The sequence below is a fragment of the Schistosoma mansoni genome, chromosome 1 (genome assembly GCF_000237925.1).
Source record: "Schistosoma mansoni strain Puerto Rico chromosome 1, complete genome".
Taxonomy (NCBI): domain Eukaryota; kingdom Metazoa; phylum Platyhelminthes; class Trematoda; order Strigeidida; family Schistosomatidae; genus Schistosoma; species Schistosoma mansoni.
This window is the reverse complement of record NC_031495.1, coordinates 51,755,108-51,827,196: the sequence shown is the minus strand read 5'-3', so window position 1 is coordinate 51,827,196 and position 72,089 is coordinate 51,755,108. Positions and strand designations below refer to the sequence as shown.

At 37.2% G+C, this 72,089-nt stretch overlaps 4 protein-coding genes across 6 annotated transcripts in view; 1 reads left to right on the top strand and 3 right to left on the bottom strand.

The window, feature by feature from the left end:
- Positions 1–3,263, bottom strand: part of Smp_172070 (putative immunoglobulin domain superfamily (sensory guidance protein)) — a gene marked incomplete at its 5' end in the record, with an annotated part of 18,620 nt that extends 15,357 nt beyond the window's left edge. Inside the window, 4 exons of the mRNA XM_018794794.1 lie at positions 1,335–1,469; positions 1,505–1,601; positions 2,935–3,173; positions 3,212–3,263. Of these exons, the coding sequence (XP_018649171.1) occupies positions 1,335–1,469; positions 1,505–1,601; positions 2,935–3,173; positions 3,212–3,263 (523 nt within the window). The remainder of the gene's footprint in view (positions 1–1,334; positions 1,470–1,504; positions 1,602–2,934; positions 3,174–3,211) is intronic.
- A 17,270-nt stretch (positions 3,264–20,533) lies between these two features.
- Smp_172060 (putative exostosin-1) lies at positions 20,534–43,183 on the top strand. Its single transcript, XM_018794793.1, has 12 exons — positions 20,534–20,928; positions 26,018–26,255; positions 27,120–27,388; positions 28,914–29,074; positions 30,360–30,434; positions 31,963–32,209; positions 33,899–34,037; positions 34,936–35,054; positions 36,718–36,936; positions 39,815–39,978; positions 41,818–42,180; positions 43,044–43,183. Exons 1-12 carry the CDS (start codon positions 20,641–20,643, stop codon positions 43,060–43,062), a joined length of 2,301 nt encoding a protein of 766 aa, XP_018649170.1. The 5' UTR covers positions 20,534–20,640; the 3' UTR covers positions 43,063–43,183.
- Positions 43,184–43,211: 28 nt separating this feature from the next.
- Positions 43,212–59,526, bottom strand: Smp_091390.1 (hypothetical protein; the record flags this gene model as incomplete). 3 transcript variants are annotated; one of them, XM_018794791.1, is made up of 11 exons in its annotated part: positions 43,704–44,137; positions 44,807–44,882; positions 46,371–46,420; positions 48,104–48,160; positions 48,191–48,222; positions 48,809–48,888; positions 50,780–50,892; positions 52,914–53,219; positions 53,265–53,335; positions 54,253–54,294; positions 59,413–59,498. In XM_018794791.1, the coding sequence occupies 11 exons, from the start codon at positions 59,496–59,498 to the stop codon at positions 43,704–43,706; spliced, it is 1,347 nt and encodes a 448-aa protein (XP_018649168.1). The 3 variants fall into 3 exon arrangements, with proteins under 3 accessions (XP_018649167.1, XP_018649168.1, XP_018649169.1); XM_018794790.1 differs by having other exon boundaries at positions 48,104–48,222; positions 59,413–59,508; XM_018794792.1 differs by lacking the exon at positions 54,253–54,294 and having other exon boundaries at positions 43,212–44,137; positions 48,104–48,222; positions 59,413–59,526.
- Positions 59,527–66,491: 6,965 nt separating this feature from the next.
- Positions 66,492–68,482, bottom strand: Smp_091380 (hypothetical protein). The gene is made up of 4 exons (XM_018794789.1): positions 68,190–68,482; positions 68,112–68,152; positions 67,875–68,074; positions 66,492–67,126 (listed from the first exon to the last, which is right to left on the bottom strand). The coding sequence occupies exons 1-4, from the start codon at positions 68,444–68,446 to the stop codon at positions 66,581–66,583; spliced, it is 1,044 nt and encodes a 347-aa protein (XP_018649166.1). The 5' UTR covers positions 68,447–68,482; the 3' UTR covers positions 66,492–66,580.
- Positions 68,483–72,089: the final 3,607 nt, after the last annotated feature.

Below are 72,089 nucleotides of genomic sequence, written 5' to 3'. Positions count from 1 at the left end.
TACAGTTAACCAGAGATTATGACAGGCCTCCTTCGGGTGAAAATAATTTTGGTTTTATTGAGTAGCATAAATACATTCATGAAATTCCTATTTTCAAACTTAGCTTAAGGTATCCTAGTTCTATGTATTTCTACATTCACCGATTAACAGATGGAAGCGTGCTCGTACTAGAGCACTGAAATGTGACTTATATTAGTAATATTGAACTAATAACTTATTCGTAGTGGATATAGATCTAGAATGTCTAAACTTTTGGTACTATACGTGCCAAGAAAATCAGATATCGGAGACTGAGGATACTGCATTTCGAAAAGCTGGCTTAGCAACAGCAATAATGTTTGCTCTTTGTTGTGAGTCTCCCACTCAACTTCCTTAATGTTAAGTTTGGAAGATTTAAGCACTATGATTAAAGGGCTGACTTCATAGTCAAATGACGTTTATGGGTACTAGTTGTATAAAGATTACTGGTTATACCTGACTACCTGAATTTTGGTGTGAAGAAATGGTTGTGTGGTTAAAGGGGTTGGTTTTCAACCAGCAGATTGCAGATTCCAATCCCGCTCCATTTTGTCGGTCCGACCAACCGGGTTAACATCACTAGGTCCCAAATTGTACTTAAAAGTCGAGTGCACAAACATATACTTACCGATTGAGTCACATGTGGGGCAATTAGGTGATCGCATCTGTATGGATGGAAGTCCGTTTATTCTAAGATGAGACTACTAACCACATTGGAAAAAAGTGATACTAATCAATGGTTGGAAACCTTAAGTGGGATAACTTTAAATTAGCAGCAATAGTGCAGATTTATTTATGGCTTGCCTTTCTCTGAAACTTATTTTGATATTATTTCATACGTTTTATTCTATTTTACTTTGATTCGAACTACATTTGCTAGTTCCAATTTTTGATTAACACAACTGAAAATTAGTCGCAGTGAAAGAGATGGATTTATTCTTTGTCTTCAACATTGTTTTGTACTTTTGTCCATCGGATTGACCCCTTTTCGGACCGCATTCCTTTGGATCCTAACGTCTTCCGAACTTTTCCTCGATTCATTTTGTTAGTTTCGTTTCGCGGTACTGACGAGGCGCAGTAACTTTTGCCGATGCACTATGTTGTCTATGTTGATTATAACTAAATGATTAATGTGTAATTTTTTTACTATCATAAACATTGTTATTCCTTTGACAATTTCTTCAACCTGTGTTATGTGTCGTGACAATTTGGACTAATATTTACCGCATTTTGTATACTATGAATAACCACTTGATATTTGACTTACCATAAACAATAAAATACTACTCGGACTAAATTGGTAGAACGAGACTTACGTTTGTGATAGTAATACGCATCCTGTATTTCAATAAAATTTGAAATTAGCTCTCCATTTCGGTTATGATACTTGCAGAAGTAAAAGCCGTCAAGCAGTTCATCTTTAACAGGCAGCCTAGAAGAAAACGTGTAGCCTGTAACAAATAGTTAACACCCAATAAACAAATACCTGCAGATCTATTGCCATTAGCACTAAACTCAACCCGGCCGAAAATAACATTTCTTGTCTTAGGATCAATGCATTCATCTGAATCGTGCGTAGACTTCTAGAAGAATCCACAAAATAAGTGGTTCATCAACAAAATAGCACAGAAATCAAAGCTAGGTAAACAAATGCGCACAGGTCAGAACACTTCCAAATATAAAATAACGATGACCAAGTAAGAGGAACATTTCTGTGACTTACTTTTGAAAGCCATATTTACAAAAGTAACAAGACGCGGGGGGAACAGTACAGTACGCTTGGTTTTTTCAAAATATGATCGAGGAAATTACCTGACACAAATAGTTAGTATTCCTATAGGTGTCATGAATTGGTCGACGGTATATCAAGAATTACTTATTAGACTTCTAAAATACATGAAGCACTCAACACTAAAAAGATTGGTTTACCAACTAAACTATGTACCAAGACTAATTCAAAACAACAGATTAGTAGACCACATAATTTGGAGTCCGTTGAGCTTTTACTCACTCGAATGTTTATTTATTTAATATAGGGTGGACATGATAGTACTGTCGAACGACCTTGATGTCTTAACCTGTTTTATCCTGTCAGGAAAATAGAAAAGACAAGTGAACGAGTTATAATCCCAGGACTAAGAAATGGGATATGGATTATAGAAAGTTTACATTATTGCTGGTATCAGTTCTTAATGAAAACCTCAATTCCAACTCCTGAGTGCAACGACCTTGAAGCTGATTTCTTTTTCTTGATATTAATCCTAATACATTTGTTAATGTTAGTAAGCTTGTGCTGTTATTTGGAGTAAACTAAACTCAGCTTTCGTATGCAGGGAACCATAAACTGTAAAGACCTACAGTACTCAGAAGCAGTTTTAGGACTAACGATAGTCAAAAACCCCAACTATCTGCAATATAATCAAAATTCATGTAAAAGAACCGTTCAAGTTGTAATCAATTCTGACTAATTTTACTACGCACATCTACAGCTCAGAAAATTTGACAGGAAATTGTTAAAAAAAATCGTATTCAGCCAAGGTAACGTGCAACTTATGTCTGAGTGAACAGTCCTAGAGATTCTGTAGGGCATGTTAGATAATGAACATGAGAAACGGAATAAGCAGAGTAGACAGAAGACTGTAACAAGAAAAAAAGGTAGCAATTATGACACACGGTCTTTTTTAAGGAGCTAAACTTATTTAAAATACATAAAAAGCTGATTATTAGCATATCTCATGGTTAACTTGTGCTTCCTAGCATACAATATACGGTTGACAGCTAGTACATAAACCGGGATGGAAATCAGACACCTCATATATTTACAATTCAGCCACAAACACAAACAAACACGGTTAGAATATGAACGCTAATAAATTCTACATCACATTAAATTAATAATTCGAAATGGTAAATTACCCTGCGACATAAGTAAGCGGAGACGAGTTCATGAGTCGAATCGAGTGGAGCAACAATGCAATGGATTCTTAGCACAGGAAGCTCGTTCAGATGTTCGACAATCCTGATACGAACCTGCTGTTTAATAGTGGCATCTATTTCAATGAGATTTCTCAGACCAGGATGTTCATAGAAATAGGTGTCATGTCTAACTCCATTAACAGGGATGAATTGCAAGTATTGTTCTCTAGTGGATGCACCTTAAAAAAAAATTTTCAAATGATGGTCTTTTAATTACCATATGGTGTACCAAAGACAAATACAATCAACCAAAGCACGAGCAACATCATGAAACGGAAAGGCACAAGGCCTTCTTAATGGCTCTGAATAACCGCCGCAAGTGAAGGTTGAATTACAGCAATAATAACATGCCGACTAAATATTTTGACCGTTCCCAACACAACTATGGTAAAAAAAAGATAATGACTTTATGTTGATTCTATACTGTTTTTATTAATATTGATAAGTTGTATTTCAAAGAATATCCATCAGTTTGTTGATCACCACAGTAGACTGTCTGTATCGAATGATTAAGAGTGTACTCGTGTTAGACCAACCAGTTAACATCGAAGTCCAACCTTACGGTCAGTGGCTAACGTGGATTACCCTTTCGTCTTATTTAGGTACTTTGGCTGCTTTGAAGATCGTACGGCACAAACGATTACTACAGAAATATATGAACGCCGCGAGTTTACCTAATAAAATGGGTGAGTTGCATGAACTCAGTAATGTTAATAAAGCTCATCTGATAGGAATATCTGAAACATGGATATTTTCTCAATCTACGGATCGGGAGTTAGAAATACCTGGGATGTCTTTGCTTCGCAATGACAGAAAAACAGGAATGGCAGGAGGAGGAACCCTATACTTATGATCTTGCCTGGGAGTACACCAAGTGCATAACCAACAGTTTATTAATCTTGATGAATCCGTATGGTGCTCAGTGAGACTGTGTACCACCTCGAGGTGTCTATTTGGGGTCATCTACAGGAAGCCCATTGCTGACATCGAGTATCACAATCCAATGCTGGAGGGATTAACCCGCTCTACTCGTCTCGGACTCAGTCATATTCTGAATGGCAAGCCCTCACGTGGAATCTTGAGGGCCAAAGGAGAAGAGGAAGACCAAAGAACACATTACGTCGACAAATGGAGACGGAGATGAGAAGAATGAACAAAAATTGGATAGAACTATAAAGGAAGGCTCAGGACAGAGTGGGTTGGAGAATGCTGGTCGGCGGCCTATGCCCCATTGGGAGTAACAGACGTGAGTAAGTAAGTAAGAATATATCAGCTTTACAGGATATTCTAAAGCAGGTGGATTGGGTTGCTCACCCCCAACCTTAGGTGGATGTTGATTGGGATTTCTTACTGCACACGATCTCACGTGCTACAAGGCAGTCTGTTCCGCTAACGGTCCCCAAAATCCACAAGCAACGTAAAATCATCAAGAGCAACACTCTTGGTTTGCTAAGCCGTAAAAAACATCGTTGGGCGGAATACAAACGAACTGGTAACAACGGCGCATACAAGCAGTACAAGCATACAAAGAACATATACACAAAGGCAATAAGAGAAGACAGGCTTCGGTACCAGATAAAGCTTACCGATAAATTTGTCTCCAATCCGAAAGGCTTATTCCATCATACAGACTCTCTTTACCAAGTCAAAACCGGAGTTTCACGACTGCTAGGTCCCAATGGCCTGGCCAATAACGACATTGACGTCGTTAACCTTCCGGCTGAACAGTACTCTCGGGCATTTCAACCAACCGACGTTAACTATATCGATGAAAGCTTCACCTGAAACTTCACATGACTTTCCAAAGTAAATCTGAGCGCTGATATGGTGTATCGGAGACTGCTGCAACTGAACAAGGACACCTCCTGGTCCGGATATGGTTCCTTCTGCCATACTGAGGGAAGCGGCTTCAATGTTGGCAACACCACCTAGTGTGATGTTCTCATTCTAGTTAAGCCAAGGCACATTACCAGAAGTTTGAAAGCTGCCTCATATTACACCAATTTTCAAGGAGGGTCGACGAAGCGAACCTTCAAGCTACCGACCTGTATCGCTTCTCTCTATACCTTCAAAAATTATGGAGTCCCCAATATGCGACGGCATAGACGACTATTTATCATCCTTAAACTTCTTTCCACCCCAACAGCACGGCTCCAGGGAGGGCCACTATTGTATAACCAACCTGCTGACTGCGGTGGACAGATGAACAAGCATCCTTGATTGCAAGGGGAAGGTTGACATCCTTCACCTTGATTTCTAAAAAGTTTTTGATAGGGTCAAGCATATTTGTCTTATCAACAAGCCCAAACGATTGGGTATCAAATCACCCTTACTTGATTGCCTCGCTTCGTATCTGAAAAACCGGCATTTTAAGGACGGTGTTAACTTCACCTTCTCTCAGGCTATGGAATGTCCTAGTGGGGTCCTACAGGGTTCAGTACTAGGACCTCTTCTTTTCTTGATTTATATAAGCGATCTTCCAGAACAGTTATCATCTGACTTAATCATTTTTACTGATGATGTGAAACGTTGGAGAGAGATACTCAACCAAGAGGATATACCTGCACTTCAAGAGGATCTGTAACAGCTCAGGTTGGTTGGTTAAGAGTTGACCCCAAACAACCAAGCATATGCTAAAACAGTATTGTTCAAGTATTCATTCACTTCCTTACTTTTTGTAAGCGTTACATTCCCTATTATCTTATATTGAATGTTGAGAGCCTTTGTTTGTCTGAACAGATAATCCCACGCTCCACTGTGACTGTGCGAAGATCGAAATAAAGACCTATTCACTACTTCTCTGGTTCCTTCTATCAATAGCACGAGGGTTACCTATAGGCACGAAAGTGGTGAGCCCTTTTTGAACACAATTTAACCTCATTTCTGTTATTAATTTTTTTTTTACTTAATCAAAGTAGACCTGATTATCCGTAAACTAAGTTGAGTATATAACTAGTTTATTCCGTATTATCTTAAGTTATTCGTGTTATAGTAACCATTTTTCGTGCTAACTTTATTGCTATATTTGTCACATACCTCATGTCAGACTCAATAGAAACCCATAATCTGGAGGATTTGTCACCAGTGGTGATAGACACTGTTATAACTACGAAATCCCGACTTCCAGAATTTGATCGTAGTGATCCTGAGTTGTGGTTTGCTCAACTAGAGCATTATTTCACAAGACACAATACCAAATCTGAAGGGATTCGCTATAGAGACTTGTGTTCTATCCTTCCTCCTTCAGTTGCCAAAGAAGTCCGTGACTTGATTTTAGATCCACCATCACCACAACCATACACCATCTTAAGACGAGAGATAATAAACCGTTTATCATTATCAGATAGTCAAAGAATCCAAAGACTTTTTCAAGGTGAAACACTAGGTGATCGGTCGCCGTCACAGTTTTTGCGTCACCTCCAAGTGTTAATGGGTGATAACACGGTGGGTGAAGCAGTCCTAAAACAAGGATGGATACAAGCTCTCCCATGCTACGTCCAACACTGTTTGGATGCACAAGATCCTGAAACCTCATTATCTCATTTAGCGCGTATGGCCGATAGAATAATGGAGAGAGGTCCTCCAACTGGACCAGGCACAATAAATCACACACAAAAAGTAGAATCAGCAAAAGACCCCGTCATAGAAGGACTCATTGCGAGTGTTAAGAGTCTCACTGAGGCTGTCACCAGAATGCAAATGGGTCATAGAAACAGGAGCAGGTCACCACAACGACCACGATCCAAGTCACAAAACAGGTCACAAATGTCCAGACAACCTGGGCAGTTTTGTTGGTACCACTGGAAGTTTGGTGTCAACTCAACCAAGTGCATGCAACCATGCGCCTGGCCTAAGCATAATTCTAAGACAGCGGGAAACGAGTAACCCCTCCCCAGGTCGCGACGACTGAGGAGGGGCGCCTAAACAGTCGCTTGTTTTATGTTAGAGACAGAAACTCTGGCTTGAATTTCTTGGTGGATACTGGCGCTGCTCTTAGCATCATCCCTCAAAATAAAACTGAGATTAGTCGAGAAACATCAATTACACTTCAAGCTGCAAATAAAACTAAAATTGCGACATTTGGGCGGAAAAACTTAACCCTAGATTTGGGGTTCAGGAGGCGATTCCCTTGGGTTTTCACGGTAGCCGACTTAGGTCTGGCAATACTGGGGATGGACTTTCTAGAGAGGTACGAATTTCTAGTTGACACCAAGAAACGGCGATTAACACTAAAAGAAACTTCGTATTACACAAAAGGCAAAGAAAGTCACATCAGCTCTCTTAACTTGATTCAAACTCCTCCAGTAACAACAGCGAAATTCCAAGATATACTCGCGGAATTTCCAAACTTAACTAAACCAAACCCACAGCCTTCTAAAGACAAACTAAAAGTAAGTCACACTATCAAAACCGAAGGTGCACCGGTTTTTGCAAAACCCAGGAGACTAGCACCAGATAAGCTCAAAATCGCTAGGGCCGAGTTTGATTATATGCTACAACTGGGTATTATCCGTCCCTCTGATAGTCAATGGGCATCCCCTTTGCATATGGTCCCAAAGAAAAATGAAGGTGACTGGCGACCGTGCGGGGATTACAGAGCCCTCAACCGTCAAACCGTACCAGATAGGTACCCAATACCGCATATCCAAGATTTCACAAACGGTTTACAGGGTATGAACATATTCACTAAAATTGACTTAGTCAGGGCATATCACAATATCCCAGTGGCGGATGAAGATATCCCAAAGACAGCTATTACAACACCCTTTGGCTTATTCGAGTTTGTACGCATGCCATTCGGCCTGAGAAATGCGGCACAGACATTTCAAAGATTCATAGACAATCTACTTCGAGATATGCCATTTGCGCAGGGGTATATAGACGACTTGTTAAGTGCCAGCCCCGATTTGCAATCACACGAACAGCATGTAAAAACAGTGTTAAAAAGACTGGATGAACATGGAATAAACATACATCAAAGTAAGTGTGTTTTCGGTGTTCAAACTTTAGAATTTCTCGGTCACACAATAAGCCCAGAAGGGATTAAACCGATCAAAAAAGAAGTAGACACCATTAAACAATACCCCATACCTAGTTCTCTAACACAACTGAGAAGTTTTCTAGGTCTAATTAACTTTTATCGCAGATTCATACCAGGTTGTGCACAATTAATGCAACCTTTGACAGATTCACTAAAAGGAAAACCAAAAGAATTCAAACTGTCTTCTGACGCTGTCGAAGCTATTAAACAGCTTAAAGATAAATTAGCTCAAGCAACTACGTTGATGTATCCGAATTCTCTTTCCCCGCTTGCTTTGATGGTGGATGCTTCAGATAAAGCAGTAGGCGGTACCCTTAACCAACTGGTTAAAAACGCATGGAAACCAATTGCTTTCTTCTCAAAAAGACTTGCTCCAGCAGAGACAAGGTATTCTACCTTCGGGCGAGAACTTCTTGCAATCTACCTAACCATTAAACACTTCCGACACATGTTAGAAGGCAGGGAATTTATAGTCTTTACGGATCACAAACCACTAACGAATGCACTAAAAGCGAGAGCTGATAAATACTCACCTCGAGAAGTCCGACACCTTGACTATATATCACAGTTCACAAGCGATATCCGACATGTCAAAGGTCAGGACAATCAGGCGGCAGATGCTTTATCTAGGCTAGAAATAAACGTGTTACAGCAGTCTACAGTAAACTTCGAGACGTTGAGAAACGAACAAGAGCAGGATCTAGAATTACAAAACCTGCTTAAAACAAACAATTCAAGTCTTAATTTAAAACAGTTCCCATCACCTGTCGATGGTATTCTAATCTACTGTGACACGACCAAGGCAATGCCGCGACCTTTCGTTCCCAAAAGTATGCGAAAGTTGATATATAATAACTTTCATTCTTTGTCTCATCCTGGCGCAAAAGCTTCAACAAAACTAATCAATGCCAGATATATATGGCCGAATTTACAGAAGAATGTACACAAATGGGTTAGAGAGTGTTCAGCATGTCAACAATCAAAGATAAATCGTCACACAAATTCACCCATAGGTGTTTTCTCGCAACCAGATGCACGTTTTGCCCATGTGCATATCGACTTGGTAGGTCCTTTACCACGTTCAAACGGTTTTAATTATCTTTTTACATGCATAGATCGATTTACCAGATTCCCTATAGCCATCCCGATAACGGACATCACAGCGGAAACAGTAGCCAAAGTTTTCATGCAGAACTGGGTAACCATTTTTGGTACACCCATAACAATAACGACGGATAGAGGAGCGCAATTTGAATCCGAACTATTTAATAACTTGGCTAAATTTCTAGGCTCCAATAGGATACGCTGCACTGCATATCATACTCAGGCTAATGGGATGGTAGAACGTTTTCACCGTCAGCTAAAAACCGCCCTTATATCTCACTCAAACCCCAATCAGTGGACAGAATTCCTACCGTTAGTTATGTTGGGAATACGAACATCTGTCAAAACTGACGCACAGTGTTTAGCTGTGGAACTGGTTTTCGGAACAACTCTGAGACTACCAGGTGAATTTATTAACCCTAATACTAACAGTCAAAAACTTAATTTAGAAAATTATGTAGATCAACTACGGGACCACATGTCTAAACTTAAGCCGATTAATACTCGTGAACAATCGCGCGCCGTATATATACCTAAAGACCTAAGCAATTGCACTCACGTCTGGATAAGATGTGACAAAATAAAAGCACCACTCAGTCCTCCATTTGAAGGTCCTTTCAAAGTCATCTCAAGAAAATCTAAATATTTCGTGATAGAAAAACATGGAAACATCGACACAGTAAGTATTGATAGGCTAAAGCCGGCTTATCTAGATCATGAACCACCATACGTGTTGTTAGATCGTTTAACTGACAAATCCATTACGGAATCGAAATGTAAAGATGATAAATCTTTACAAATGACTAAAACGGTTCGCTGGGCACATCCGATTAGTCAGTCAAGGATGTTGACAGTTTCGGCTGCAGGATAAATCTAACCACGTAGCTAATCAGACCCTGCATCTACTTAAAAATAATTTTTTTCCTCATTCCGCCTCACATACAACTCCCCAGACCTTTTACCTTTGATATATAAGTGTTATGTTAAATATTTTTTTTAAATACTGGACACATAAGCTAGGTATTCCGAAACGATGGCTGAGGATTTTAATCAAACTCATACATACTGGCAAATACAACGAATTCAAAAAGCAACCCAGGCGAGTTTTATAATTTCTTTTTCTGGTTAATTAACTATGTTGGTTGTACTTCTTATATATCTGTATACATTTTTCTATAGTATTATTATTAATACAAACAAAGAACTTGCACTGTTCCAATATGGCACTTTGACATATCAATCCGTCCTCTTGTTATCTTTCTCTCATATCTGAGCAACTTATGGCCAACAAACGTCGTATTGAAGGGGGTTTTGGTGAACAAAAACGCAGGCCCCACGCACTCGAACCTCTGCCCTCCTGAATGCTGGACCGTGTGCCTAGCCATTAGACCACATCAAACCACGGAGGAATGACTGCAATTTTTCCTTTTATCCACTAATCATTCATAATACTAATGAGTAATAGGACTTACACACTTCTGAGATGCAAACCAATTCGTTACTTGGATGAGTTGACGAAATATTGCTTCAATATATCATGCATACCTAAATCAAACCAGAAAAGGGTATTTGACACAACTGTACTTGATCCGCATACTCCACACAATTTTTTTTTGCTTCTTAATCGTATATTCGTTTCCGTTTTGTGGATTACTCTGATGCACCCTTGGTTACGCACCTAGTTGTAGAAGGCGGTAATCACCGGCTCAAGGTCATGCATTTGATCGATTTTGTTAAAGAGTCCAACTTCTAGCAAGTTCACCCTTTTACATATGTGCATTACAAAAGAGTATTTTTTTTGTTGTTTTCATGGTTCTTCGTGCACAAGATATCTACACTATGTCTATTTCCTTTCAGAATACCAATCTGTTCTGGAGGCCAACCACTTACATGAACCGAACAATTATCAATTGCATTTATGTATTTCCATTTTGTATCTTATTATTTTATGCAGGCAGTGGAGCAGTTCTTCAGGTTTGCTTGATTTTCACCATTACATTTGAAGTAGACTCTTCTTTACTTTTTACTTGAGGGCGACTCAAGAGGCAGGTGAGTAAACACCTGATAGCCGGTCTGAGCATGGAAAAATCGTACCTCACGTACATGGTGTTGGGTAGCCCGCTCGCGGCACTTCCTCAGATATTCTTATTCCACATTCTCACACATTCTCTTGAAAGCACGCAGCAAACCGTCAGCGATAGTTGTAGAAAAGATCACATGCTACAAAATAAGATGACAAGCTAGTAAATGAAGCGACATCCATGGACTATCGTTGAAAGCGTTAGTCGTAACTGATTGTAAGTCAAATAGTGAGCGAGTTGATAATTTCGCCTTGGGATGAGAAATAGAACTAAGGTGTTTTCGATAGATAGGATAATCGAACAGACGTTCCTACGGAAGTCGATTCTAGGGGGAAGCTAATGTAACAGCTCAGGTTGGTTGGTTAAGAGTTGACCCCAAACAACCAAGCATATGCTAAAACAGTATTGTTCAAGTATTCATTCACTTCCTTACTTTTTGTAAGCGTTACATTCCCTATTATCTTATATTGAATGCTGAGAGCCTTTGTTTGTCTGAACAGATAATCCCACGCTCCACTGTGACTGTGCGAAGATCGAAATAAAGACCTATTCACTACTTCTCTGGTTCCTTCTATCAATAGCACGAGGGTTACCTATAGGCACGAAAACATATTTGCGAATCGATGTGCATTCAACAAAATGGTTACAGGTGGTACTACATTCCCCCATAAACACATACACGAAGCTACATGGGTTTCATCGGATCACACTACACAGAATCAGATCGATCATATTTCCATCACTAAAAAAATTCCTAATGTCAATGAACAACGTGAGAACAAATAGAGGAGCTAATACATTGTCAAATCACCACATGATGGTTACCAAGATGAAACTGAGGCTAAAGAAGCACTGGAAAACTGGTCAGACAGAACTACAAAAGTTCAATACAACCCTCCTTCGACTCACTGGAAATCTCAACCAATTCAAGATAGCTCTCAACAACAGGTTCTAAGCCTTACAATATCTACTCAAAGAAGAAACTACTATAGAAGACAATTGGGAAGGGATCAAAGAAGCACTAACTTCAACATATCAAACGATGCTGTGTCACAACAAGCATCATCTAAAGGAATGAACCTCTATCGAAACCCTGATTCGGATTCAAGAAAGTAAGAATAAGAAGACAAAAATTAACAACAGTCGAACAAGAACAGAGAAGGTCAAGGCACAAACTGAATGCACAGAAGTAAATAAGCAAGTGAAGATAAGCTCTAAGAGAAGGATATATCAGACAACTATATGATGCAACGAAGAAACTAGTAGGGAATATAGTAATCCACAGCAACCAGTCAAGAACAAAAAAGGCAAGCCAATCGCTGGGATCCAACAACAGCAGAACAGGTGGGTGGAACGCTTTGAAGAACTCCTGAATAGACCAGATCGACTAAACCTACCAAACATCGAAGCAGCACACACAGACATTTTAGTTGCCCTGGAATATCTGGCTCCAGTTAGATCGGATTAATGATTGTTATCGCAATATACATATCGTCAATCCTCGTGTATAATTATCGACGTAAATCGCGTTAGTAAATAACGGAGATCAAATACGAGAATGAATTTCGAATATTTATATTTTGCACACCCATTGATCTACACAGACAATCGGGGAAACGGAACGAAAGAATGAAATAGGAGAGAAAGTAGCGAAACAGAATGACACGCAGTGGAGAAGGTATGTGAGCCTACACGATTTCATCAAGCGTCAATCGATATTTATAGTCAGACAAAAGTAAGTTACAGACGTGTGATGAGTGAGATAAGGAATGAACACACACGCGCACATAAAAACAGTCAAGTTGATAAGCGAAGATTTAACAAGGTCAAAATGTAGCCTGAGAAGAATCGATAAATTGGTTATGTTAATGTTAATGGGCTTCGAATAAAAACAACAATAGATCCATCAGAAATGTCAGAGGTATTAAATAAAGTGTAAGACGCAGTCGTATGTCCCAGTCGCGTTTTTTCTGTGTTGCATCGCAAGCGCGGTAAAAAAGAAAAGGAGTAAAGAAGAACAACCTTGATGGCTAGTGAAGTGGAGTGATTTGAAATGAAGGAATAAAGGTATGATTACTGATACCAACTGAATTTGATCAAATCGATTGTTACGCAAGTACAATCAGAACAACTTCAAAAACAAGCTAAACGCCACAAGGACCGTTGGTACATAGGCCGAAATGTGACACTACGGATCATCGTTGAACAATCAATTGAATGGAACTCGTCACTATACATCAACTTCATTGACCATGAGAAAGCATTTGACAACCTGGATAGGAGAACCTTGTGGAACCTTCTTCGACACTATGGTGTACCAGAGAAGATCGTCAACATCATCCGAAATTTATACAAAGGACTACACTGCATATTCCGGCGTGTAGGGCAGCTCATAGATGCATACCAAATGAGGACCGGTGTCAGACAAGGCTGCCTAATCTCACCCTATTTCTTATCGTGGTCGACTGGATTATGAAGACCTCGACATCTGAGAGAAAGCACTAAACACAATGGACAGCTTGCATGCAACTAGACGATTCGGAATTCGCAGATCATCCAGCTCTTCTATCTCATACACACCACAAATGCAGGCGAAGACAGTCAGTGTAGCAGAAGCCTCTGCAGCAGTAGGCCTCAACACACACAACGGAAAAGCAAGATCTTCAACAAAATCACACTTGATGGGGAAACTCTGGAACAGGCGGGAACCCTCACGTACCTGGTCAGCATCATCGATGAACAAGGAGGGTCGGATGCAGACGTAAAGACAAGGATTGTCAAAGCAAGGGCAGCATTCCTACAGTTAAGAACATATGGAACTCGAAACGACTGTCTCTCAACCAATATCAAGGTGAGAATCCTCAATACTAACGTCAAGACAGTTCTACCGTACAGAGCTGAAATTCAGAGAACTACTACAACCATCATTAAAAAAGTACAAATATTTATAAACAGTTATCTACGCAAGATACTCAATGTCCGTTGACCGGATACCATCAGCAACAGCCTACTATGGGAGAAAACGAACCAGCTCCCATCTGAAGAGGGAATTAGGAAAAGACGCTGGAAGTGAATAGGACATATATTGCGGAAATCACCAAACTGCATCACGAGGCAATCGCTAACTTGGAATCCAGAACAGAAGCGGAAAAGAGGAAGACCGAATAACACACAGACGGGAATTGGAAGTAGACACCAAAAGAATAAATAGCAACTGGAAAGGATTGTCCAGGACAGAGCTCGACGGAGAATTCTAGTAGGTGGCCTATGCACTTCCACGAGAGATAACAGGAGTTGGCAAGTAATTTACTATTCTTAATTGATTCTTAATCTATAGTCCACTCCCCTACTCACAGCTACTTTTGGTTTGGTCTTATATAGTAGTTATTTTTCATTTTATAACATGAGGGGGTTTAGTACGCTTGTACATAAAAACCAAGTATTTTTAAGTATTACATTTATACGTTGGAGGCAAATATTGTTCTCTGGACTACACGAGCAGGGCAAGGTGTGAAGAGACTATGTTGAGGATCAATAAGGATTCAAAATTGACTGGAGGCTGCTAGTGCTATTTGAGCTGTCACTAGTTTAGTACAAGGACGATTTCATAGACGTTAGCACTTTTAGTCGCGATGTTGTCACGTAATATTGGACAGGGTTTAAGTGAAGCAACCAAGTTAATAATTTTGTAACAAATAAGTAAGGTACTGTGTAAACACGATTCGAAATCTCTAAATTTTGGTGAGGAAAACTTGGTGTTCGGAACAATAAATTAATTTTTGTTATACTGATTAATTTTAATTTTAGTTATTTTGACTTCCAGTCATGGGTAGGCTCACTTTTCAGAGTAACAGTCCACTCCAACCTATCATAATGTCATGTAGCTGAAGTGAAACCTCTGCATTAGTACCTCGGGGAAGGAGAAAGAGTGAGCATAATGATTCGTGTAAATTTTGTATGCATACATTGGCCTTCACAACTATAATTTTCCGCTTGTATCGAACCCCCCATAATTCTTCATGACAATTATTTAAAATCATCCCAAAGATTTTTTTCTTAACTATTGTTTACCATTTCCTGGGCATGTAATGCTTGGGATTCGAATCGTTTTCTGATCAACTCACAGCTCATTCTAAATCATTCTATATTATCTCTTGGTTTCATTTATCATGTTTCATGAATTTTACGCCTGCTCCACTCGAAACCGCTATCGGTTTCTATCATTAATAAATATGGTCAAATCTTTTACAACAACTGGGTCACCGAGCCATCCTTTTCTTTATTTTGCCTCTATTCTAGGATATCTCACACATGCTTCTCTGAGCAGCATCCCAGATAATATACTTCATACCTAGTCATGAGCTTTTATTTTCTATGGAAAATAGTGGATCCATTGTGACCGATAAATATTATTTCCGAAAGTACGATTAAGAAGTATGAGCGTTTTCTTTGTATGTACATTGCCGCAGCTATTATAAGGTCCGAGGCATTTTGTCACAAAAATCATTTGAGCTAACAGTTTAGCAGCAGGATTCCGCCAACTCAATATGGTATCAAACTTAAATAGTGTGAAGGTGTTCTTCCGAGGCCGATGCCACTACCAAAGTACTTGTCTTTAATAGCAGGGAAACCTAGAAAATGCTCTGGTGATTATATTTCAAACGCGCCTCATCAGACAACCTTGTTGAAGCAACCGGATGGAATACAAAAAAAGAGTTTCCTAGAGTATTTCCAAATAGTTTTTCAGCAGATAAACCCGAAAATGAACAGCTGTCAAAATTTAGTAATATATTCTAAGCAGAGTTCGGTACAGTATCGGTTTCTGAAGAGAATTCAAGTATTTGACCATACATTAATATTGAAAATATTATGTTTAAGTTGATTTTCAATGTGATGAGTGATGAATTCCATTCAATTGATTGTTCCACAGTGATCCGTAGAGTTGCGATTGGATTTGTACACGATCGATCCTTACGGAATTCAGCCTGTTGGTCTCAAAGTTGGGCGTCTACAGATTCCATCATCCTGTTTAATAATACCCTATCGAGGGCGTTTCCTGATGTTGAGAGGAGTGTGATGCTCCTCTAGTTATCAAACTTGCTGAGATCGCCTTTCTTTGGTATTTCGATCAGGTGTCCTTCTTTCCAGTCTGTTGGTACTTGTTCTTTATCCCAAATCTTACTGAAGAGGATGTGGAGTATCTTGGTAGTTGCTGCTGCATGTGCTTTCAGTGCCTCTGCTGGAATGCTATCTGGTCCCACTGCTTTGCCGCTCTTGATTTTTCTGATGGTTCAAGTATACTTATAATGGATTTCCTTCCACATTCTTTTCTGTTCTGCAAAGCTTACGTATACTAAGTCTCCTTTCCCTTTCAGGAAGTAGCTTGTTTGTATGTGATTCGATACGGACTAGGTGGAGTTCCAACCTAACCTCTGGAACCGTTTTGCAAGACCCTATAAAGTTTTGAAAAATGACTGACCTTTCTGAGAGACTTGTCTTGGTGAGTTTAAATTCTTCTCATTCCTCCAGTTTGGTTTGGTAACGGATGTACAGACGTTACTTTTCTCGCTGATTTTCTAAGTCCTATCGTTAGCCAGCCATTTAATGTAACGACCAAAGTTTCTGTATTTGATCTAAACGTGAAGCTATCCGATTAGAATTTTGCGGTCTTCTGCATAGCGTACAAAGCCTTTTTGAGTCACTCATGGCAAATTATATCAAAACACAAACTCTGTTCTTATTTTAATCTATTTTTTAAGAACAAATCACATCAAAATTACAAAGTACTTTAAATGATACAGCCGGTGGTACACAGTTAGGAACTTGTCTAGCACAACTAAGTATTAAACAGAGAGAATTAAGGTTACTAAATACCCTTTCAGCACATAAGAATTGATAAGTGTATTCCCAACAAGCTGGGATCTATCTGCAAGGACTCAACTAGCCATTTTCGACAGGCATTACAAAATCAATAACCATCGATCGAGCTATGCCCTAAACTTGAATTTAATCAAATGCAACTTAAGTGTCAATGACTTGTCAACATGGAACAGTAAAATTAAATAATAAAATCAAAAACTAGCCGAGGTCAAATGATAAGGGTCTGGACAAAGAAAGTTGAAGAACAATAAAATTGGCCACAAGAGGCTTCAGTAAAAGTCGGGATCAAAGACATAACGAAATAATGAAGAAATGACGATACTGTCCATCAAAAAGATTTGGAGTGGTTTTTCTTGAGTTACCTTGACTTCGTTTTGTTTCTCAGCCAAGCCTTCCACGATGAGCAGGCTAGGTGCTGATATGGTCTTTTTTGCTCTGGTACGGGGTTTTGAGAAAGTATCTGTGGATTAACATTTTTCAGAACTTCTTATAATTTTTTTTCTTTTCGTTCGATTGTAGCCTTCTTAGCATCTGTGTGTGTATTATTTCCCGAGTCTTGTATATCTACTGTGATGGCATTATTTAGACCTAATGCGCGGTTTATTATGACGCTCATTACATTCTCGAGATCTGTGAGTTGCCCCACGTCATTTACATCTTAATGCTATGGTGAACCTTAGTAAAAGGGCATATTCGAGATATATTTGTGCGCACTACTGGTAATGACGTATCAAAAAATACTAAGACTACATACCGCTGTCTGTTTATGAGTAGAGCGAAACGGTAACAAATAGCACTTACAAAAAAAGTATGTTAATTAACAAAACGACAACAATTATTATGAAATGAATGTTACTCGCAAGCTCCGTCTGAAATAACAACCACAAATGAATTCACTTGACCAACGAAGGTTCCTCTGAAAATTAAGGAACCGACGGGGTGACGATACGTATAAATTCGATAGTGTTATTAAAAAATACTACTGGCCGAAATTACAACGTAGTATAGAATGGCCTTAAAGGATGTCACAGCACTAATATAATCTTCAGTTACAGGCCGAGGCTGATAATGCAGAAGAATAGATGACGAAGATAGCGTTTTATTTGAATAACAACAGAAGAGTGAGTATTAACTAGCCAACCGATTATGCCTGTTTTATATTGATGCAGATAAGCAATAAGCATTGGATATAAATGCGGTTACACAAATAAGAGGAAAAATGTGGTCTTTATTTCGTCTCTACGAAAATCACTGAATATACATGACACCGTAACGCTTATACAAGAGTAATATCTTAGATGTGTTCAGCAGCATGTTTGCATAGTCAGAGTAACGATGGTTTGCAACATCTCTTAAATACAGCCAGTGCAATGAAATTGCACACTTCGAGATATCGCTTGTTGGAATTACCATAGTATGTCCCACCGACGACCAGAAAGAAGTGTGTGAAATGTTTTATTTGATAAATGTACAGAGAAAAAGTATTGTAAACACAGAAAAAAGGCAAAAACAGTTGACACAAAGTTTTACATTATAATCAGGGAAAGGGCGCTCGGAGCCTGTTTCACAAGTTTACTGTTTAATTCACCAATGAAGAACCACTCGATGAGATTTTCTGCGTTCGTAATATGGGTGCAACCCTGAAAAGCATTCATAAACAGTTTTCACCGGTGATATTTCCACGAATTCACTAGTCCATCATTTGTTTATGAAAGATTACCAGAGTGAAAATGGTTTTTCCCTGAGCCAATCGTTTTTAAATGAATCAATTATTGACCTACAGATAATCGCTATATTCGGTTTTACGTCAAAAGGTCGTGCCCATAGAGCTTTGTGAAAGGTCGCGGAAACTTGCTTCACAATCCGGACAGATAATCTGCTATTCTTCCTACCTTCAGCCACTACATTATTGTGCTCGCTTCTCTCCGCTTATTTTTAATTGATGACACTGATTTTGTTGAAAAAATTATCCTCACATCATTCGCCAGTTGGGTTAACGGGAGCATAGTTTCCAGCCCATTGTTGCTACTAGAAATACCTTCATTCTCTCGATTTTAATGTCGTTATTTCCTTGGCGTTGTTTGAAAATATACTTTGAAACATATGTGCCATGCTCTAGTCAGCTGAGAAGAACGTGTTATTTAGTCATCACTGTGTCTTCGTATGATGGTATGTGTATTTAATAATTTTTTAGGCACAAAATAAATATCTTATTTTTCCTTTGATTGTTGGGCGTATGTTTGATAAAATCAAGCTTAGATATTCGCTCCATCTAGTTTCATCAGGTTGAGCCACCAGCGAACTTTTAAATTGTCTGTAGAGTCGCTTTACCAGTTATTTTGCTGCTAGATGGTATGCTGTCATACTGATGTAATAGTGACCCGGAATTTGGGCAAGTTTTCTAAATAGGTCTGATTAAAACTGGAAACTTCTGTCAGAAGTAATTGTAGAAGATTTACCGGAAGTTAGAGACCCATCTGTTTAGAAATACAGTAGCATTGTTTTCGGCTGAGATCTTGTTTGTAGGTCATACGAATAAACACCTGGTAAGATGATCATTTGCTGTGAAAACATAAAACCAGGTGGTGCTAACGGGTAGACCAGATCAATATATACATCTTGAAAACTTCGTCCCAGTCGGTCGAATTTGGCGGTTTTAGTAATCGTATGTTCGCAAATCTTACTCCACTGACATTTCAAACAGTTTCGAGTCATTCTTCTAACATTGGTCTCCGTTTCTGACCATACAGACTCTTCTGAAATCAAATTCGAGGTGGTACAAATACCAGAGATGATGGTCAAAGACACATTCTCTATGTGCTGTTAGTAAAAAATGGCCTGTGTCTCAGTTGGGGTGTCACATTACTGTAAATTCAGTATGTAGTAATGGGATACTCTTTAATATTAAAATTGAGTTCTGTTTACAAGCGGTGAGATCAGTATCGTTAGCCTCCAATTTTTGCATTTCTCTGGGAAAATAACGATCGCTTTTGTGGTTATAGGCATATATCAAAGGCTTGTAGTCTGTAAGTATCACAAAATCTCTGTCTTTAAGCAAGTGGTTTAAAAGTTTAACTGCCAAAAAATGGCTAATAGTTCTCTCCCGAAAGTGCTGTATCACGTTGGAGCGAATACTTAACCTCGATTTTACTGAGCATACGTTCTGCAGTCAAAGAAAAGATATGGTCTTTATTTTGCGCTTAGAAAAATCACTAAATACACATATCATTATGGTCTATTCGTGACCACTGAAGTCTTAGCCTTGGTGGAACATTTATCCTATCAAAGTCTCTGTCTCCATGTGCAAGGAAGTAGAGAATATTCATGATTAGAAGTGAATGAGGTTTTTATGCATTATGTTTGTATAATATTTCGCATCGATTTGAGTATTGGTAATCGTCTCAATTTTTAGATAAACATCTTGGTCAATGTATTTTCTCTAATTGAAATGATTACCAGTGAATAATATGAACTTCACTAGCAGCTACAGTATGGTCAAAAAATAAACTATTAAATTCACTAAATTGTTATTCGGTTTTCATGGGGACTTGGCACCGTTGGGTGTTCTTATTCACCTTATCGGCTCTTCTGGCATCATTTCTTGCAAACACAATATTTTTTTGTCTTTTCAACTTATACTACCAAGAAATTTATGTCAAAAATAGCAATAAGGTGTCTGTTCATGTTGAAAACGTTCTTGCTGAAAACCAATGGTTAGATCTTTTGTATAAGAAGACTCATGTAAAATTCTCACATGATGTGAGTACTAAAGAGGCGTGCCGTATGGATAACTGCTTTGATTATACACCGTGTCAATCGGAATTTAAGGTGAGTAAAAGCACAATATTTAATTTTTGTAATCGTACTTCCATATATTTTAGCGTTATCTTGTTAGTATACAGTTTTAATCTTTTCTGTCTTGCAGCTAGACAGTGTAGTGTTCATTATTTTAAATTTGTCTGAAGGTATAAAACTTATTTGTTTGTTGTAATGCCACTTCATATTACTACTTTACAATACTGTCTTATGTTAAATCACACACTAATTAAGGAAAACATAGTTAAATCCCAGTGCACGTTCATTTTTTGGCATGCAATCCCATTCCTGTGATTGCTGGTATATTTTCAAGCTCTTAGACCGAAAACCTTTTTATTCGTTATTTTTTAAGTCTTCTGAGCAAAGGCTTTGTACGGTACAGTTGTCAAAAAAAAATAGATTACACAAAACAGTATGACAACATTTTCAGCAAGTCAAGCATTAATTGGGTTGAAGAATATTTAACAAGTGAGAGCATTTCCGTAAGACAATTTTAAAACGGCTTTTGCTGTTGCTTTTTGATTTTACAGGAAAAAGTATCAAGACTTCTCTTGTCTTCGATTCTGATTAATGTCTGTCGAGGTCTCAAACCACCTAGTCGCGTGTTCTGTAGAACCCTGTACGCAGAGCCTTAATACATAAACAACTACTAACCAGATATTACACCTTTCATACTAATACACTATGTAATATACTGACCACTTAACCACATTTTTACAATTATTCCCCAGGGTGTAAACTGGGATGAAATCACGTACACAGTACTCCCATCAAGTAAAAGCCACTGTGCAGAGATGGTGATCAAAAATCGTTAACTCGAAGAGGTCAGTGGTAAAGTAAAATAGAATGGATTGAAGCGTCACATGCCTGTCCTTTTTACAAACATGCTATTACATTAATGACACGAAACATGGCTTATGACTTGTTAAATGAGAACTACTTTCGTTTGCCACATCTTCATCCGTGCTCACAAAAGTTAACAGTGGTGGATGCTAAGTCTCCAATTATATCTAGTAATAGATTTTGCATTAGCTGAAACATAATTTTTATGTAGTTGATTTTCCTATAAACCCAGTGCAAGTTTTGTTCATTTGATTTTTGAATTAATCAAGTGTAGTTTTCGCCTTTTAAAACATTAATTTGTATCAATTAATCCGATGTAGTTTTTCGTTCACTCGCATTTTGCTCAGTATAATATTTAGCTGTATTAATTTTTTGTGAAAATTGTTTAGCTTAATTATTTCTCTTACTATTCACCAAACGTAATTGGTCTGTAATTGAATGCGCTCAAATGAGAGTTGATTCTGCTTGGGTCTCTATCATTCGAGCTTCTAGACAAGCTTAAACTTGTCTCTAGCTAGTGGTAACGGAGGAAGAGAATGAAAGTAGCCTCGTTCATTGTCATTGAAGTAGAATTTTATTCAACTGGTCGTCATCGACATGGAGTCTTGTAAAAATGTGTGTTGCCCCAAGTTTCCATGTCACGTTGCTACGACGACATAAAAGAAATGAGATGTATAGCAAAAAAGATCGGAATAATGTGGTAGCCATAGTAGTGGAAAAGATTGACCATTCGAAATATAGTGCGAAAGGAAGGATTGAAAAGGTATGTATCAAGGTATACTGGAGTTCAAGATAATTGTATAATAATAGTTAATGGGTCAAACGAAAGTTTATGATAAAAGGAATATAAATATATATGATCTAGTTAATATTTATCCAATAAGAATGTATATAACGATTACTTACCTACTCCTGTTATCTCTCGTGGAAGAGCATAGGCCACCTACTAGAATTCTCCGTCGAGCTCTGTCCTGGACAATCCTTTCCAGTTGCTATTTATTCTTTTGGTGTCTACTTCCAATTCCCGTCTGTGTGTTATTCGGTCTTCCTCTTTTCCGCTTCTGTTCTGGATTCCAAGTTAGCGATTGCCTCGTGATGCAGTTTGGTGATTTCCGCAATATATGTCCTATTCACTTCCAGCGTCTTTTCCTAATTCCCTCTTCAGATGGGAGCTGGTTCGTTTTCTCCCATAGTAGGCTGTTGCTGATGGTATCCGGTCAACGGACATTGAGTATCTTGCGTAGATAACTGTTTATAAATATTTGTACTTTTTTAATGATGGTTGTAGTAGTTCTCTGAATTTCAGCTCTGTACGGTAGAACTGTCTTGACGTTAGTATTGAGGATTCTCACCTTGATATTGGTTGAGAGACAGTCGTTTCGAGTTCCATATGTTCTTAACTGTAGGAATGCTGCCCTTGCTTTGACAATCCTTGTCTTTACGTCTGCATCCGACCCTCCTTGTTCATCGATGATGCTGACCAGGTACGTGAGGGTTCCCGCCTGTTCCAGAGTTTCCCCATCAAGTGTGATTTTGTTGAAGATCTTGCTTTTCCGTTGTGTGTGTTGAGGCCTACTGCTGCAGAGGCTTCTGCTACACTGACTGTCTTCGCCTGCATTTGTGGTGTGTATGAGATAGAAGAGCTGGATGATCTGCGAATTCCGAATCGTCTAGTTGCATGCAAGCTGTCCATTGTGTTTAGTGCTTTCTCTCAGATGTCGAGGTCTTCATAATCCAGTCGACCACGATAAGAAATAGGGTGAGATTAGGCAGCCTTGTCTGACACCGGTCCTCATTTGGTATGCATCTATGAGCTGCCCTACACGCCGGAATATGCAGTGTAGTCCTTTGTATAAATTTCGGATGATGTTGACGATCTTCTCTGGTACACCATAGTGTCGAAGAAGGTTCCACAAGGTTCTCCTATCCAGGTTGTCAAATGCTTTCTCATGGTCAATGAAGTTGATGTATAGTGACGAGTTCCATTCAATTGATTGTTCAACGATGATCCGTAGTGTCACATTTCGGCCTATGTACCAACGGTCCTTGTGGCGTTTAGCTTGTTTTTGAAGTTGTTCTGATTGTACTTGCGTAACAATCGATTTGATCAAATTCAGTTGGTATCAGTAATCATACCTTTATTCCTTCATTTCAAATCACTCCACTTCACTAGCCATCAAGGTTGTTCTTCTTTACTCCTTTTCTTTTTTACCGCGCTTGCGATGCAACACAGAAAAAACGCGACTGGGACATACGACTGCGTCTTACACTTTATTTAATACCTCTGACATTTCTGATGGATCTATTGTTGTTTTTATTCGAAGCCCATTAACATTAACATAACCAATTTATCGATTCTTCTCAGGCTACATTTTGACCTTGTTAAATCTTCGCTTATCAACTTGACTGTTTTTATGTGCGCGTGTGTGTTCATTCCTTATCTCACTCATCACACGTCTGTAACTTACTTTTGTCTGACTATAAATATCGATTGACGCTTGATGAAATCGTGTAGGCTCACATACCTTCTCCACTGCGTGTCATTCTGTTTCGCTACTTTCTCTCCTATTTCATTCTTTCGTTCCGTTTCCCCGATTGTCTGTGTAGATCAATGGGTGTGCAAAATATAAATATTCGAAATTCATTCTCGTATTTGATCTCCGTTATTTACTAACGCGATTTACGTCGATAATTATACACGAGGATTGACGATATGTATATTGCGATAACAATCATTAATCCGATCTAACTGGAGCCAGATATTCCAGGGCAACTAAAATGTCTGTGTGTGCTGCTTCGATGTTTGGTAGGTTTAGTCGATCTGGTCTATTCAGGAGTTCTTCAAAGCGTTCCACCCACCTGTTCTGCTGTTGTTGGATCCCAGCGATTGGCTTGCCTTTTTTGTTCTTGACTGGTTGCTGTGGATTACTATATTCCCTACTAGTTTCTTCGTTGCATCATATAGTTGTCTGATATATCCTTCTCTTAGAGCTTATCGCGCTATCATTGTTGGGTGTTCCATGTATTTCTGCTTGACCGGTCTAATACTCCTCTTCACTTGCTTATTTACTTCTGTGCATTCAGTTTGTGCCTTGACCTTCTCTGTTCTTGTTCGACTGTTGTTAATTTTTGTCTTCTTATTCTTACTTTCTTGAATCCGAATCAGGGTTTCGATAGAGGTTCATTCCTTTAGATGATGCTTGTTGTGACACAGCATCGTTTGATATGTTGAAGTTAGTGCTTCTTTGATCCCTTCCCAATTGTCTTCTATAGTAGTTTCTTCTTTGAGTAGATATTGTAAGGCTTAGAACCTGTTGTTGAGAGCTATCTTGAATTGGTTGAGATTTCCAGTGAGTCGAAGGAGGGTTGTATTGAACTTTTGTAGTTCTGTCTGACCAGTTTTCCAGTGCTTCTTTAGCCTCAGTTTCATCTTGGTAACCATCATGTGGTGATTTGACAATGTATTAGCTCCTCTATTTGTTCTCACGTTGTTCATTGACATTAGGAATTTTTTTAGTGATGGAAATATGATCGATCTGATTCTGTGTAGTGTGATCCGATGAAACCCATGTAGCTTCGTGTATGTGTTTATGGGGGAATGTAGTACCACCTGTAACCATTTTGTTGAATGCACATCGATTCGCAAATATGTCACCGTTCTCGTTCCTTTCTCCCAGTCAGTCGATGTCGTCTTATGATATCTTCATACCCGATGTTATTCATTCCGACCTCGGTGTTTAGGTCTCCCATCGGGATAATCCACTAATAATTCCTGGAAGTTACCATTCATTTATTCTTCGTTCGGACATAACAGTTGTTTGTACGGTTCTCACAAGACTTCAAAATATCACAACCTAGAAGATAGTGATAGAGCACAGTTTTGCGCAACAAACTGACTCCGGGTTTGATATCAGGAAACAAAACTTTTATCGTTTCCCAATACATGCGACCGCATTGGAGCATATTCTGAAAAATAAGAACGTACTTTCTCCGTTCATTACCTGGACCTTAGTGTTTTGTTTAAAACATGTTCTAGGTACCATCTCATATTATTTTCCTGATATTCCCAGATTAATTCAAAAGGGGATATTTGTTATTGCCTGGTTGTTTGCAATGTCATGTCCGCAAGCATCAAAAAATTTTGTTTGGTTTATTACTATGACCCTTATGATAATTGTCTCCTAAACGTATTCTCAATTTACTTTATCTAATGCTTGCTCATTTGTCTCGGTACTTATTAAAACAATTCACTTCACAGGTTTATGTATATCCTCTCTCGTCAAAACAAGCCAATCTATCTCTAACCTATCAAAAAATCCTCACCGCTTTGCATAATTCAAAACTTCTCACATCAGATCCAAATGAAGCTTGTATATTTATTCCTAGCTTGGATACTCTAGATCGAGATCGTTTAAGCCCACATTTCGGTCAGTATATAGCTCATGAGCTCGTTAATTTACCATTTTGGAATTCGTTGCCTAGAAGAGATCTTGATAGTAAGTCTAACATTTTTAGAAGCATGTAGATCTTTATTATAAACTTAGTTAATTTTTTATGTAAATCACTAGTAAAAAATAACATGAGCATTCTTCATAGGGTCACATTTCAAATAGTTTGTTAGTTTAAACATGTTAGTGTCGAATTTGAAGCTGTGGTCTCTAAACTCAACCCTACTTAGTTCACCGTGGTCATATCAGTAATATTTCTAATGATATCCTGGAGCTTAACAATTAGACTGGTTCTTGGTTGTTGAGTTACCCTTGTTAAGATACATGCTATAGATGGGATTCTCCGCCAGGGACTTTAGTTTATAATCATCTATAATTTATTTGAACTTTTATTGAATGTGTTTAGTTCCACTTATTGCGGTACAAATGAGATACCAGGTACCCCTGAGAAAATCTTATAATCCATAGGGAACGATTGTTATAAGTTTCCAAAGGTTAATATTCAACAAGTCTAAAGTTTTTAAATTAGTCGAATATATGTAAGGAATTAAAAGTTCGAGAACGTTTGTTTCGGGTTTCACACTCCCCACATTAATCCGAAGTGTCACTTCGAAACTCTTACATATTGATGTTTGGTTTGACTAGTGTAAAATAGTCGGACATTCCACCTTCATAAAGTACATGCTTATTTGTGTACTAAGCTAATGATCAATTTTTCCTATGCTATAACAATGAATATTTCTACTCTTTGTTTATATATGCTACAGTGTACTCACACTAATTGTAGTTATTTGTCAACGTAAATTCTTTTTTCGAAATTCATGAAACCTTATAAATTTCTTTCTTTATTTTCCTTTTTCCATATTTCTATAAAAGCCGATTCACTCTCAACCACTACTCAAAAGCCATCAGAATATGCTGGCCGTAATCACTTAATATTTAATTTACATGCAGGCACTTGGCCATATTATTACGAAGATGAATATCGTTTATGGCTTGGCCAAGCCATGCTAGCTAAAGCCAGCTTTTCGACCAAACATTTTCGTCCAAAATTTGATATTTCTTTACCACTTATTCATTCTCAACATCCTTTACAGTCAGGATCAAGTCAGTTGAATCAATTAGTGAGCAGTGAACATTTACGCGGTCGACTTGATCTACCATATCTTTTAAGTTTTAAGGTAGTCTTTTTTTCTATCATTCATATTCATATTTGTGATTCTCATTACAGGCTGAGATAGATTATGGAACTATTAGAGACTAAGTGGCACTGAGCAGTTGTTTCGTCTCAATTCGGGACTTTTCAACAGTATACACAGAACCGTACATGGGATCGAACAAATAATATCCAGATTTTACGACAAATAGGAAAACGTTAGGATTCTATTCAGAGAATCGATTAGGTTTTATTCCCAGCTTTAACCAATTCACTATATACTTCTGTCCATTAAATGTCAATTACTATTTTTTTACTGATTTGATTGACAACCGCAACTCAAAGGTTTCCACTATAGTTTCAGAAAATCCTTAATAAATATTCATATTCATTTTCCAAATCCCATCTAGTTACTTACTTACTTACGCCTGTTACTCCAAGTGGAGCATAGGCTGCCAACCAGCATTCTCCAACCCAGCCTGTCCTGGGCCTTCCTTTCTAGTTCTATCCAACTTTTGTTCATTCTTCTCATGTCCGTCTCCATTTGTCGACGTAATGTGTTCTTTGGTCTTTCTCTTCTCCTTTGGCCTTCAGGACTCCATGTGAGGGCTTGCCTTGTGACGCAGTTGGGTGATTTCCTCAATGTGTGTCCTATCCACTTTCAGCGCTTCCTGATTTCTTCCTTCACTGAAATCTGGTTTGCTCTCTCCCACAGTAAAATGTTGTTGATAGTGTCTGGTCAACAGATCCGAAGTAATTTGCGTAGACAACTGTTAATAAACACTTGTATCTTCTGGATGATGGCTTTCGTAGTTCTTCAGGTTTCCGCCCCATACAGTAGAACTGTCTTGACATTTATATTGAAAATTCTGATCTTGGTGTTGGTTGACAATTGCTTTAAGTTCCAGATGTTCTTCGGTTGTAAATATGCTGCTCTTGCTTTGCCGATCATCGCCCTCACACCTGCATCAGATCCACCGTGTTCATCAATGATGCTCCCCAGATATGTAAAGGTTTTTACATCCTCCAGAGCTTCTCCGTCAAGTGTGATTCGATTGGTGCATGCTGTGTTGTATCGGAGAATCTTGATTTTCCCTTTGTGTATATTGAGATCTACTGTTGCTGAGGCTGCTGTTACACTGGTCGTCTTCTCCTGCATTTGTTGTTGCATGTGTGATGGAAGAGCCAGATCGTCTGCGAAGTCTAGGTCGTCCAGCTGCATCCTAGCTGTCCATTGTATCCCGTGCTTCCCTCCAGATTTTTTTGTTATACCATTTAGCATTTCATATTGTGTATATCATTTTCAAAACGCTTCATTAGTCAAAATAATAAAATCAAATTTATATTCGACTCTACAGAATATTTAGTTCACAAATATTCACAATTTTTGGCTGACATTATTACCTGGGATACTTCACTATGTTAACTATAGTAAGATTATAGTTTGAATAAGTGAAGGATAAAGATTAACAATACTTGGATATTGTTAATCTATTCAAACATGTATAAGTCTAACAAATGATTGAGCACTTATTTTTTTGGTTTTATAGGGTAAACGTTATGTCAGTGGGATTGGATCAGCATCACGTGATATACTTTTTCATTTACACAATGGAAAAGATATAATTATGTTAACTACTTGTCGTCATGGTACAGATTGGACACGATATGCTGATAAGCGTTGTGCTACAGATATGGCTTTATATGATGCGTAAGTTTTCTCTGCTTTCATTTGTTCTTCTCTCCTCAAAATTTGTTATTAATTCTGCACTTTTTAAGTAGACTATAATTTATGGATGAAGTAATCAGATTTGATATAGCAGCCGTTGGATCTTGGTGCGAAACTCATTCATGCATTTTACTAAATAGCATTTTGACATTATAGCTTATGTCAGTTCGTGATGGATACCTGAACTCTAATTCCCAACCCTAACGTCCAATTGTAAATCCCAATTTTAATTCCTTACATTAGTTTATAACCTTTACTTTAGCATCGCTCAATGGTTTTCCATAAATTATAGTCTCATCTACGTTTTTAAGAAAAGAAAAGAAAATTTCTCTTTTGATTGATCATTAAATTTTGATAGAATTCAATCATCTTCAAATGTTATAAACAACTATTTTCATTTCTACCGTTTAATATACAAATAAACTGTTTTCATCTTATCTCAACATAGTGCACACAGTGTCGAGCCACCTAGACTGGTGGCCACATTGCAACTTGATCGATAGCATTCGACCAGCACTAAGAAGGACTCGACACACATCATCCTGTCTAATGTCTGACTCATCAAGACAACCAATCATTATCATTCTCGCCCACACATCAGTTTCAAATAGCTTATTCTCATAGATTGATGGATGTTTTCAATATATATTCAAAACAGACGAATTATTACGTAATGATTGACAATATTCATTATAGTAATGATCAAAATCAAAGTGCATAAAAGATATTGACAAGATGAATTTTATTGTTATAAATGAATTACTGACTTCGTCGTTTTATAACTCTTAAGCGATTATTTTATTATTCAAGGATTAATTACACTTTATCTTCCTTTTCTGTGTACGAAGATGCTTTCTTAAATTTTTGTTTTGATTTTATGTTCTTATGTATGCCGGCGACCTAAACGATGGAAATATTTGATTTTGAACTTTTTTTTGTATCAGATTCATATCGAACAATTTATTTAGTTATCGCATATTACTATTAATAATTGTGGTATTTATTCCTAAAAACCCTCAAATTTCAGATTGATTTGCAGTATTTTTCTCGTTGCGGGAGGACCTTGTTCTAATGTATCACCTCACCCAATTGTACTGTAGTTTTGTTTTTCATATATTAAAAAATAATAGTAATTCCCATGCTCTTAAACTATTACGTCCTATGAACCAGATCATGTTTCAAATCTACTGATTTTATCTTACATGATATTTATTGATTAATGTATTTTGATAGACTGATATATTTAATCTATCTATTTCTTTTTTAGATATGATTATTGGGAATTAATGTATAATTCTACGTTTTGTCTTGTTCCTCGTGGTCGACGATTAGGCTCATATCGGTAAAAAGTTGTAGTTGCATTGGATCTGTAATATCGTCAAATGTTTTTTTTTATGATTGATATTTTCAGTCTCCATTTGTACTGTTATCGAGAGCTGTTCACTGAAACTTAAATTAAAATCTCATTTTTTTATTTATCAGAACCTCTATAACATGTGTACCGATGTTGAATAAAATTAGAAGACTGGTATGACTACTATGAATGTGGAGCACTGGTTTATTGATTGAACCGACCAACTTCCAACAATTAGGTTACAAATTCCAACCCTACCCCGCTTGTGTCGTATGGCTGGACAGCTTCTTGGTATCACTGGTCATTACACAAACAGCGTGGCTCGAAGTCAAATACACTAATCTGTACTTGATAAATTAGTTATATCACTCGGAATGTATAAATATGCACAAATGATTCTATATTAAATAAAAATCAGTTTACTTAAAAACTTACGTTCAGCGTTATCAAACCAGTAATTAAAAGCCAATATTAAATATAGACAAGAAAAGAAATCATCCATTTATTGTGACCAAATAAATAATAACTACGACAACCAAGAAAATGGGAGTTCAATCTTGATTAATCACGGATTTCCGAGCAATGAAATCGCGAAATGGATTGCTGGTTACTCATAGTGGATATAATTAGGTTACACAATTCTCATACTATATATCCACTTGTTACTATAGCTGAGTAATTAATGTAATAGTCTCTCATCCACTGTGTTGTAATTTTATTTCCCACTTCTGGTACATTGATTTAGTCAATTATTTTAATAGTGGTAAAATAAACAAGTTTAAATAGTGTTTTTTAACAGTTGAATTCACGAGTCAATCTAAGCTAGACCACCATTGAAAATCTACAAGCACTGGACAGCCGTTTCATCCTAGTAGGGGACTCCTCAGCAGTTCCCATCCACTATCCCACACGCTGGATTCAAACTCAGGACCTCCAGTCTCACGCGCGAACGCCTAACCTCTAAACCACTTAGCCGTCACCCAACGGTGTTAATGTCTAATTTCAACAGATCTATTATGTTACGCAACTAACTAGGTTGAAAGCGTAAGGTATTGCGCTAATACTACTGGGTAGCTATCATGAAATATCACGAACTGTGTGAATTCGGTTATGTGGATCACTGTATTCTGATTAAGTGATTTAAAGGTAATACGGCCACCCCAATATCTGAATATTATGGAATCAATTCTTAGTGTGTTTGTCGATGCAAACAACTAAAGTGCTCCAAACTAGAAAAAAAGCCATCCGACGTTCCTGAGCTCTTAGTAGTCGTTTTGCTAGAATTATTCTGTGATGTGGACTATTTTCACGAAAAAATACCTTGAAATTAGAAATTACTGGGTTTCTTTGAAGGTACTGTGTTACCTATGACCCCAAAAACAAATAAATTCTTGAGTCCTTTTATTCTCGTACTTCCTGCCATACTATTCCAGTGAAATGAGAATTTTACTCGTTCAAAGCAAAATACTCTTATTCATTCCATTTCTTATTTTTGTGTTTGTATTACTTAATTAAGATTTTTAGAAGTACTACAGGCTGGTTGTATCCCAGTTATGTTGAGCAATGATTTGGAACTTCCATTTTCTGAAGTGATTGATTGGAATCGAGCAGTTATTTGGGCTGACGAACGATTACCTTTATTACTTCCGTTGAGCCTACGACGTATTACTTCGCATCAGATAATTCAATATCGACAACAAGTAATGTTTCTTTGGCATACGTATTTATCTTCAATCGAATCGATTGTTCTTACAACACTTGAGGTAATTATTTCCTTTTGAATTTGTAGGATATAGTTTGTTCAGTCACTGTTAGTTACGGAGATACACTTCAAATATGCTATGAGTAGTTTCAGGTTTAAATCCAAACAAAAAAGGAATGTAAAGATAAAGTAGCGCAAAAGAAATTCACTTGTAATTATTTCTTTACATTATATTGTTTGTATGGATAGCTAGGGAAGCGAGAACATCTTCTCCATTAATAACAATAATATTTATGTGTGTTCTCGAGAACTCCCGGCCTCTCGAACTGAAGTAAATGGTTTTCTTAGAGGGTCACTTCCCGAGCCTTTAATCCTGGGGTCTAAACCACCAGGCAACAGCAATGTCAGGAGACCCCCAGCCCCCAGAATCACAGAGCCCATTTACATCACTGGTTTGCAGTGGGGGTTTTACAACTCCCGTAGTCTGATCATTCATATTTACCAGCCCAGTCTAACCATCGGGCGCTTGCTTTTCGGCCTCTTGCAGTCCCTGCACGTTGTGGAGGCAGTGAGTGGAACTTTCGTAGCAGAAACTAAAAACCCATGACCGTGTAAGAGCATTTTGGGAGGGAAAACGGACTCTTGCAACCATCAATTGGGGGATGGTAAGAAAGAAAGCTGTATAGAAATGGGATCTGTTGGTCTAGCACGACTTCCTGATTGGGATCTTAAACATGACACAACTTAGTGGCTTGAGATGTTATCAAGCATGACTCAGAATGGGAGCCGATGATTATCCTGCAGTAGTTTTTTGGATTCTTTATAAAAGTAGGACTGGGCTCGTCAACTGAAAGAAAACCCTCTTTTACTGGTACTTTTAAATGAAGCGTATCTCCTATTACAAGCCATTCTCTTTCACTTATTTTTCTTTGATTGTACTCCCTTTCTCTCTTTTATTTCTTCACAATATTATCTCTTTATTTTGTTGGCGCATATTTTCCCTGTTACCCAGTTGTACCAAATTTTTTAAGGGTAAAAAAACATGTCTTCAAATAAGGGGTTTTGTCAATGGTCTACTCATTTCTATTGATTCTATGAAATAAATTAAAAGGGTTTGATTCTTTTTACGGTTAACAAATAGCATTGTTTCGCTTGTACTAAGAACGTTACATTCATCGATAGGAAATAAGTCCAGCAGGATTATTTGCCTTTCATGGTTTGTGCTTTTGTGAGGGCTAAGGCGCTTAAATCAAAGCAGATAGCGTTTTGTGAGAGAACACTCCTAAAGCATTTGTCTATGTGTCTAACCTCGGTTGACGAGATCATGAATCTTCATCGACTGAGATGGTTGGGCCACGCGTTACGTATGCCTAAACACCGATTATCGTACCAAATGGTTGGAGACTCTGTGTGACATGGCTCAGAATCGATCACAATGGCGTGGGTGTATACACTCTTTGTCCTTAACTCGTGAGATTAAAATTACATTATATCTTTCTTTCTACAAATTAATTCTTTTTCCTTGTATCATATTCTTATATGGATCTTCTTTTTACTACCATTGAAGCAACTGCTTCTTTGAATTTGATGTTCGTCTTGTTGCGCTAACGAGTGTGGTAACTTGGATTCATGTGTATATGTGCCTGGTTCTACGTTGTAACTGAGTGACTGAGAAACTTTCATTTCACGTGATACTTAAGAAAACTGTATGCTTACACTGTCTTTTGTTTGGTTATTATTTTGCTTTCAGATTATACGAGATAGGGTTTCACTTCGTCGTCGGAGCTACGAGATTTGGAATACATTACCCGGTGGTCTCATAGTTTCGCATGTAAATTCTATGGACAGTTGTGACGTACCAATTCAACGATATCCGATGCATTGCCAGTGTAGGTTTTTCTTAGGAAGATACTGAAAGCGTACCACTCTTAAGCCATCTTTTCACAGGAAACAATTAATGGAAAGATTGCTATTTGTGTGTACCGGAATTTTAAAAAAGCAAATGTTATATTTCATTCGTTAGGACTTTACATAACCCATAAACTCACTTTGTTGTGTTGTAGCGACCTGCCCTAAGGAATTGACAAGCCTAGCTCTGTTCACTGGTCAGTCATCAACGAGCATGATGTTGTCTGTCTTACAGGAGGTCAGTTGCAGCCAGAATCGCTGAGTGATAGCGTAATTAATTAAGTAGTCGGATGACAATGATTCGAATCACATAAGGCAAATCAGTTCCACATATAATTTAAATACGCTTTAGTGATGAATAACAGCTGACATGAGTAAATTCAGTCACCTTTAAGTTCTAAACAAATATAATACTGGATACTACTTAATATGCTCAACTAGATTCACTGTAAGTTCGTTTCTTTCAAAACTTAACCAAATCATGTACAAAAGTACTCTTCAATGTGACATAAGAATATGAATTATCTGAAGCCTTTGTATCTGGCACTAGTAATAAGAAATTTTAACTCGCATTAAAAACCACTTTGTTTAATAAATGTTCGGAAGATATAAGGAAAAATGTAATTCAACCTTAAAGCCCAAGTACAGGTCCAGATGAGAAAGCTATAGACAACACCTAAAATGTTACTTGGCTACAGAAATCAAAGTGCGATCTTTGTGCATGTAACTGTAAACTAATAATCAGTGGGTCACTAAAACATGACTGTCTTATTTTTACTATAGATGTTGATAAACTATTATCATGTCTTTATTTTTGTCCTATTAATATGTAGATTTTTTTCTCACGTTAAGACACCTTTCAATTTTTCATTTAAATAGTCGAGATCAAGTCAGGTTTCACAATGTTAATTCCAATACGTGCAGAACTTTGTTCTATTTATTTGGAACGTTTAAAATCTCTCGGTGGAATTCTGTTCCATTCAGAGTTTTTACGAAAGGTAAAGAAAGTTTATTCTTCAAATTAAGAAATACTACCATAGCGAGTTTTCACATTCGTATGTATGTGTACAAGAGAGAGTGTGAGAGTGTTTTTCTTCCCAAACACATAATAAAATAATCCATAAGCCAATCTTCCGACTACTGATTACCTTTTAAAACCTGTTCCACTTATCTCATCCTAAAAAAAACAGTATATCATTAAATAAATATCACTTACAATTCATCACACAAACTTTTAAGTACTGGATTATATGATTTAAAATAATGTTCTTCTTTTATCAACTGCTCTGTCAATTTGTCAGTCTCAGTCATTTTGTAATAGACATGGTTTTATTTATTCATCGGATATTAGGTCACCAAGATTATCAGAACTATGTGATATATTAGCGCAATACATCTTGAAAAATCTGATCACATTTCTACTTAATAAGACATCTATTGGAAGGTAAGAGGAAACAAGGATAATACAGAAAACAATGTGAAATACGACTTTGAGTAATAAATCAGTGTTACCAAGATAGATTCAAGGTATATTTATGTATTGACAAGGATTCAGCAGACTTAAGTATATGTCCTTAGTCACTTCAAAGGCTGATTTGACATCACTCTTATGACCCGTCTTGACCAAATGCTTCACAATGCAGAAATATGTTAGTCTATCGCTATGCTCTCATTTGACCATTGAAATCCATATATTTTTATCTTCACTTAGGTATGTATTCAACTACCCTTTCATGGAAATAACATTTTTTCCACACAAATATGTTAATTAATAGACAATGGAATTTAACCGAATCTTTTATGGGCTGTTTGGATTTCGACAAAATGTATATCTTGACTTTTCGATAGTGATGAAAAAAAGTTGAATCCATTTAGTTTAAGTTCAGAACTACAAGTTTTTGTTTTGAAAATTCGTATTACTACTTCTTCTGTTGTTTAAGACTGACCGACTTTGGGTGACCACTGTAAATAGGACAGATTATCTAAAATGATTGATGCTCATCTCTGTGTGGCTCTACCTGGATAATTTTAATCTTGGATTGTTTTTTATTATTATTTTCAATATTATTGACTGACAAGGATTTGAGAAACAAATGTGGAAAACCGAAAGTTTACTCCTATTGGTAACTTTGTTATTTACAATGACAAGAATTCAGTTAACATTAAAATACAATCTAAATGATCATTTAGACCACAAACTGAAAAATGATGGCATATTCGATAGACAAAATGTCCTACTATCTGTGATCTGTTTGACATTGTAAAGTAGTTGCAGTATGAAAATTCAATAAGATATATTATCCAGTATTTCTAGTTTTCAACTGGTACGCACAGTAGATGATAGTAAACAAATATGTGTTTAACTAAAACAGTTGATTAGCGATATTACCAAGAAAAGTATATATGAGATAGCAAAAACAAGTAGTTGGTTTGCTCGTATAATATATCCAATAAGTATCATTTTCAACTAATAATGGAACTATTCATAATTATATTATGTGATAAGTAGAATTGAATTTCAACTCAGCATCCATTTAGTTGAGTAGTTCATTGTTTTGTTCATTGAGTTATAGTTTGACTATATTCGATTGTGTATACATGTGAAACTGATAACTAATTATCTGTGTACGGACGTTTTTCATTATTCTGTTCTCTCTTTAGATAATTCTGGTTTGGGAATGCAAGAATTTTCCACCAAATAATAATGAAGTAAAGTCTTATGCTCCAGTCCCGGTTGAAATTGTTCTCCCTGACGAACGCTTTACACTCAAATATTCTTCTAATTCTATATCTCCAAGCGTTCGTTTTCAACCTTTTCACGAAATTCCTACCTTGGCTGTATTTGCATATTCATTAAACCTGAATATTACAGTTGAACAGGTAATTCGAAGCATCATTTTGTTTTTAAATTTTAGTTTCTGAAATTAAACTTCATCATACTACTTTAGATGAAGGGGTGGCAGAATAATTGTACTAACTTAAATGCAAATGCATGAGATTGATCACTCGGTAAATTAGTAAATCATATCAATAAATATAATATTCAATTAGCCTTAATTCATATGTTAAATATAGTCATTCAGTTTGTCTTTGTCGTAACAGTTTTCTTTTGTTGGAGAAGTTCGTTTATCTCATTGCTTTTTTAGACAAAATAACACGCGAGATGACAGCATTTTCTTACACATACTTTTTGAATTATGATTTTCGTGCAACCCAATTATATTGTTAAGAATGTTTCTCTTTCGGTAAGCTCTTATTATAAATAGAAGTATGATGAACTTAACTTAGATGGCCGCTGGTTCTGACGTCAAATATGCCAGAAAATTGACTCATAACTCATCTATTTCCTTAATACACTGGGCCACTTGACATAACCATGTGACGACTAGCGTGGGTTCAATTATTACTGATTTATACCTTGCGGATAGACCATTCAAATAGCTTTACTAATTAATTTGCTAGGCTAACGCTAATTGGTTGCCACAGACTTCCTTTCCCATTAACTAATGTGGTAGAAATGAGAAGAAAGATAGTAGGACAAACTCCTATTTCTCAAGATTCAACTAATTCAAAACGGTATATGATTGAGTACACAAACGGTTAAACTACAACAAATAATAATTTCAAAAATACAATGTATGTCAAAAATTGGGTGTTTGATGTAAAAATTGAATTACCAGACTTCATGATTAAAGTATATTAACTTGTTATTAGGAGAATATAGGAATCACATGCAATAACTATTAATGACTACACGTCGAAAAGTAAAGTTAGTAGTGTCTCAAAAAAGGGTTACACAACTTTTACTGTCCTTAATTCTTCTTGTCATAACACTCCACCAAAAAGACTGAGGGTGAGTCACCTACCAGAGTGTGTATATAGTAAGCCTGTGTTTTATGTTGTCTTGGAAGTATACATAATCCTTTAAGCATGGGAACTGACGAATATGTTTAACTTTGAATCTAGTAGAAAAATCTAAGGTGGTAGAAGTAAATCGTACATTATTGTTTGTTACCAGGATATCCGGGACTCCAAAACGACATACCAGCTACCTAATTTTCCCAATTGTAGAATGGGGGTGATGTAGTTCATGGAAATTATCTTTGGCCATTTAGAATATGCGTTAACATATACGAAGATATAACTACTATGGAATGGACCAGCGAAATCGACGTGTACATGCGACCAGGGTTCAGCTAGAGATGATCAGGAATGTGGTTCCACTTCTCGTAGAGATTTGGAAACTTAAACACATTTTTTGTGACAATGAGTCATCGTTTTTTTCTGTCTGGCTATATTTGCGTCCAACCTCAGTCCAAGTTATGGAACTGTTATAAACGTAGAGGATGCTTGTTATAACTTTAGGGGTTTCTTGTTATAACAGTCCTTTTACTTCTTACACGTATGTGGGACGCTAATTTACCTTAGACGAATATCTACACTAGATTCCCACCCAGTGTCTATTCTACAGGACTTCAACACAACTCAGATCAAGAACATGAGATTAGCCTGACCACAACGTTAATATATTTCCACACCAAAAATCCGACACAAGAAACAGTCAATCAATAAGTGTCCATCAACAAGGAACAGTCAATACATAATAAGGATAGGGGAATATATATATAACACATAACACCTGTCATCCTATCTAATGTCTGACTCATCGAGACAACCAATCATTGTCATTCTCGCCCACACATTCGTTCGTTTTCTCTTGGCCATCTACAGAACCATAAGCTACAATATTGCTGTGTTATGATTTCGCCATCAAGTACAAGTTTATCTCTGAATTTGGTCATGACATTACCACGTTTAATGGGCAATCATAAACCTAAGGATGAAGGTGCTGTTGCTGCTTCTATATAAGTAAAAGATGTGAACAAGATGTTGGTGAATGCAGTACAAATTCCAGTGACACTTCTTCAAGCTGTTGACTACACGTCGTGGTCTTATTTTACAGTAACTATATAAATTCATTCGATATTACTGACCCCCACGTGTTAAATCCCATGAATTATAGCAGTGTCATCAACGACGCCATTCCCTGTCCATTGCAAATGACCATTACGTTCGCCGATCCCGTAGGGGCTCCTAGTGATCCACGTTCAACCATCCTACGAAAGCTTCACTCAACACACACAGGACCTGGAAGAATGAAATCTGTCACTAGAGGCTATGTATACCGGCTGTGCATTGATAAGTAAATTAAGGAACTGGTAGCTGGTGTGCACATTAATTCTTTGTCTAAATTTATGGTTGAGATATGTATTATGGTTGATCAGCCATTGTCTACCTTGACATGCTGTCCTGAATGTCCCAGGCGTAGGACAGACGAAAATTAGAGGCGACCAAACCAAGACATGCTATTAGATTGTAAAAACATTAACTGCTGTACCGGTTCGTGTTGGTAGACGTAAACGTTCTGGTCCAGGTCCGCTTGATAATTGCAGCCAACGGTTAAAAACGCTGACATGTCTTAAAATTTGCTTGTAATGAAACAGATCCATTCATCTTTGATCTCTACCTAAATGCTGAGTTCCAGTATTATTCCATACTTTTTATTTCCCTGTTTTATTCCTTTCTGAATTATGTCCTTTGTGTCTCATCTTTCTTATTATCGTTACTATTACTTTAATGCCCAGTCGTTTGATGTTTCTCTCATTAAAGAATCTCCCCTTTCTTTTCGTTTTTTATACGTTGGACTAAAAGTCGATTTAGTTACGAATTAATACTCTCTCTACACTATTTTTTTTAGTTAAATTTTGCATATCTAACTTGGCAAGAATTTCCAAATCGTTTAGTTGGATTCCAAGCTCGTTCACATTATTGGAATACTACAGATAACCTATGGAAATATGATGATAATCCATCGATGAAGCATTTTTCAATAGTTTTACTAAATGGGGCATTTTATCATCGGTTAGTTTGTGTTACACCTTTTTTATTTCTCATATTAAAAACTAAATACAGCTGGAAATAAAACAGAATATTAAAACCTGTCAGACACGTTAGTATTTGCAGCTTACATTGCAGAAGTTCAGGTTGCGTTGTTCTGTGTGCAAACGTTCTGAATGACGAAAGTATTTCTCAGGATGTAGGTATCATTACCAAGTTTTGATTCGATAATTTCGAATAAATTGAGCATTGGGTAGATTGCTATAAATAAATTAATATATTTGTAGTATCCCAATGAGTAGAAAAACTAGATTTTCTGACGTTTCGTGACTCGGTGTAAGTCACTTCCTCAGAGATTAAATAACCAAATTAAAATTAATCCAAGTTCAAATAGTACAATGGAACAATAAGAATATTAAGTGACCAATCAAAAAAAAGGTCTGAATAAATCAATGTCATATCATTTCGGTCGAGGTAAATCATAAGCTATATGTATGTAAATTTGTATGTATGGCTTCCATTCAGTACATCCTTTCAGTGCTAGTTAGCCTTAAATCTTTTTAGAAGAACCATCAAGATCATAACATCAGAAGAGGACAAACAAAAAGAACAAAAGAATGTAATTGATATCTTACAATTTAATAATTTTCCCATGAAGATTATTAGAAGTATATTCAAACAAGACGTCTCAGTGCGTAATAATAATAATTCGAATGAATTGCCATAGATTGGTACTGCAGTTTTACCATACCGTCATGGCACAACAGAAGAAACAATAGAGAATTAAAGTATATTACAAAACAACGAACACACTTCGAAATACTTAGTTCGATTAAAAGAAAAAATCCCATTCATGTCTACACAGAACTGCGTCTACAAATTAGGTTGTGTCGATTTTGATGCCTTCCATATTGGAGAGTCATCTCGCGAACATATTAGGTACAAAAGAAATCTAATAATCCTGTAAAACTGGATAGACTTCAAATTAAATCGGCAATAGCAGTTCACGCCATTTCCAACAATCATCAAATGGATTTCAAAAATATCAAAATATTACAAAGAAAAGAGAGTAGCTGGGGCTTTCCATATAATGCTTAATCCTACTTCTCTCAATAGAAAAGAAGGCCTTACCATACATCCTACTTGGACTATCTATCCTAGCCACCTAGACTGATATTATTTACAATTCACACTATTACCTTATAAATTGAACTTTATCCTTTCTCACTAAAAACGTCACACAATTTTCATCCTTACAGTGCACATATACATACACACAAATTTTCATACATATCGCTTATGAATCACCTTTACCGAAATGACGACATTGATTTATTCAAACCCGTTCTTTGATTGGTCACTTAATATTCTTATTGTTCCGTTGTACTATTTAAACTTGGATTATTGTTAATCTGGTTATTTATTCTCTGAGGAAGTAGCTTACACTGAGTCACAAAACGTCAGAAAATCTAATTTTCTTCTCATTGGGATATTACAAATATATTTATTTATTTCTCAGAATGGTTTCATCAATAAAACTTTATACGTTTTAGTACTGTTTAGAGTAAGCAATTTTCGCGCTTAGCCTCATCACTTGTCATCTTGATTTCACGCAAACATAGGTCATATCTGACTGTTATTTTGTACCCATGTAATCAATTGGTTGATCTTCTACACACAATCAAACCGGTTCATCAATTATAAAGCTGTATTGATTATTGCATCTGTCAAATAGATGTGAAAAAAAACTAAATCTTATCAGTGTTGTTTTGTACACATATTGGTCAAACTATCCCATGATTCTTAGGTATCTAATTTGAAAAATCTTGTAAATCATATTTCCTTATGTTTACGTTTTTATAGTTATTATCATCATCTGTATCAAACATTGTTGGATCGTAAACTTCATGAGATTGTCAATGTATTTAATAATTGTGAAGATATCCTTTTTAATTGTCTTATAAGTCATGTAACTAGTTTACCACCAATTAAAGTATTTAGTACAAGTTATATAGAACAAAAACTATTGTCAACGGATGAAATCTTAAATTTAACTGAATTAAATATATACCGCGAACAGCGAAGTTTATGCATACAAGCTTTTTCACAACATTTTATAAAAGTCCCGTATACTGGAAAACAATCTGATCATATTATTAATAGTCAGTATACTAGTGGAAGAGATACACCCGAAATGTACTTACCGCTTTACGAGAATTCGTATAGGTAAGAAAAAAATAATAATTTTTTTCTTTCACAAACTTTGTAACTTTTTCGTTCATTTACAGAACTGATTGACTGTTTTGAAATTTCGGCTCATTGTAAGAAATATTATAGTACTCTCATTGGGTAAAATTTGATGTTATTTGTTTCAGTTCTGATTGATTTGTACTAGCTCGGACTCACGTATTAGGTAGATTATTTGACTTTATGAACAATTTTTTCATGTGATAAAATGCATATCGATGAAATTGTATATAACAATAGAGAAAAACCAAATTATGTGATCCAGCTATATTTAAGCTTTCAAATTTCTAGTAATTAATAATTTTATCTTGCTTTACCTGGCAAATAATGCAAGTTACTTGTCTTTAGTAAATTATATAAAGCCACGTCACTGTCTAGACCTCCAAAATTAAGACTGTCCAACTAGGCAATTTAAGCAAACTACACGGACAGTGTATCCACTACATGGTTAGTTTCTTCTGTTTGAAAAAATTGTTGACACAAACTTGCAAGCTAATAATATGTCAAAATAGTAATCATGGCGAAAATGTCCATTATTTCCTCTTGTCCTGTTTACGCATAAAACGCCAGGTTAGTTATTTATGCACTCCTAGTATCTTTTTTGACTTCGCTATACCGATATCAAACTACCAATAATTGTAAATATTCGATCTGAAATATCGCTGTATGTAGTAAATTCATGTATATAGACCAACATTGAACCATTGATCAGTTTCGATCAAGCATATGGTACAAAGCTAGAGAATTTCGTATGCCGTATTTGTTAGTAAAATCCTGACTATATTTTTAGTGATCCTTTACTCAAATGACTCGTAAATGTTCTTTTTTTCATTATTTTGTAGCATGTATCCTTCGATGTGAATTTTGAAATATCCATAATTCGTCAAGCTGAAACTTTAAGACAAGAGCTTAAGGCTTTGGAAACGAATAATGTAAATAATTTAAAACTACTCTGTAGATTATGGCGCGATATATAATTTTTTACTGTATATTGTCTTTTTATGCTTAACATTTTCGTAAAAGCAGTCTAATTGAGTACAGATATTTTGCGAAAATATTGCGCACTAGATATGATTCCTTGTACATAATTTCTTATCTATGAACACATTACCCTGATTGAGACATAAAGGCCACGTAATCTATGTATACTTATTCGTCGTTAACTTTTTTCAGATAAGCGTTCATTGATTCATAAGACTTAAATGTGAAATGAAAATGCTTTGTCACTAAGGTGACGTGCAGTTTTATACTATATTTGAGGTGTGCAATAAAAATTTAACTATTTTGACAATTTCTACATTGAACGAGAAACCCAGTTAAATGAAGTATTTTTTCTGAAAACTCTATATATATGTATCAAAAAATAACGAAATCCAGAATGCAAACGTAAGTTGCTTATATAAACAAATTGAATATACAAGCAATATAACAGAGACAAAAAGTGGTTATTGTCAAAACAAAATGCGTAATTTGTAATGCTGACTGTACAAATCAGACAAACATCATCGTTCAATAGCTTCGTCAAATACATGATCAACATCTAGATGGAAAATTTCACTGTTCAAATGCTCTTCTCTGGTACATACGTTTTCATTACTACGAACCGTTGAATTGGACACAACTGATTGTACTTTTGTCTCTAATTTATTTGTGATATTTTCATTGTCTGTTAGCGGTGATTGGTTGGCTGCACTATTTGGACTGTAATTTTGGTCATCACTTACAGCAGTTTTATTTCCATTCAATATTTCTTTTCCAATAGTAGACCATAATATAGGTTTGGGAGCAGGAACAGGCATTGGGATCGGTTTTTGTGAACTACTGTCTCCTTCCATCTCTTCGAATTTATCGTGGAGCCACTTTTTCGGTTTAATTTCGGAACGAGATGACCGTGGTGAAGGAGAAGTGGGGCGAGATCGACGGTCACGTCGGTAGCCTGAAATAAAATGTTTATAAGATGTCATAAATGCAAGAACAGTGAAAATTGTAACTAATGTTCATTTTCATATTGCAAAGCAAAATATTCCAAACAACACTAAACTTTAGCACCGGCGTACAAATCGATCTATCATACTAGTAGGCATAATCAAAGTTTAGAAATGTAAATTTAGCTAGTACTACCAAATTTACCGCCATAACTTTGTGAAAAGTAGTCGATTTAAAAGGAATTATTCGTTAAAGTCAGGAGTAACATCATTCCGGGAAACTGGAATCACAACACTATATGTGGTAGACATTATCAGTAAAGTAGGTTATACTTCCGTACTTTTAACCTGTAGCAACGGCTAAGTGTTTAGACGCATCAAACAAAAGTGTATGCTAGAAATCCGATAATTACTTTTTAAGCAGTTTCATTGATTTTCGCTAGCTCTAATTTTTTCTAATTCTTATCATCTGGATATTATTAAAGCTAATGGTTCAGTGGTAGGCATGCATTAGTTTAATTTATTAGTTTATCCGTCTTTTGATGCATTGTTGTTATCTAATGTAATTTAAGTGAAATACAATAGTAATTCTGATTAAACTGCCTTATTGAATATCCATTGAAAATATATACATGTAAAAAACAGCATTTATTGGGCAACTGTGTAAAGTTGATACTTACTAGAAGAGTACAAACGATCAGATTTATTATTCCATCGGCGCCTTGGACCATAACCATCTTCTGTTCGATCATCATGCTTCATCAAAGAAATACCGGTCAGGTTATTTGTCAATTTCAAGTTTAATTTCATAAAGACATCACATTACTTTTACCAGATTACTATCTTTATTGGAAACAAATCTAAAAGGGATTCTATCGCACAAAAATGATAGGTAGGGAAAACATGCACTACAGCTCACAGCTACGCTACAGAGGAGGCTATTTTGAGATGTCTTCGTTTCAATTCACTGTGAACAATCTAGATTCCTCCAGGAACCTGATTGTAAGAATAGTGAGAAATATCACGGTACAACATGTTTGTAATTATATATGTCGCTGGATCCAAAAATGTTGAGGTAATCATAATTTAATGATATTTAACAGGTGTTTCTAATCCCCCAGAAAAGTAGTTGTCTTGGTATATGTTCCTATCCTGAAAAGGATTTTGAGTTTAAAAAAAGCATGAGGATGGCTGACTACTTATTTTTCATTTAAGTAAAGTCCTTATAGGCAGAAATGAAGACTGTTTTGATCTGCATGGATACAAATCGTTTCTCTTCACTTATACTGAACTTGAGATGAAAGATACTCATTAAGTAGAACTTTTGATAAACTGAGACTACCATATCAAGCCTGTTGATTAAACTAGAAAAACATAGTTTGGGTTTGCTTTCTCTGCTAACAAATATGAATAAGAATGTTCTAACTACATAATCAAATTCCAATTAATTCAATAAGGTGAAAAGCGTATCGAAGGACAGATAAACAAACACTAGTATTTGGTTGCAGTTTGCAAACATAAAGATTATTTCATTGAAATCACAAACCGACTTAAGTTAGAGGAACACTGGACGACTTTCGTCCTAGGTACGGGACTCAATAGTAATGAGCGCCCGCAACCGGGAATTGAACACAGGACCTTTGGCCTCGCGCGCGAACGTCCAACCTCCAGACCGCTGAGCCAGCAATCTATGATATACAAGTCCAACTTCAAACATTTTTACGATGATGCGCGACATCTTTAGTTGTCGCGATTTCAATGAAGTCCAACATCCTCCCCAACCCATACTGATAATGATTACTAAGAGACAACGAAAGGTCGAACAATCAATTCAGCGGAAAAATTCACCACAGCTTCTCTCCAGGGAAGGGAAAATAATACTGTTTGATTCAATTAGTTTCTAATAATTAGATTGCTCAATTCGATTCGCTTATCTGACGGATAGTTGAATACTTACGATGTTTCACTTTTGGTATGTGCTGTTTTGAGGAGTGTTAAATGTATAATTATGTAGCTTTGTATGGTTTTAGACAGTTTGCTCGCAATTTATTTACCTTCTTACACCATCAATTTCCTAATGTGCTCGAATGTTGATATGTTACTACCCAAGTACATCTCCATTTTTTTCTAATCACACTTCAAGAAAAACCAGGTTATCTACAGAACCAATGACATTTTAACGTATGGCTTAAAAGATTGGAAAATAATTAATTAACAAAAAAAAGATAAACAGTAATAACTCACAAGATAATAAGAATGTCCTTTCGGAGTTTCTGAAGGATCCAAAGGATAAGCTTTTGGAAAAAAAATGGTATTTCAGTATACAAACACATGCATGTGCAAGATTTTGGCGGCTACTAATGTTCACAATAAATACGTGGTGATTCGCATTTTCAAAAAACAGAAAATTTATACCTGAATGTATCTTAATTACATTTGAACAAATGTGTAACTCATCTAAGAAGTAAAGACATGTAATTGAGTTTCAGCCTTACTACTTTTGCCAATCATAATCAACGAGGATTCTGGGACATGTGTGCATTACCTTAGTTTCAATATCAAATAAGCACGAGACGAATTACAGGAGTCAAAATAATGTTACTTATGTGATGCTGCTGAAAAAAATAGGTGAATAAGTTTGCGACTTACACCCTGTTAGTTGGAAACGCTTAAATATCAAGTCATCGCTTTTATGGACTAAATTAAAGTTGCTCCGGAGCTTGCATATATACTGAGACAATAGCTTATTTAACGAAATTTTAAATGACTATTTCTCGACTTTCTTATGAATAACTTGCCACACAAAAAATCTCAATTCCAACATTTAGGATGAGGTTTGACGCGACAAACGATGATGATTGACAGAGATTATTCAGATATAGCTCCAAAGAGATGACACCCATGAAAAATAAATATAAACCTGGAAACAACTAAATGTAACCTCACAACAAACAGTTTGCATGGCATTGAAGGAAAAAAGTTTTTATAAACAGTGTTGAGTATGCAGCGATCAACAATAAGTGCATTGTATCGTTATATTCAAAAACATTTGTGTTAATCACTTAATTAATAAAGGGATCAAATAGTATGAAAATTCTAATTCAATTCATCATCGTACTACGTAGTGGTCTTCTTGGTATTCTGAACACAAAGTTAATACTACTACAATTCATCTAAATGAATCCATACATACATTTCTGATCATTGTTTAAATATAAGTGCGTTTACTGATTCAGATTTATTAATATTAGCGGTACAGAATGTTACTTCCTATTCTCAGACTGTAGAAGGAAACATGTGATGGAGCAGCTCCATTCACTTATTGTTATCCCTTAAATTCTAAGTTTCTACATTCCTCATATTTTTTCAATCATTTCATTAATTTATATTTTCTTCTCGAATCGTACTTTCGATGCTTAATCTTTCCTATTACCACTGTTACTGTTACTACCTCTACTATCCTGAAATTTCGCTTGACAATTTCATCTTTGCTAATGAAGTATGACAACTCGAACTGATGTACACATGAGCCAGGTTCTGTTATGTGCTCGACTAATTGACAGGAATATACACCACCAGCTTTAGAACTACTAACGAAGATGGATAATTTAAGGTTAGTTAATTCCCTTTTAATCAATACTTAAGACGGAGCTGTAAATAATACAGTATGAATTTCTCCAAATTTGATAAAAGTAGCTAGTTAACCACTCGATGGAAATTGACTCTCAGTAATTAATCACAAGTGCATATGATTAAGGCTAAGCCGAATCTACGATGTAAAGAGTAACGCAAGTGGTTGACTGATAGGGTTCAGATTATGTAATTCAAATGATGAGGTTCTATCTTATGACTTAATGAAAGTTAAAAACGAACATCATAGTAATACCTCATGACATACAGTTTAGTGGACTGAGAGAATGGAGTTTACGGTAAAGGTTTAACAGGATTCAAAACATAAAAATAATTATATTACTCACTACGCTTTGAATCCATCAAACGTTCATCTACTCGACTGCCATAAAAACGACCAGGACCTGTAAAATGACTTATGTCGTGATACTCACTTTCTTTTTTGTTGTCCGTATTATTGGATCTTCTAATATCACCAAACAGAACAAAATGAAAAGTTTACATTTTAACTGCCCAACAACAAACTGATAAAAATAGTGTATGACTACGAATTAAACGAATTGTATTAACAAACTACCAACTTAGGACAAATTAAAACTCCATGTCTGTTTTCGTATAAGAGGACCTGCCGGAGATGCTATTTTAAACATGAATATAAAAGTATCTGTATAACCAAACTTCATTAATTATAATTAAAATTGTTTAAATGTATAACTTAACTTTTACAGATATCATATATAACTAGAGGCAAAAATATACAATAGCTTATCAGGTGCATCAGTTATTCATAATCAAAAAACAAAATACAGCCCCCTGTGGAAAAATTACAACACACGAAGCTGCGCTAAAACCATGTTTAATAGTAAAGCTGATTTGATATGGTTCATACAAAAGTTCTGTAGTATTTCAAGATGGCAAAACACATTTTTACCTTATGGATACAATACAACCCATCGATAGCTATATTGTTATTTGCATAAAACTTTATTACTGAATGTTGAATAACTTGATATATCAGGATAATGATGAGTAGAATAATATTTACAACATACCGTGAATTCGAGGACGAAATCGTGTCCATTAAACGTTTGTAAATCAGAGCTTCATCCGCTTCAGTATTGTAAAACTTTAACTGTAAAAGAAAAGATGATTTGATGGGTCAAGATAACCGAAGTTTTTTCCAGTACAATTAGAGAAAAATGACAAAGAAAGTGTGTACTACACTAACTTGACCTGCTTATAACGTGGAGGGAGATGATAAATACTATCTAGAATATCTACACGACAGTTTTAAGAGCACGATAAATATTCACTTTTAAATAGAATAGAAAAACTTGCAGATATTACCAATTCATGTTTTTAAATAAATACCTAGCATCCAGAAGTGAGAGTGGATGAAGACTATCTCAAAAAATTTGAAAGTTTTATGATACACAAATTATATTTTGAAGATATTTGAGATTCATCACCATTACCATATGTGTATTCTGATAGCTATAATGAGCAGTAAATAAACCAGTACAGTTAGATTCCGTATAGTGTATCTGCACTACCGTTAGTGTAGTAGTATACATTAAAATCGGTTCTTTCTTAGAAAAGTTTTGACAGCCGAATACCGACTACGATAGATAAACAAGAATGGTTAACACTTAAAACTAGTTTCCGCGTTGTTGTTGCCCATAAAATCTAGATAGCAGTACTCATATTTAAGGATATATTTGTATTTAAACACAGTAGTCGAAAAGATGAGAAACTAATACGTGGTTTCAACAACCTTGTCAAACTAGAACAGTTTGGATATAACTTTGATAAAATTCCAACACAAAAAAGTAGTGTCGGTTGATTTCAGAAAAATATAATGGAAGTTTGAGTGATTTCATCTGATAAGCAAAGAATTAGTTGTACGAAGTAGTCAGAATCTTCACTACACAATATGGAGCAATCAACGAAGATGAGGTTACCACAATACATATAATTTTATTTAAACTAACTTTCCGTAACAAACTGCATTATAGGTGAAAAGATCGTTGACACTAATTATTTTCAATATCTGTTTGTGTTGTATAAATGATTATCTTTAAGGTCATATAAATATTACATAGCAAGAAATGTTTGTTTATATATTGTGTACGCTTTTTCCTAAGATAAACAAAGCTCACCCTGAAGACCAGTTTTATTAACCCATTTTTGGCTAAGATAACGCAGCACTGAAAAAACGGAGAGGTGGTCAGTGTATGATATGGTGTCGTGGCAAGAAAGAAAGCTGCAAAGGGCTAGCTTCTGTTGGTCCTTCACGACTCCCTAGCTGGGGTCCGAGAGATGGTGCAACACAGTGGCTAGAGACGTTATCAGATATGGCTCAGAATAGAAGCCAGTGGCGATCCTGCTCTAACCTTCTTTTACTTTCTTCATGAAGAGTGGTTCTAACTTTCTTAGCTGAAAGAGTTTTCCGGTTGTACATTTCAGTCCCCCTTATCTTTTCATCCTTTCTCTTCCTATTTTCATTATTTTGTGTGGCGCATATGTATCTGGTGCCCTTTGTACCAATATGTATGTGTTTAAATAAATAAATAAATATCTCACGAAATTCTTAACAAAGCAACAAAAGTTGATATGAGGTTAGAATAACTGTATCTTATTTCTAATCAATAATGACTGTGGAAACGCTAGACAATAACTGGTTGCGTGAACCCTCGGATGATATATCAGATGTCTACAGATTTAACAATGTTTTTTCTTATTCATTATATAACGATTCAGTGTTGTGGGAAGAATAGGGAATAAAATTATAACTTTTTTGATTACGTGAATAGCTAAGTGATAAAATGTGATTGTGTTGATATATCAGGCAAAACTGAATATCTAAGAATGTGTTAGATCCTGTAAAAAAATGTTAACAAGAATGAGACTTAGCATTATAGCATTTTGTCGGTCGCTTTCAATAATGACACGAAATAAAATATATCCTACAAGTGTTAACGTATCTTACGTATGATAACATAAAGCGATCTAAAAACACTTACTCCAGGACGATCAAATACAGGTTTGCAACCTTCATTTGGACGACGAGGTATTATAATGTGACTATGACGAAAATCAAATGTCACAGGTTTTTCATGTGGTGATAAATCCATATCTATCAAGAATAAAATATTTATAAAAATCACCAGTTGTTATTGAAATACCAAATGCATAATTGTGAAATAAAATCAAATTCATTAAGGAGTTAGTAGAATATTAATAGTTTAAAAACATAAACTTCTAAGTAATTGATGGCAATAAATATTACTGTTAATGATTCACTGTCCCAAAGATTAGACGTTTATTTTAATAATAAAAAAACACAGATTAAATGTTCGTTGCATTAAATTAAATCAAACAAATAACGTGGTAGGAGTAGTAGTAGTTATATTGGTGAAAAATGACTTAGTCATTGAGTTGCATAATCTGTAAATCCATGACTTGTGTATAAAGATTTCCTCTCTCTCGGTCCAGCACTTCCAGTCGTGCATAGCAAGTCATGTTACTAGAAATCTATTAAGTTATTAACCAACAGACTGTTAAAACAATGAAACATATTCATCAATTAGAGATTTGTACACTGGATATAAAATTATTTGTTGTTGAGGGATGACGTAGTGATGTGATCGGTTAATATAATATTAGAGATTGTAGGTATCATTACCAAGTTTTGATTTGATAATTTGGTTATTTATTCTCTGAAGTGGCTTACAATGAGTCATGAAATGTCAGAAAATCTAATGTTTCTATTCATTGAAATATTACAAATATATTTATTTATAATATTAGAGATTATTTGTAATCTGTAAGACCTTTGCCGCCTACAGACATTAACAAATAGTATTGAAAAGGAAATTGAAAGTAAAATCAGTTTGGTTCACTCTTGAGCCTTTTAAATTCCCTGCATCACTGAATAGATGGAAGAACTCAAAATCAACTAGCTTTCTTTTAGAATAATACTTAATAATGAGAACAAGTTAGTCAGTCAAACACAACAGAACCTGGCTCATGTGTACGTCGGTTCGAGTTGTCATACTTCATTAGCAAAGATGAAATTGTCAAGCGAAATTTCAGAATAGTAGAAGTAGTAACAGTGACAGTGGTAATAAGAAAGATTAAGCATCGAAGATATGACTCTAAAAGAAAATATAGATTAGCGAATTAAAAACAAGAGAAGTTATGGGGAATTTTGAATCTTTGTATTTTGGAGAAAACAAAGAATGGATGTACCGGCGTCGTTTCAAACGATTTTGAATCATGTCATCCAAAGTCTCTAACCATTGGTTACGATAATCACGTGGACCCCAATCAGGCAGTCTACAATGATTCACATGGCCAAGTCCAACTGTTAGTGGATTCACAGACTGGTGCCATGTTTTGGTTTGACCGTCTCTAGCATTCTTCCAGCCTGCTCCTGAACCAGAAAAAATCGCCTATCGAGGTAGGCGGTGGTTGAACATACGTAACACTTCTCAACCACCTCAGTTGATGAGGATTTACTACCCCTTCAATCGATTTGCCATCCTTACCTAACACCGGCATCGCTTACTTGGTGGACCCAAACTACACTAGCAATCTTTCGTAAACACCTATGATCGAATACCACTAACCTACGTATACCCTCTACTTTTAATAGTTATGTTTCACATCTATAAAGTAGAACGGAGTGAACTACTGCGCATTAAACTCCCCCTTTGGTTGGACGATGGATGTCTCGCCTAAGTCACAAGTAACGCAACTTAGCAAAAGCCAACCGAGACTTCTAAATCTGTGCCGAGATTTCGTCAGACACCAGGCCATTAAGATTGAGGAGACTGCGTTCAAATGCTTCACTCTTTAATAATACTACTTGCCCTATCAAACCTCGGTAACTCGTGAGTTACGGATTATATGTCTGGACAAGTGTTTTGCATATTCATCATCGAATGTTAAGTAAGGAAATCTTGACAACAAAAACTATATTATTATTTTGAAGTTAAGTTAATGTATTAGACAAAGAAAGTTAATAACAGGATTTTCTTTCATTTTCATTTTCTCAAAATTATGAATCAGTCGGATGAAAACTCTATTATCACGAAAAATTTAGTCACAAACAATTCCTGGTCATATCGTTGATATCAGGAGACAGAAACTTACTAAGAGGAAATGTTCGCTCTATGACAATTGAAATTTCTTTAGCCTGACGCATAAGAGTTGCTGGGGGGAGTTTTGTATTATTGGTAAGTATAAGATGTGGAAGACGATGGTTATCTCCAAAACGACCATACCTGCGTTTATTGTATACAGCCGTCCCTGAATTCGTCAGACGAGTGAAACGTTCTGTTAAAGATATAGGAGAATGTGAATCACGTGCAGTAGTTCGTACACCTTCAGTCTGAAAGTCAGTGATTGGATTAACACTTGATTGTATTTCAGGTTTTCTTAGCCTTGAAAACTTCGATTCTAGAGAAAACAATGAGATAGACCTAGACAATGTTGAATTCTTACTTCGCTCAATAGGACTTAAAGAACGTCGAGGACTGTAGTCAAAATTTTTTGAATGTGACCTTTGTCGATTTCTGAAAGATATGAAAACGGTGAATAAAATAATGAGTAACTTTATGATAAATAACGTTGGATCTACACAACTTGAACTACTTCAGTTTACTTAACTATCACTTTTTTCAAAGACGATTTCATTTCCTTCATTTTCCGGAAAGTATATAAAATTAATTTTCGGATATAAATTAAGTTCTGCATCAAACAACAAACGGCGATACTAATAGGTTGTTTAGATTTACATAAACGTTGAGTTTGGGCCTAAATCTATGAGAAAGGTAAACTAAATTTTAAATTATTTATCTATACAGTTTAAGTTAATGTACATTGGTTGCACAGAAAATGAAGTACGTGAGCATGGCTGACCCCAACTTATCATCACTCTAATAAATTTTACGCAACCATAAATAGTTAGTTTGCATTCACCAACGTGCAGTGCCGAAATCAAAAGCGAAGAAAGGATGAGTAGATAAACATCGAATCATGGTTTTTGAGTGATAATTACACCGTAAAAAGCCCAATCAAATGAGTAAACCATTTATATAAATGAATAAGAACGAATTCGCCAAAAAAATATCAAGAAAGAGCATATAGCTTATCTAGAGTGAATAAATTGGGCGATACATTACGAAAGTGACAATTTTTCGAGATAAATAGCTTTAAATTGTAGTGGGTTCAGAGAGGCTGAACAAGGAAAGGGAGAGAAACAGCTATGAGTAGAAGGATAAATTAACACATGAAAACAGAGTGAATATGATAGAGGATCTGTCTGAACTAAGGGACACTATTCAGCGCGTTATACACTTGCACTACTTATAAATACTAGGTAGTATGTCCCAAGATGGAGAAAAATATACAGACAAAAAAATATTTCAAACTAATAAGATTAAAAATATGCTATCGATACAAAATGTCAGGTTATTTAGCGACCACATACCTTTCTTTCAACGAAGAACTGAACTTAGAGCGTTCATTGGATCTAAAATGAAACACCGATTATGATTTGTAATAGCTAGGCACTACAATTAAAATGTTTTAATTTTAATAGACTTAGTTTTCATGAAAATCAAATTTGGTAACGTTATTGTTACGAATAAGTACAACAGTCGAACAAGAACAGAGAAAGTTAAGGCACAGACTGAATACACAGAAGTAAAGAAGTAAGTGAAGAGGAGTATTAGACCGGTCAAGCAGAAATACATGGGACCAGCAGTGATAGCGGAAAAAGCTCCAAGAGAAGGATATATCAGACAACTATGTGATACAACGAAAAAACTAGTAGGGAAATATAGTAAACCACAGAGACCTGTGGAAGAAGATGACTAATAAGCGTATTCAGTCGTTATTATTTTTAGTAGCTACCATCACCGTATATCGAACCACTCAGAGCCGTTGAAAGTAGAAAGTGATAACTTTAGGCCAAATCGCCTTTTTCCTGCTGCTTATTGTTCTTTGCCGATTCAAACAGTTGACACAACCTTTGAAATGGGCAATTTCCCTACCTTTGTAGTATTTAGTCATTGCTATATCGGTGTTTAAATAGCCTGACAAGAAGGTTCAGAGCAATAACAGGTACATTATGTTGGTTTACATGTTTTGGATCAACTGTTCAAGTACTAAACGATTCACAAACTGTTCAGTTCAGATGGTGGTCTGGCGGCACAGTCGTTCCTCATAATTATCAGTTTCTTCAATCGAGAAAATCTTCTTTAAACTGGAAACAACAGTGTCGCCTCTACCTGGACATTAACGGAGTTTCGCACCAATATCATTGATATGAGTCCAATATGGCAGTCCTTGGTCTCTTGTGTTCTCTCTGATATGCTTTGCTTCAGATATCGAACAAATACGCAGTCAGTCACAACGCAGAACTTCGTACGTACGTACATCAGTTCGAGTTGCCATACCACAGCACAGAGACGCAGTTGTCGATTCAAATCCCATAGTGGTAGAGGTAGTAAGAGTATACGCAGTAATAGGAAAGATTAGGGTTTGAAGATGTTATTCAGGGAGTATAATCCAGCGAAATAAATTCGGAAAGAGAAAAAAAGAAAGGAACATGAAGAATTTAGAAGATTAGAATTTTGGAGAACACAAAGAGTGGATGCACGCAGCATACGTCATTTATTATTTTGTAAAGACAAGTTCATTGTTCGACTTCCATTCTCGATATGTGGTCTACTACCTTTACTAATTGTACCAACAATCATCAGTTTTTCATCCTCTGACTGGTCAGTGATCAATAAATTTGTACGGTGGAATTACGATTTCTTTTATCAACAGTTATGCTTCTGCACTTTCACTTATTCTGCTAAATATAGACAGGACCAGAATTCGACACATACGAACGGGAATCTATCAACGAAACAAACTGACTTTCTAATTAAGGTCAAAGACAGTACAAACATCAGCATCAATTGATGATATACTATTCATATTAACACTGTAGCATCATTACTCTTACGGTGAATTGAATGTTGCCTATCTGAGCAACTCAATCACTTGTCAACGCAATGAATTTCAATACAAATTGATAAAACCTTAAAATGCCATACTTTTTATCGTTGTCATTGTTAATTGCTTGATATTTAACCAACCTGTATGTCATACTTTTAAGCATAGTGACAAATCCAACATTCCTAGGATCATTGTTACTCACTATTTCCCGATCAGCTGCTGCCGCCTCCTTTCCATTTGTCTTGAAGCTCAGCAATACCCAAAGGGTCTTTATGGATCATTTGGCAACCTTCGGCGAGCGAGTACCCCTAAAGTGTATAGTGCAGATTCAAACCACTTTGAATCTAATGGGGGAGTATGAAAGTGCCACTGAAATGTCACATCCCTTGACAAATCATCCGGCAGTCAGATCACTGAATATAGGACAGTTTGCCGGTCTTCGTCAAGGTCAAGGACAACCAACGCGCATCAATCAATGGCACGCCATGGACTGGCCTATACGGTAATGGTCTCACTCTATCCCTTGTGCTTACTCTTATTGGTATATATCTGTAATAACGTTGTTTGTGTCATACGGTCATAAAAGCAGCCATAGTACCTGAATATGGCGAAAAAGTAATCCACTTTAGGCACCAACCGTGAGAGTGGACTTGGTTGTAAGTTGGCTCGTCACGTTGTTCCCATCCAACTCGATCAGGCCTCTAGTCATTCGACAGAGATCACTTATGTTACTGATCAGCAACATTATTTTACGGCAGGGCGACAAAACCATTCCGTGGATTCGCTTCTGTGGGCGGTAAGGAATCGTAGAACATACCCGTTTTACATATGCTGATGAAGTTTGGCAGTCCGGCTGATTGGCGAACGTCATCACAGCGGTATCGAGTTATGCGTCTTGTGCCGTACGGAGACCTGTATATGTTTTCATACACCTTGACTAACCTACTTCGACATGTGTTATCTACGCTGAATGGGGAAGCGAAAGACAAGTCGCTGACATCTCATTTCGTCTAGTGCCTCCGAGGTGATGACCCAACAGCTTCAGGTAGAGTGCTGCACAGTCAATGGATAGCTATGGCAGCTAGGAAACCTATGAATCCAACTGTACTATCAGTAACGACAGACTGGAAAGAAAGACACCTTGTCAAGATACCAAAGTAAAAGGATCTCAGGAAGTTTGAGGACTACAGAGTGATCAAACTACTATTTGTTACAGGAAAAGTTTTAAGTGTGCTGTTGAAACGAACGAATGCCTTTGTAGAAGCCCAATTTCAAAATCCACAGGTTTGAAAAGGGTTCGTAAATAGCGAACCTAGGAAAACCCAACTGGTTTCAGACTTGGATACATTGACCAAATATTCACTCTTCATCAAGTTTTATCACGTATGCGTACTTACCGACGCCTGACTATAGTGGTATTTCTTGACCTTAAGGTAACATTCGATTCTGTCATCGAGAAATTCTGTGAAAATATCTATTGCTGAAAACCATATCAAAGAATTATATAAATTTTGTGAAGGATCTCTGCTCGAACCCTCGACTAATACTTAGGTCGAGTCAGAACTTATGTGGATCTGTCGCCGTAAATATTAATCTAAAATAGTGTTCATAGAGGTTATCCGCTTTCACCATTTTTATTGAACATTGTCACAGAAATTCCTTCATAGATAACACTTTCATCATCTGACGTATCAGTTGATCTGCCAATAAATTTAACTATCGACTTGGAGTACGCAAACCATGTATTCCTGCTGGTGAAAACGGAGAAAAAGTGTTCTTTGATTGCCTTGAGCAATAATACAAACATTTGAGGTGATCTTTCTCTAATTAAATCCGAAATGCTGCTTCAGAACTGGTCTGTGTCATTTCCTCAACCAATAATGGGGAGGGAAATAGCTAAGTGAGTTGACTAGTTCACTTGTCTTAAAAGTCTGATCACCCCGGATGGGTTTGTCTGACGAAATTACATCACCTATGTCATAGGGAAGAAATTTGTCTGTTAATCGAATGAGTTTACTGAGTAGCAATCCCTTCTGTTTAATGTCATGGGTATAAGATGTGACTTAAAAATAGATTGTACTGGTATTTGACCACAGATGGTTTGAAGCAGCGCTCGCGCATGTTAGGACCATTGAATGAGCTGAGGTTAGGTAAAGATGACAAGTGGGTTGACAAGATTTTGAATCTTCATTAAGTGAAGTAGTTGAGACATGTGTTACATATTCCTATATATCGCCTACATCGATGGGCAGTCTTTGCTGGTGTATAAGTCAGAAGGTTGGGGATGGCCAAGTCAAAATTTGGCATCAGCCTATAAAGCCAGTGACTATTAAACTGAGTCACGTAAGCAGGTACAGATTGCATACTTGGTAAGGACCACACGATTTTTATGACGATGATTAGAGACTTTGGGTGACATGGAGCAGAGTCATCCACTTTTTATTTCGCCCTCGATCTTTAGTTTTAGTATTCCTTCAAACATATCTTTTAACTTCTTCTTGAACCATATTCCCAGGGTTTAATCATTCTTTTTATTGTTGCAACTAAATTATTTTAACTCCTTTACTGTTTATTATGTTTATGTTATCTTGTGATATGGTGTTGCGATTACTTGGGTCAATATACATTTGTGCCAGGTCATACATTGATTATGACTGACTGACTGAAAATGTATAAGTTTCATGCATGCACCTATCACAAACAAGATCTATGAGAAACTAACCATTTTTGGTGACGATGTACATTAATATTGATATTAATAATAATAATAATAATAGTAATATTGTAGACATATATGTAATGAAATGTAGTTCATCAGCAAAAATATAATGTGGGCGAGAAAGTATTTGAGAAATGTTTCTTTGCCTTATTTGTACTTTTTTAAAGAGTATGACAGGAACGTTTGGGTAACGGATTTCGAGGAACAAATTAGAGTCTATAGATCATTTTGGACAGCATATAATACTAAAATTAAAACTTATTACCTCGATCGTTTAATTTCTACACTAAATGTAAAAGGGTTGGTCAGTTTTACTGCGAATAAGTTTTCAATACACCAAAAAGATAAAGCGTGACCCAGAAGCGCTTATATGATAGAAAATTTAGTAAGTATAACTAGTTCCTAATGTTATTTACGTAGTAACAACAATACAGAGTGTTGAGTCAGTTTTATTTCAAACATCTGGAGTTTTACTTGATTCTCAGCCTTAACCGTCACGCTAGACATCGATTGGGGCGGAATCGTATTTTCACTTCAAAATATAGTGGAATCATGATTTTATGCGCGATCAACTTTAGAACGCTTCGTTAGGATATTAGGTGAATAGTTGAAAAATTGATTGGTAAAGCTATTTTTAAAAGTGATTTAAACACATGCCATAAGGCGATTCAACTTATCCTTATTAAACTAAGTGTCGACTCACAACATATGTAATTACAGTGTGATAAGTGTGAACTTAATGCAAACTGGAGAGAAATAATCAAGAAACTCAATTAGTTCTTATTGACTTACTAATCAAAGGCTAGGTAGAATCTTGTATAATTAGCAACTACAACCCACGATTTAATTTAAAAAATCCAGCAAGATAAAAATTAGATAAGAAAAACTCCCAAAATTTGATTAGCGAAAAATATTACTGACCTGGATCGGTTTTTTCGTCTTGGTGTATAAAATCCTGATGACCTGGAACGGGAACGTGATGAGTATGAGCGCTTCCTGGTAATCATTGTTTAAACCTAAGCATCTTCCAGAAAAAAGGATCCCATCAATTTAAAGAATTAAACAGTAAACGTAACCCATTATTTAATGACTCTATGAATTTAATGTCTGTGCTTTGATAACAATTTATATTTTCACCATTATTCACATTAGAGCTTGTAAATTGTATCGAAATACAAGTTGTGGTTTCACATACAGAGCTAAATGCAAGTGAACATACTGGACAGACTTTTGGTCCAAAAATGCCACTAGATCCTAATGCTTGAAACTGATTGGTACGTGATGCAAACACATCTAAGGAGGGGAAGCTGAGCGGAAATCGCAAAATGATTTGGCAGACCTTACCAATAAACGGAACTGCAAAGCTCAGGATTCAACACAATAAAGATCTTCGGTGCTTAGAGAATAACTACTACTGAATAACGCGCCCCAAAACGCTCTGATACGGCCGAGTGTGGGGAGAGCTCACTCTGTTTCACAATGCTTTCTCATGGCCTCAAGTATAATGTCACTACCAATGAAGTCCTACTCAATGCATTCTAGCAGCGGGGTTGTTGTTTACGAAATTGAGAGGACGAAAAGCGAATGTCCGGTGCTTTGACCAATTTGGTAGGTAAGGAGGATCCACCTGGGAGAGTTGGAAAACCCTAATTCCAAACCATTTGTACATATGGGCCGCAGTATCATAAGGGGACAAATGGTGTGTGAACCTATTGTTAGTCACCGGTTACCATGAGACCGCATCTCCTAACTTTGCTCCACTGTTTTATGGATTAGACCTTTAAGAAAGAAACTTAAGGTGTGGCCATTTGAGAAAATCACCTGCTTCAGTTTGGGCACCCAAGCAGTATCTTAGCCCACAAACAAATTGAATGAGAATTACTATTGTTAAAATTACTCTTGAATCGTATTCACAATCATTTGGTAACATCCTTTTTCATTTCTTCTGTACTACCTCAATTATCTACCGCTTTTACTCTTATTTTGTGTATTTTATATTTGAACCACGTATATCATTCAAACTGGCCTCCTTCAACATCCACACACTACTGCAGATCGGACAACAGATACGGTTGGGAATGTCTTTACAAAGTCTCAATATCAATGTCTCTTGCCAATCCGAGACCCATACTCAAGACTATAGTTAAGTAATACAAACTCGCTCTTCATCTGTCGCTTCAAAAAGCTTGTTTCACGTATGTTTATCCTGGTATCTTTATCTGGTCTTGCCGGGGTCAGTGCATCACTAAGAGCTAGAGTTGAGGCAACACTGATCGACTGAACCTCATTAACGTCGGTTATTTTCTGTTAAATTAGAAAGTTCCATCAAAGTGAGGGGAAATCAGTATGCGAAACGATATCTTTTCGCCATCTACGCCTACGCTACGACAGATTGCAGCTCGGATGTGACTAAGAATGAGTTTTATCACCAGTTACCTGTGAATGATTTGAAATCAAAGACAAGATCACTAACCCAGAGAAACTCATTTCTCGCGTAATAAAGTAACTGGTTTAGATACAGAATATGAGCAAAAAATAGATATGATAAACAATCACAGGTGACTGGAGGAAATTAGCTTGTAGGTCACTTGTTCTTCAATCAATTAAGATCTGACTGTTTTATTAATTACTAGTATCCTTTTTATTTCAACACATAAATATTAGTAGAAGACAGCAAATATATATGCGCCACACAAATGGAATGATTTGTGTGTGAGCTGGGATATTGCTCGGGCACCAAAACCGGAGCAGGTGGTTTTCTTATGCAGCCACTCCCTGCGGACCGGTGGTTATTTCGGAAGCCCCCAAATGCCCTGGTACTGCCGAGAGTGGGGAGAGTCTGCTCTCTCTCTTGAAATGCTCTCACACGGCCACGTGCATACAACCTCTGCCAGGGAAGTCCTACTCACTACCTTCTTGCGGTGGGGGTGTTGTTTACGAAGTTGAGAAGACGAAAAGGGAATATCCGGCGCTTAAACCGGATTGGTGGACACGGAAAGTCCACCCAGGGGAGTTGGATAACCCTGATTCCAAACCAATAGTGCACATGGGCTCCATGATCCTGAAGGAACAAATGGCGTATGAACCAATTATTGGTCACCGGCTACCATGGGACCGCATCTCCTGACGTTACTCTACTGCTTTGTGGACTAGACCTTTAGGTCGAAGGTTCCGGATGTGGCACCCTAAAAAACCACCTGCTTCAGTCTGGGCACCTGGGCAGTATCACAGCCCTCACACAAACCAAACGGTGACTACTACTGGAAAAATTATTCTCGCTTCAATTCACATTCAGACAAATCCCACTCACAATCATTTGATAACATTCGTTTTTATTTCTTTTGTACTGCGTCACTTATGCATTTCCCTTTATTCTCATTTCGCGTATTTCATTTTTCAACTTATACAACAGCTCGCCTATGTTAGAAACCCTGTCTTATCTAAATGATCTCAAGTCACTGAGTGGTTGGAAGTTGAATGCTTCCACAGACTACGAATATTGAAAGTCTTTCTGAAACCACGTAAACCATTCAAACTGGCCTCCTTCAACGTTCGCACACTAACTCAGATCGAACAACAGATAGGGTTGGAAATGTCCTTACAAAGTCTTAATATCAACGTCTGTTGTCTATCCGAGACCCGTATTCAAGACTCTAGTGAAGTACTACAAATTCGTTCTCCATCTGTTGCTTCTAAAAGCTTGTTTTACGTACGTTTATCTGGGGACCCTGTGGCATCTGTCTGGTTTTGCAGGCGTTGGTGCCACACTAAGCGCTAGAGCTAAGGCAGCACTAATTGATTGGGTCCCCATCAACAGTCGGTTATGTGTTGTTAGATTAGAAAGTTCCATCAAAGTGAGGGGAAATCAGTATGAGAAACGATATCTTTTCGCCATCTACGCCTACGCTACGACAGATTGCAGCTCGGATGTGACTAAGAATGAGTTTTATCACCAGTTACCTGTTCTTCTACAGAAAGTACATTCGACAGATATTGTAGTATTAGACGGAGACTTGAATGCTCAGGTCGAGCAGCTAGGCTCAGAAGAGAGTCGTTTAGGTAGTCGGTGGGGACTTATCGGTCGCAGGTCAGATAACGATGACCGGCTACTACAACTTTGCGCAGACTACAACCTGTTTCTGGCTAGCACTGACTACCAACACAGTCATCTCAGATGTGCCAACTGGGGTCCTCTCTCTGCATCTCAAGCCTGGACTCAGTTTGTTCACATCGCGATTAGCTACCACTGGCGTGATTGTGTAAAAGACTGCCCCTCCTTTGGAGTACCTGTTTGGACTCTGATCACTCCCTTATTTGCGCTAATCTTACCTTACTTTTCAGTGGCCAACAAATACACTGTCCTAAACGGATTGATGTCAGTAAATTAGTTGCAACTTCTGTTACAACTAAGTATCAAACCGAGCTAGCTTCTAGACTAGCTACCATTCCACGGAAAAGTATAGATGAGCATTGTTTGCAACTGCATGACACCATGAAAATAGCGAGTAAAGCCGCTTGTGGCTTTGCGAAATTTCCCGCTTATAACCGCTGGGCTCTTTACAACTCATCGAAGCCCGTCGATCTACTCCAGGTGACCGTGAGTTTGACCACAAATGAAGGCTGTTACGCAATCGAATTGGGCAGAGCTTGCGCAAGGACTGAGAAGCGTGGTGGTCTGAGCGTGCTAATGAGATGGAAGCAGCAGCTGCATCTGGTAACTGCCGAGAGGTCTTCCAACTCACTCGAGTCACTGGCAGCAAGAAGTCTGGTGTGAGCGAAACAATCTGTGAAGATGACGGAATACCAATCACTAACATCAAACGACGTCTTGGATAATGGGCAGAGATTTCCGAGGAACAGTTCAACTGGTCTGCGGCCTCGGCAACACCGATCGGACTGTCCTGCCCTCCATGACCCGTGACGACTGCTCCACCAAATGAGGCGGAAGTCCTCAAGGAAATCCAACTCTTAAAGCGCTACAAATCACCGGGCCCAGATGACTTACCTCCGGCTCTTTTTAAAGATGGTCGTGACTTTCTGGCTAAGGAACTGACTGAGTTGTTTACAAAGGTCTGGAAGCTAGAGAGCGTTTCAACGTCATGGAATGAGTCGATAATCGTCCCTATCTTTGAAAAGGGTTCACGTTGTTCCTGTTTCAACTATCGGGGGATAAGTCTACTTCCGATCGCATCCAAACTATTGGCTTCTGTCATTCTTTGTAGGTTGTTCTAAACTCGAGAAAGACTGACTTGAGAGGAGTAGGCTGGTTTTCATTTTAGGTCGAGGATGTATTGATCATATCTTCACCCTCCGCCAAATGTTAGAAAACTGTCATACTTATCACAGGCCAACAATTGTAGTGTTTCTTGACATCAGGGCTGTCTTCGATTCGTTGGACAGGACTGTTCTCTGGGATTGTCTACTGAATAAGGCTGTGACCGAGAAGTTTATTAATATCTTAAAAGCCCTATATACAAACACCTCAGGTAGAGTGAAGCCATACAACCACCTTTCTCCATTGTTCTATTCAAGCAGTGGGGTTAGGCAGGGTTGCCTAATCTCACCATTTCTCTTCAACTTTGCTATCGACGACGTTCTGGAAACAGCTCTGATGGATGTAATTAATGGCGATATGGATCTGTTGCCTGGAGAAAGACTTCTTGACCTTGAGTATGCGGATCATATTGTCTTATTGTGCGGTGATACCCGAGCCATGCAGTCCGCACTTAATCAGTTGGCAATTAGTGTCCGTAGGTATGGTATGCGCTTCGCACCTTAGAAGTGATAAGTACTTTTACAAAACCGGCAAGACCCTAAACCTGCACTCACCCTGGGTAGTGAGCAGATAGAAGTAGTCGAGAAGTCCGCGCATCTGGGTAGCTGCGTAAGTGCTGGTGGTGGCGTGAGTGATGAGATCAATTCACGTATAGTGAAAGTCAGAGCGGATTATGTCAATCTGGGCCATCTTTGGCGCCTTCGTAATGTTAGTCTGTCTGTAAAAGGTCGGATCTACAACGCGTCGGTGAGAGCAGTTTTGCCCTATGCTTGTGAAACCTGGACTCTCCGAGTTGAGGATGTTAGACGACTGTCTATGCTTGATCATCATTGTCACCGAAGGGTTGCTGACATCCAGTGGCAACACCATGTTAGTAATGTAGAGGTTCGGCATCGTGTGTTCGGGCACAGAGACGATAATTCAATTGAAGTTAGTATCTTGAAACATCGACTTCGGTGGCTTGGACATGTACGCAATCGAATTGGGCAGAGCTTGCGCAAGGACTGAGAAGCGTGGTGGTCTGAGCGTGCTAATGAGATGGAAGCAGCAGCTGCATCTGGTAACTGCCGAGAGGTCTTCCAACTCACTCGAGTCACTGGCAGCAAGAAGTCTGGTGTGAGCGAAACAATCTGTGAAGATGACGGGATAGCTTCTGATGCAATTAAATATCAAACCGAGCTAGGTTCAGGGCTACCTACCAGCCCACTGAACAGCATAGACGAGCATTGGCTGCAGTTGCATGATGTCATGAAAATGGCGAGTTAAGTCGCCTACGGCTTTGTGAAATGTCCCGCTTATAACCACTGGGTTTCTACAGGTTCCTTACAAATCACCATCCCCCTACAACTTTGCTATCGATGACGTTCTCGAAACAGCTCTGATGAATGTAGGTAATGGTGGTGGGGATCTGTTGCCTGGAGAAAAACTTCTAGACCTTGAGTATGCGGATGATATTGTCTTACTGTGAGATGAATCCCAAACCATGCAATCCACACTTAGTCAGTTGGCAATCAGTGTACACAAGCATGAGCTACGCTCTAAGTATGGAGGCTAATGACACTATCTTACTTCCTAGACCGAAAGAGACGGGGTTGTACTCGAACCTGGGACACCTTAGCCACTAGGCGACCGCTCTACGATGAGAAAAAGTAGGACTCAAAAGAATTTTAGAAAACATCAGATTGAACAATGAAATGAAGAGACAAATGAGTCACAAAAATTAGAAACGACCTAAATCCGGGTATGCCATTTATAGAAAACTATAGACTGAGACATGATTGCTTGCCTGCAATGAATTTCTTTGGTGCGAAGACAGTAACCACACAATCTTGAAATCATCAATAAAAATTAATACAAACTGTTCATAAATTAGCCAGTCATCAAAACCAAGCGAAAATTTGAAAGCCCTTTCAGTAGTACCAAACTTTTGCCCCCAAATGTCCTGGTACTGCCGAGAGTGGGGAGAGTCTGCTCTCTCTCTTGAAATGCTCTCACACGGCCACGTGCATACAACCTCTGCCAGGGAAGTCCTACTCACTACCTTCTTGCGGTGGGGGTGTTGTTTACGAAGTTGAGAAGACGAAAAGGGAATATCCGGCGCTTAAACCGGATTGGTGGACACGGAAAGTCCACCCAGGGGAGTTGGATAACCCTGATTCCAAACCAATAGTGCACATGGGCTCCATGATCCTGAAGGAACAAATGGCGTATGAACCAATTATTGGTCACCGGCTACCATGGGACCGCATCTCCTGACGTTACTCTACTGCTTTGTGGACTAGACCTTTAGGTCGAAGGTTCCGGATGTGGCACCCTAAAAAACCACCTGCTTCAGTCTGGGCACCTGGGCAGTATCGTAGCACTCACACAATTAATTGAAATGACAATTTTTTGTGACATATATATCTGGTGCCACCTTGTACAAATATTTATGTTCAAATAAATAAATAATAGTACCAAACTTTATAGCTAGCTGACCTAATTAGTTTTAAAATGTTAGTAATCCTTAAGAACACAAAATCATCAAATCAATAGCTACCAAATATCAAACAAAAACACCATACTTCGTAGTAAAGGAACATTACAAACAAAAGTGAACAACGTATTAAACGTATGTATTTGCCAAAACATTACTCAAGGCATATAATGATACCAAATAATAACAATTTTAAGAAAACTAAGTTGACTTCGTACGTATGAGGAATGATACGTATTAATAGAATTGGACGAGATGGAAGGTGTAGTAATACGCAGTCAGAAACGATAATCGGGTTGACAATCTCACTTCAGTCAACCGAAAATAAGTGACTGCTATTAGTAAACGCTAAGAATTGGACGGTTGCATTTTTCATTGAGATTTGATGTAGAACAAATATCACAGTGGGTTTCACGACTTCTCATAGTAGAGTTCGATCCACGACAGCTTAACAGTACTGGTGTAGATGGAACTAAACTCCCCAGAAGGGAGGATGATGGTCGACTGTATGAGAAGCAAAGTGGACGAGAACGACCAGCAGCAACAGATGCGCTGCGAACATATACTGAAGATGGATAAGACGGGTATTTCTGAACATATTCCGAAATCCACGAGTTTGTTGGCTCCCAGTTGATATTGTTGTTTGAGCGAGAATGTGAAGCACCCAACCCAGATAGTTGCGGCACACTGCTAACTCTTGTTGACTTGTGGATGGTAGGAACGGGTTTTTCAGTTTTACTTAGTTCAATTGCCTTACTTTTCACAATACACTGTTTTGGCCCACATATTTTAGATGACACTTTGGAGTTTACGGTATTCGTATGTGTAAAACTATTCAGCCTTTCTTTACGGCGAGCCTCAGCACGTATAGCAGAAGGATAAACCTGGCAAAGAAAGTAAAAAAAATTAGTACTCATATGTACTTAGTATCAGCTATTGTACTTCCAGGTTTTGCTATCTTGAAATGGTACAGCTATCCAAACTGATAAATATTTTCTCAAGACTTTACACTACCTAACTGTGAAGTCATTTACTGAAAAATGATAAGTCGGCATGCAAACTGATGAACATAGTGGTCGAATTATAATGACACCAGAATTTGCACATAGACGAGGTGGCAGTCCTTGAAAGACTTGTTTGTCAACTGTCTTCGTGACATTTTAGAATTCGCACAAAGTTTTTCAACCTACGTATTCACGGCTGGAAAGAAATACCCAAAAATTATAATGCAACCATTTATTTGAAAATAGTTAATCTAAGATGATAAGAGATGAAAACCCTGACACAACCTAAGTTTGGCACTACAGATGAAGCGCAAAATTTGTATGACGCTGCTGGTGTGACGAACAGCTCAGAATCCAAAGATCTGAAATTATTTTTTCATTTTAGCTCAGTGAAGTATTGAAGTTGTACAGGGTTTCTGAGTTTAAGTCACCAAGCCAAAACAATCTGAGTAAGTCCACGCACATAAAAAGAAACATCAACTTTTGAATGTATCTGATTTTATGGACCTAATTGATTATGATCGAGTAGTAGGATTGAGATAAGATAGACTCGACAGTAATGATCGCACAACAAATCCACAGCATTTAGGTAGCAATAATGACCCAAGAGGTTAAAATGTCTACTTACATCTCGGTCTGACTTAACGTTGAAAGTTTTTCTAGCCCCCAACATAGGACCAGGAGAACTTCCGATAGCGTAAGGTACAAAAGCTTTGGGTTGTTCTATTGCCTTTATTTGGGGTTTTTGAGTTTGGGTACCGACGTCTGTTCTCTCAGTGGTCGAAACGCCGTCATTCTTTTCCTTTACCTGTGTAACATCATGCGGGCCTACATAGATGTTATGTCAGCAAACTCGCATTCAAACCTTCAACTAACACTGAGGTTTCTGATAAATTATCTAGGTGGCTATCACTATACGTAATCAAGCAATTTAAGCAGTTACCCGTCCTTTGAAACAGAGAGCGTTTTGGTTGAAATATGTTTTCTGATGTCCTTGGCGTCTTCATGTACACTAAGGTTTGATGTTGAAGAGCTAAGACATTCCAAATCGTCCCATAAAAACGGGTGGTGCGAATATTCTGAATTACGTTTCCGAATCCGGAACTGTAAGCGGTCATAATACTCGTCTCTACAACTGCTTAGACACGTATACGACTTTCCATATTCGGATAGACAAACCAATGCCTCTTTAGTTGTCATACTCACCGGGTGATTCGTAAGAGCCGCCAAAAATGCACATATTTGTTTCAGTTGTCAGTAAACTTCAAACTCCAAGTTTAGTCGAATAGACAAATAACTGACTGTTACCCGTTTTTATGTATTGATGATGGTAGCTTACAAACAGATATTTCAGTGTATATCTCTTTCGGCATTTCTTAAGACAAAAAAAGTAGAATATTATTTCAAACTTTCAGTTTGGAATGGACAGTGGGCTAGGTGACCTGTATTAGTCCTAGAAATAGTGGTCTCTCACTCATTTGAACTTTCGTTTGAAAGCATGGACAGACGGAGCTTCGACCATGTGTGGAGGTAATGAATTCCATGCGTTGATGATTCGATGGGAAAGTCGATAGTCAGTTGACAAGTAATTTGTTCTAGGCTTGTAAACCGTTTTAGAATGTCCTCGTAATTTTTTTTTGTTTTTGAAGCCAAGGAAAGTGAGCGCAGATTTATCGCAAAGTATCATGAATTTGTGATCAAGTCACTTCTGGTTCTTCGATATAACAATGTAATTAAGTTTAGTTTAGTCAGTAGAGCATCACACAGGAGCTTTGCTATTTCAGAAATCAGCCTAGACACGGTTCTGTGGACCTCTCCCGACAACTCATCATCTATTTTTAGGCAGTGGCTAACTGCTTGTATGCTGTGCTCTAGTATAGGACGAACGAACACTGTATACAAAGTTGAAGAGGTTTTAACATTTACATGGCCTAAGGCCTTATGTATTGAACATAGGGTTCTACAATCTTCGACGGTTATTGCACGGTAATGTGCATTAGTTTTCAAGCTTTGTCTAACGGTGACTCCTAAGTCTTTGTGTCTTTAAAACAGTTTGGTCAATGTTATTCACCATGTATGTATCTATACTTTAATGACCAATATGCATCACAACGCACTTGAAAGCATTTATCAACGACTGCCAAATTTTAAACCAGTCAGATAATTTCTCCAAGTCTTTCGTAGCACCAAACTACCAACTTTACTTTCTATCGCCCTCCATATCTCGACAACGTCAGCACATAACAAGCCGGACGATGACAGGAGACTAGGAAGGGCATTTACATACAAGGGGAACAACACTAGCCCCAAAACTGTACCCTGAGACACCCCGCTAAGCACAGTTTCCCAGCTAGACAACTTTGAGTTCACCCACATTATCTGTTGGCGCCCAACTAGAAAGTCTTTTATCAGCATTGATAAACTGTCTCCAACCACGATATTACTGAACTCATATGGCAGCCGATTGTGAGGAACTTTGTCAAAAGCTTTGCTGAAGCCAATATAGACTATGTCTATACGTATCTTTTGATCCTTAATAGTGCACCAACTTCCACGAGCTACCAAGGAGTTGATGACACAGGAATAACCTGTTCTGAAGCCATGCTGCCTTCCAGAAAGAATCCCGTTTTCGTCGAGATATTTAAACAACTCCTTCCGAATAATTCTTTAGGGAAGATGCAAACCCACCAAAGGTTCAATATTATACAGTTGCTTGGACGAAGTCTTCGAACCCATTATATGTTGGAAAGCTGTCCTTGAAATCCGTAATTATCAACTCTAGGAATAATTTTGAAAATTAGGCGTCAGTTATTGTAATACCTACGTTTATCATCTGCCTCTTACGGAAATTAATAGAAATCTATAGCAACAGTCCCATTCTACGGGAAATTTAATTAAACATGAAACTCGGTATTAAATCTGCTTAAACATCATACGAATAATAATACAATATTCATAAAATTCACCCTAGAGTATTGACTAACTTTTGCCGAATTACTACAATTGTACACTAAATAACACCCAATCAGTATTTATGTTCGGTAGAAATGTTGATTCTCACTTACATTTTGTTAAGCAAAACTTGATATCATATTGTGAAAAATCAGATGTTACCCGGATCTGATGGCTTGCTATGCCCAGTATTATTTGGTCGTATCTTCCGAAATTAGAAGCTATGTGGTACAGAATAAAAAACAGAGGTGTACAATGAGAAGTTCAAACTACTGTCTTCTTAGTCAGATTTTCATCTTTACCAGTCGGCCTGGAAAAGAAAAAAAACGAAAATACAAGAGCACAAAGTAATACACTCCGCCCGTGGCTCTTCTAGAATTACTGCCGGTTCCAAGCCTAGGTAAAGGAGAAGGGTTGTGCATGGGACCAGAAGCCCCATCCCGTAGAAAACAACGTTGCTAAAAGCGTTGACCACATTGAACAAATTAAACTATTTAAACTCCGTTTTCCGAGTTGAAGGATCTTCATTCAGAAGAACCATGACGAATTAAACTTTACCTCACCTTTTCAAAAATTTTAACCAATAAAACTACAGTGATGTTTCAAAATTTGCCAAAAATAGTAATTATAACCTTCGGAACCCAGGATTTTATACTTAGGATATCGAGAACATCAAAAAAATTGTGATCGGTTTTTGTTCGCCACACTCTGTGCAAGCCTCTGGAATAGGTAGCCAGTAGTCATCCGCCCAAGTAAAACGCTTGCCTAATTTAGATATTCCCTAAACTGCTTTGTGGACCAATTCAAAGTCTCCCACAGGCTCGATGGAGCCTACTCAAGTCAAGCTGCAGCAAACGAAGGTCGATCCAACATCTGACCGATTGGTACCCGGTGGCCATGCACAAACTGCAATTATTCGACACCCGAATAGCCTCTGTTATTTGACATTTGACATATCGCGATCCAAACAGTATTGTATTCGTTTTCTTTCGTTATATGCTTCATATCCTCTTTTTATAGTTATTCAATAACTGTGTCTCTTGATTTGATTTTGATCTCCACAACTATTGATGTCGTTGCATATATCGGGCCTTAGAAACCCCTTGAACCACGACCCAATAAAACTTAATATAACTAATGACTACTCAGAAACTGTCCGATTATAGAGATAACAAATGATTGTGAGTTCCCTTTAGTTCATATTCAACTAGCATAAAACTTTTTATCATTACTCACACACGAATACTGTTTTCTTCCTACTAACTTATCATCCTACTCATAAACTTGGTAATCGAAAACTACTCCTTCATATTCTTCGATCAGTTATCTGTTATCATCTCTGAACCATATATAACCTCGCTAGTATCCTAAAACGTATACCATTACATATCTTCATAGCATTGTAATATACTAAATAAATGTTTAACCAACAATATATAAGCTTTAGCCATCTGATTTGCTTGTAACATGGAACTAGTAGTGATGGAATGCGACACTTAAAAGGTCAGACTGTACATACAGCGGGTGGACCCTAGACGTTTTTGGGGTGGCGGACTGCTGAGTTGAAATGAACGGGAGTAAGGTGCCATATACCTTCATTGTGACCGAAAGAATATGATAAATTTTATACGGGAAGCAGATTTTTTAAAGAAAATTGACAGATAACGGAGTGACCACTAGGCACGAACAGTTCATCATATACGAAAGCAGTAGAATAGAGGGGGGTAAAAACACCAACCATAGGTAAAAACAATGCGTCGAATGTTGTAACACTAGTGGTGAAACAGGTGAATCTGTTCATTGGTGATAGGGAAGCCTATGAGCATTGTGATGTATGGAATCCCTACGAGTCACTGAAAGGAAATTTTTGTACGTCAGGTTCCTGTTCATC

Bases quoted from the DNA above. Each gene is read 5' to 3' on its own strand.
- Smp_172060 (XM_018794793.1), top strand. From the start codon at position 20,641: ATGGGGACTTGGCACCGTTGGGTGTTCTTATTCACCTTATCGGCTCTT. The intron at 34,038-34,935 runs GTAGGTTTTTCT...TCATTTAAATAG, and splicing joins ATATCCGATGCATTGCCAGT to TCGAGATCAAGTCAGGTTTC. The intron at 39,979-41,817 runs GTTAGTTTGTGT...ACGTTTTTATAG, and splicing joins AATGGGGCATTTTATCATCG to TTATTATCATCATCTGTATC.
- Smp_091380 (XM_018794789.1), bottom strand. From the start codon at position 68,446: ATGACAACTAAAGAGGCATTGGTTTGTCTATCCGAATATGGAAAGTCG. The intron at 68,153-68,189 runs GTAACTGCTTAA...GTATAGTGATAG, and splicing joins CTCTCTGTTTCAAAGGACGG to CCACCTAGATAATTTATCAG. The intron at 68,075-68,111 runs GTTTGAATGCGA...ACATCTATGTAG, and splicing joins AACCTCAGTGTTAGTTGAAG to GCCCGCATGATGTTACACAG.